Genomic DNA, 65,629 nt, shown 5'->3' with positions numbered 1-65,629 from the left:
GATGTGTTTCAGTGTGTGGGGAAGGGTTTCACTGTGAGCGGAAGGGGTGTCACTGTGTGGGGAAGGGGTTTCAGTGTGTGGGGAAGGTGTTTCAGTATGTGCGGAAGGGGTTTCAGTGTTTTGGGAGGGGCATTCAGTGTGAGCGGAAGGCGTTTCAGTCTGTGGGGAAGGTGTTTCAGTGTGTGGGGAAGGGGTTTCAGTGTCTGGGGAATGTGAATCAATGTGTTTGGTAGGGTTTCAGTGTGTGGGGAAAGTGTTTCAGTGTGTGGTGAATGGGTTTCAGGGTGTGGGGAAGGAGTTTCAGTGTGTGGGGAAGGGATTTCAGCGTGTGGGGAAGGGGTTTCAGTGTGTGGGGATGTGTTGCAGTATGTGGGGAAGTGTTTCAGTGTGTGGGGAAGGTGTTTCAGTTTGTTCGGAATGGTTTCAGTGTGTGGGGATGGTGTTTCAGTGTGTGCAGACGGGGTTTCAGTGTGTGGGGATGGTGATTCGGTGTGTGGGGAAGGTGTTTCAGTGTGTGGGGATGGTGTTTCAGTGCATGGGCAAGGGGTTTCAGTGTGTGGGGAAGCTGTTTCAGTGTGTGGGGAAGGTGTTTCAGTGTGTGCGGAAGGGCTTTCATTGTGTGGGGAAGGTGTTTCGGTGTGTGGGGAAGGTGTTTCAGTGTGTGGGGAAGGGGTTTCACTGTGTGGGGAAGGCGTTTCAGTGTGTGGTGAAGGTGTTTCAGTGTGTGGGGAAGGGATTTCAGTGTGTGGGGATGGGTTTCAGTGTGTGGGGTAGGGGTTTCAGTGTGTGGGAAAGGTGTTTCACTGTGTGGGGAAGGTGTTTCAGTGTGTGGCGAAAGTGTTTCTGTATGTGGGGAATGTGTTCCAGTGTGTGGGGAAGCGTTTCAGTGTGTGGGGAAGGTGTTTCAGTGTGTGGGGATGTGCTTCAGTGTGTGGGGATGTGTTTCAGTGTGTCGGGAAGGGTTTCATTGTGTGGGGAAGATGTTTCAGTATGTGGGGATGGGTTTCAGTGTGTGGGAATGGTTCCAGTGTGTTGGGAAGGGGTTTCAGTGTGTGCGAAAGGTGTTTCAGTGTGTGAGGATGGTATTTCAGAGAGTGGGGAAGGTGTTCCAGTGTGTGCGGATGGTGTTTCAGTGTGTGCGGAAGGAGTTACAGTGTGTTGGGAAGATGTTTCAGTGTGTGCGGAAGGGGTTTCAGTGTGTGGGGAAGGGGTTTCAGTATGTGGGGAATCGGTTTCAGTGTGTGCAGAAGGGGTTTCAGTTTGTGGGGAAGGGGTTTCAGTGTGTGGGGATGTGTTTCTGTGTGTGGGGAAGGGGTTTCAGTGTATGGGGAAGGGTTTCACTGTGTGCGGAAGGGGTTTCAGTGTGTGGGGACGGTGTTTCAGTGTGTGGGGAAGGTGTGTCAGTGTGTGGGGAAGGTGTTTTAGTGTGTGGGGATGTGGTTTCAGTGTGTGAGGATGTGTTTCAGTGTGTGGGGAAGGTGTTTCAGTGTGTGGGGAAGGGTTTCACTGTGAGCGGATGGGGTGTCAGTGTGTGGGGAAGGGGTTTCAGTGTGTGGGGAAGGTGTTTCAGTATGTGCGGAAGGGGTTTCAGTGTTTTGGGAGGGGCATTCAGTGTGTGGGGATGGCGTTTCAGTATGTGGGGAAGGGTTTCAGTTTGTGGGGAAGGTGAATCAGTGTGTTTGGTAGGGTTTCAGTGTGTGGGGAAAGTGTTTCAGTGTGTGATGAATGGGTTTCAGGGTGTGGGGAATGTGTTTCAGTGTGTGGGGAAGGGATTTCAGTGTGTGGGGAAGGGGTTTCAGTGTGTGGGGATGTGTTGCAGTATGTGGGGAAGTGTTCCAGTGTGTGGGGAAGGTGTTTCAGTTTGTTCAGAATGGTTTCAGTGTGTGGGGATGTTGTTTCAGTGTGTGCAGAAGGGGTTTCAGTGTGTGGGGAAGGGGTTTCAGTATGTGGGGAAGGGGTTTCAGTGTGTGCAGAAGGGGTTTCAGTTTGTGGGGAAGGGGTTTCAGTGTGTGGGGATGTGTTTCTGTGTGTGGGGAAGGGGTTTCAGTGTATGGGGAAGGGTTTCACTGTGTGCGGAAGGGGTTTCAGTGTGTGGGGACGGTGTTTCAGTGTGTGGGGAAGGTGTTTCAGTGTGTGGGGATGTGTTTCAGTGTGTGGGGAAGTGGTTTCAGTGTGTGGGGATGTGTTTCAGTGTGTGGGGAAGTGGTTTCAGTGTGTGAGGATGTGTTTCAGTGTGTGGGGAAGGTGTTTCAGTGTGTGGGGAAGGGTTTCACTGTGAGCGGAAGGGGTGTCAGTGTGTGGGGAAGGGGTTTCAGTGTGTGGGGAAGGTGTTTCAGTATGTGCGGAAGGGGTTTCAGTGTTTTGGGAGGGGCATTCAGTGAGTGGGGATGGGGTTTCAGTATGTGGGGAAGGGTTTCAGTTTGTGGGGAAGGTGAATCAGTGTGTTTGGTAGGGTTTCAGTGTGTGGGGAAAGTGTTTCAGTGTGTGATGAATGGGTTTCAGGGTGTGGGGAATGTGTTTCAGTGTGTGGGGAAGGGATTTCAGTGTGTGGGGAAGGGGTTTCAGTGTGTGGGGATGTGTTGCAGTATGTGGGGAAGTGTTTCAGTGTGTGGGGAAGGTGTTTCAGTTTGTTCAGAATGGTTTCAGTGTGTGGGGATGGTGTTTCAGTGTGTGCAGAAGGGGTTTCAGTGTGTGGGGATGGTGATTCGGTGTGTGGGGAAGGTGTTTCAGTGTGTGAGGATGGTATTTCAGAGAGTGGGGAAGGTGTTCCAGTGTGTGCGGATGGTGTTTCAGTGTGTGCGGAAGGAGTTACAGTGTGTTGGGAAGATGTTTCAGTGTGTGCGGAAGGGGTTTCAGTGTGTGGGGAAGGGGTTTCAGTATGTGGGGAAGGGGTTTCAGTGTGTGCAGAAGGGGTTTCAGTTTGTGGGGAAGGGGTTTCAGTGTGTGGGGATGTGTTTCTGTGTGTGGGGAAGGGGTTTCAGTGTATGGGGAAGGGTTTCACTGTGTGCGGAAGGGGTTTCAGTGTGTGGGGACGGTGTTTCAGTGTGTGGGGAAGGTGTGTCAGTGTGTGGGGAAGGTATTTCAGTGTGTGGGGATGTGTTTCAGTGTGTGGGGAAGTGGTTTCAGTGTGTGAGGATGTGTTTCAGTGTGTGGGGAAGGTGTTTCAGTGTGTGGGGAAGGGTTTCACTGTGAGCGGATGGGGTGTCAGTGTGTGGGGAAGGGGTTTCAGTGTGTGGGGAAGGTGTTTCAGTATGTGCGGAAGGGGTTTCAGTGTTTTGGGAGGGGCATTCAGTGTGTGGGGATGGCGTTTCAGTATGTGGGGAAGGGTTTCAGTTTGTGGGGAAGGTGAATCAGTGTGTTTGGTAGGGTTTCAGTGTGTGGGGAAAGTGTTTCAGTGTGTGATGAATGGGTTTCAGGGTGTGGGGAATGTGTTTCAGTGTGTGGGGAAGGGATTTCAGTGTGTGGGGAAGGGGTTTCAGTGTGTGGGGATGTGTTGCAGTATGTGGGGAAGTGTTCCAGTGTGTGGGGAAGGTGTTTCAGTTTGTTCAGAATGGTTTCAGTGTGTGGGGATGTTGTTTCAGTGTGTGCAGAAGGGGTTTCAGTGTGTGGGGAAGGGGTTTCAGTATGTGGGGAAGGGGTTTCAGTGTGTGCAGAAGGGGTTTCAGTTTGTGGGGAAGGGGTTTCAGTGTGTGGGGATGTGTTTCTGTGTGTGGGGAAGGGGTTTCAGTGTATGGGGAAGGGTTTCACTGTGTGCGGAAGGGGTTTCAGTGTGTGGGGACGGTGTTTCAGTGTGTGGGGAAGGTGTTTCAGTGTGTGGGGATGTGTTTCAGTGTGTGGGGAAGTGGGTTCAGTGTGTGGGGATGTGTTTCAGTGTGTGGGGAAGTGGTTTCAGTGTGTGAGGATGTGTTTCAGTGTGTGGGGAAGGTGTTTCAGTGTGTGGGGAAGGGTTTCACTGTGAGCGGAAGGGGTGTCAGTGTGTGGGGAATGGGTTTCAGTGTGGGGAAGGTGTTTCAGTATGAGCGGAAGGGGTTTCAGTGTTTTGGGAGGGGCATTCAGTGAGTGGGGATGGGGTTTCAGTATGTGGGGAAGGGTTTCAGTTTGTGGGGAAGGTGAATCAGTGTGTTTGGTAGGGTTTCAGTGTGTGGGGAAAGTGTTTCAGTGTGTGATGAATGGGTTTCAGGGTGTGGGGAATGTGTTTCAGTGTGTGGGGAAGGGATTTCAGTGTGTGGGGAAGGGGTTTCAGTGTGTGGGGATGTGTTGCAGTATGTGGGGAAGTGTTTCAGTGTGTGGGGAAGGTGTTTCAGTTTGTTCAGAATGGTTTCAGTGTGTGGGGATGGTGTTTCAGTGTGTGCAGAAGGGGTTTCAGTGTGTGGGGATGGTGATTCGGTGTGTGGGGAAGGTGTTTCAGTGTGTGCGGAAGGGGTTTCAGTGTGTGCGGACGGGGTTTCAGTGTGTGGGGAAGGGGTTTCAGTGTGTAGGGAAGGTGTTTCAGTGTGTGTGGAAGGGGTTTCCATGTGTGGCGAAGTGGTTTCTGTGTGTGGGGAAGGTGTTTCAGTGTGTGGGGAAGGGGTTTCACTGTGTGGGGAAGGCGTTTCAGTGTGTGGTGAAGGTGTTTCAGTGGGAGGGGAAGGGGTTGCAGTGTGTGGGGATGGGTTTCAGTGTGTGGGGTAGGGGTTTCAGTGTGTGGGAAAGGTGTTTCAGTGTGTGGGGAAGGTGTTTCAGTGTGTGGCGAAAGTGTTTCTGTGTGTGGGGAATGTGTCTCAGTGTGTGGGGAAGCGTTTCAGTGTGTGGGGAAGGTGTTTCAGTGTGTGGGGATGTGCTTCAGTGTGTGGGGATGTGTTTCAGTGTGTGGCGAAGGGTTTCATTGTGTGGGGAAGATGTGTCAGTATGTGGGGATGGGTTTCAGTGTGTGGGGATGGTGTTTGAGTGTGTGGGGGAGGCGTTTCAGTGTGTGGGGAAGGGTGACAATGTGTGGGGAAAGGTGTCTGTGTGTGCGGAAGGGGTTTCAGTGTGTGGGAAAGGTGCTTCTGTGTGTGGGGATGTGTTTCAGTGTGTGGGGAAGGGATTTCACTGTGTGCGGAAGGGTTTTCAGTGTGTGGGGATGGGTTTCAGTGTGTGGTGATGGGTTTCACTGTGTGCAGAAGGGGTTTCAATGTGTGGGACGTGTTTCAGTGTGTGCAGAAGGGGTTACAGTGTGTGGGGAAGGGGTTTCAGTGTTTGGGGAAGGTGTTTCAGTGTGTGCGGAAGGGGTTTCAGTGTGTGCGGAAGGGGTTTCAGTGTGTGGGGAAGGGGTTTCAGTGTGTAGGGAAGGTGTTTCAGTGTGTGCGGAAGGGGTTTCCGTGTGTGGGGAAGTGGTTTCAGTGTGTGGGAAAGTGTTTCAGTGTGTGTGGATGTGTTGCAGTATGTGGGGAAGTGTTTCAGTGTGTGGGGAAGGTGTTTCAGTTTGTTCGGAATGGTTTCAGTGTGTGGGGATGGTGTTTCAGTGTGTGCAGAAGGGGTTTCAGTGTGTGCGGATGGTGATTCGGTGTGTGGGGAAGGTGTTTCAGTGTGTGGGGAAGCTGTTTCAGTGTGTGGGGACGGTGTTTCAGTGTGTGCGGAAGGGTTTTCATTGTGTGGGGAAGGTGTTTCGGTGTGTGGGGAAGGTGTTTCAGTGTGTGGGGAAGGGGTTTCACTGTGTGGGGAAGGCGTTTCAGTGTGTGGTGAAGGTGTTTCAGTGTGTGGGGAAGGGGTTTCAGTGTGTGGGGATGGGTTTCAGTGTGTGGGGTAGGGGTTTCAGTGTGTGGGAAAGGTGTTTCAGTGTGTGGGGAAGGTGTTTCAGTGTGTGGCGAAAATGTTTCTGTGTTTGGGGAATGTGTTTCAGTGTGTGGGGAAGCGTTTCAGTGTGTGGGGAAGCGTTTCAGTGTGTGGGGAAGATGTTTCAGTGTGTGGGGATGTGCTTCAGTGTGTGGGGATGGTGTTTCAGTGTGTGGGGGAGGCGTTTCAGTGTGTGGGGAAGGGTTTCAGTGCATGGGAAAGGTGTTTCAGTGTGTGGGGATGGGTTTCAATGTGTGGGGAAAGGTGTCTGTGTATGCGGAAGGGGTTTCAGTGTGTGGGAAAGGTGTTTCTGTGTGTGGGGATGTGTTTCAGTGTGTGGGGAAGGGATTTCACTGTGTGCGGAAGGGGTTTCAGTGTGTGGGGATGGGTTTCGCTGTTTGCAGAAGGGGTTTCAATGTGTGGGGACGTGTTTCAGTGTGTGCAGAAGGGGTTACAGTGTGTGGGGAAGGGGTTTCAGTGTGTGGGGATGGTGTTTCAGTGCATGGGCAAGGGGTTTCAGTGTGTGGGGACTTGTTTCAGTGTGTGCAGAAGGGGTTACAGTGTGTGGGGAAGGGGTTTCAGTGTGTGCGGAAGGGGTTTCAGTGTGTGGGGAAGGGGTTTCAGTATGTAGGGAAGGTTTTTCAGTGTGTGCGGAAGGGGTTTCCGTGTGTGGGGAAGTGGTTTCAGTGTGTGGGAAAGTGTTTCAGTGTGGGTGGATGTGTTGCAGTATGTGGGGAAGTGTTTCAGTGTGTGGGGAAGGTATTTCAGTTTGTTCGGAATGGTTTCAGTGTGTGGGGATGGTGTTTCAGTGTGTGCAGAAGGGGTTTCAGTGTGTGGGGATGGTGATTCGGTGTGTGGGGAAGGTGTTTCAGTGTGTGGGGATGGTGTTTCAGTGCATGGGCAAGGGGTTTCAGTGTGTGGGGAAGCTGTTTCAGTGTGTGGGGAAGGTGTTTCAGAGTGTGCGGAAGGGTTTTCATTGTGTGGGGAAGGTGTTTCGGTGTGTGGGGAAGGTGTTTCAGTGTTTGGGGAAGGGGTTTCACTGTGTGGGGAAGGCGTTTCAGTGTGTGGTGAAGGTGTTTCAGTGTGTGGGGAAGGGGTTTCAGTGTGTGGGGATGGGTTTCAGTGTGTGGGGTAGGGGTTTTAGTGTGTGGGAAAGGGTTTCACTGTGAGCGGAAGGGGTGTCAGTGTGTGGGGAAGGGTTTTCAGTGTGTGGGGAAGGTGTTTCAGTATGTGCGGAAGGGGTTTCAGTGTTTTGGGAGGGGCATTCAGTGTGTGGGGATGGGGTTTCAGTATGTGGGGAAGGGTTTCAGTTTGTGGGGAAGGTGAATCAGTGTGTTTGGTAGGGTTTCAGTGTGTGGGGAAAGTGTTTCAGTGTGTGATGAATGGGTTTCAGGGTGTGGGGAATGTGTTTCAGTGTGTGGGGAGGGGGTTTCAGTGCGTGGGGAAGGGGTTTCAGTGTGTGGGGATGTGTTGCAGTATGTGGGGAAGTGTTTCAGTGTGTGGGGAAGGTGTTTCAGTTTGTTCAGAATGGTTTCAGTGTGTGGGGATGGTGTTTCAGTGTGTGCAGAAGGGGTTTCAGTGTGTGGGGATGGTGATTCGGTGTGTGGGGAAGGTGTTTCAGTGTGTGCGGAAGGGGTTTCAGTGTGTGCGGACGGGGTTTCAGTGTGTGGGGAAGGGCTTTCAGTGTGTAGGGAAGGTGTTTCAGTGTGTGTGGAAGGGGTTTCCATGTGTGGCGAAGTGGTTTCAGTGTGTGGGGAAGGTGTTTCAGTGTGTGGGGAAGGGGTTTCACTGTGTGGGGAAGGCGTTTCAGTGTGTGGTGAAGGTGTTTCAGTGGGAGGGGAAGGGGTTGCAGTGTGTGGGGATGGGTTTCAGTGTGTGGGGTAGGGGTTTCAGTGTGTGGGAAAGGTGTTTCAGTGTGTGGGGAAGGTGTTTCAGTGTGTGGCGAAAGTGTTTCTGTGTGTGGGGAATGTGTCTCAGTGTGTGGGGAAGCGTTTCAGTGTGTGGGGAAGGTGTTTCAGTGTGTGGGGATGTGCTTCAGTGTGTGGGGATGTGTTTCAGTGTGTGGCGAAGGGTTTCATTGTGTGGGGAAGATGTTTCAGTATGTGGCGATGGGTTTCAGTGTGTGGGGATGGTGTTTGAGTGTGTGGGGGAGGCGTTTCAGTGTGTGGGGAAGGGTTACAATGTGTGGGGAAAGGTGTCTGTGTGTGCGGAAGGGGTTTCAGTGTGTGGGAAAGGTGCTTCTGTGTGTGGGGATGTGTTTCAGTGTGTGGGGAAGGGATTTCACTGTGTGCGGAAGGGTTTTCAGTGTGTGGGGATGGGTTTCAGTGTGTGGTGATGGGTTTCACTGTGTGCAGAAGGGGTTTCAATGTGTGGGACGTGTTTCAGTGTGTGCAGAAGGGGTTACAGTGTGTGGGGAAGGGGTTTCAGTGTTTGGGGAAGGTGTTTCAGTGTGTGCGGAAGGGGTTTCAGTGTGTGCGGAAGGGGTTTCAGTGTGTGGGGAAGGGGTTTCAGTGTGTAGGGAAGGTGTTTCAGTGTGTGCGGAAGGGGTTTCCGTGTGTGGGGAAGTGGTTTCAGTGTGTGGGGAAGTGTTTCAGTGTGTGGGGAAGGTGTTTCAGTTTGTTCGGAATGGTTTCAGTGTGTGGGGATGGTGTTTCAGTGTGTGCAGAAGGGGTTTCAGTGTGTGCGGATGGTGATTCGGTGTGTGGGGAAGGTGTTTCTGTGTGTGGGGAAGCTGTTTCAGTGTGTGGGGACGGTGTTTCAGTGTGTGCGGAAGGGTTTTCATTGTGTGGGGAAGGTGTTTCGGTGTATGGGGAAGGTGTTTCAGTGTGTGGGGAAGGGGTTTCACTGTGTGGGGAAGGCGTTTCAGTGTGTGGTGAAGGTGTTTCAGTGTGTGGGGAAGGGGTTTCAGTGTGTGGGGATGGGTTTCAGTGTGTGGGGTAGGGGTTTCAGTGTGTGGGAAAGGTGTTTCAGTGTGTGGGGAAGGTGTTTCAGTGTGTGGCGAAAATGTTTCTGTGTGTGGGGAATGTGTTTCAGTGTGTGGGGAAGCGTTTCAGTGTGTGGGGAAGATGTTTCAGTGTGTGGGGATGTGCTTCAGTGTGTGGGGATGTGTTTCAGTGTGTGGGGAAGATGTTTCAGTATGTGGGGATGGGTTTCAGTGTGTGGGGATGGTGTTTCAGTGTGTGGGGGAGGCGTTTCAGTGTGTGGGGAAGGGTTTCAGTTCATGGGAAAGGTGTTTCAGTGTGTGGGGATGGGTTTCAATGTGTGGGGAAAGGTGTCTGTGTATGCGGAAGGGGTTTCAGTGTGTGGGAAAGGTGTTTCTGTGTGTGGGGATGTGTTTCAGTGTGTGGGGAAGGGATTTCACTGTGTGCGGAAGGGGTTTCAGTGTGTGGGGATGGGTTTCGCTGTTTGAAGAAGGGGTTTCAATGTGTGGGGACGTGTTTCAGTGTGTGCAGAAGGGGTTACAGTGTGTGGGGAAGGGGTTTCAGTGTGTGGGGATGGTGTTTCAGTGCATGGGCAAGGGGTTTCAGTGTGTGGGGACTTGTTTCAGTGTGTGCAGAAGGGGTTACAGTGTGTGGGGAAGGGGTTTCAGTGTGTGCGGAAGGGGTTTCAGTGTGTGGGGAAGGGGTTTCAGTATGTAGGGAAGGTTTTTCAGTGTGTGCGGAAGGGGTTTCCGTGTGTGGGGAAGTGGTTTCAGTGTGTGGGAAAGTGTTTCAGTGTGGGTGGATGTGTTGCAGTATGTGGGGAAGTGTTTCAGTGTGTGGGGAAGGTATTTCAGTTTGTTCGGAATGGTTTCAGTGTGTGGGGATGGTGTTTCAGTGTGTGCAGAAGGGGTTTCAGTGGGTGGGGATGGTGATTCGGTGTGTGGGGAAGGTGTTTCAGTGTGTGGGGATGGTGTTTCAGTGCATGGGCAAGGGGTTTCAGTGTGTGGGGAAGCTGTTTCAGTGTGTGGGGAAGGTGTTTCAGAGTGTGCGGAAGGTTTTCATTGTGTGGGGAAGGTGTTTCGGTGTGTGGGGAAGGTGTTTCAGTGTTTGGGGAAGGGGTTTCACTGTGTGGGGAAGGCGTTTCAGTGTGTGGTGAAGGTGTTTCAGTGTGTGGGGAAGGGGTTTCAGTGTGTGGGGATGGGTTTCAGTGTGTGGGGTAGGGGTTTTAGTGTGTGGGAAAGGTGTTTCAGTGTGTGGGGAAGGTGTTTCAGTGTGAGGCGAAAATGCTTCTGTGTGTGGGGAATGTGTTTCAGTGTGTGGGGAAGCGTTTCAGTGTGTGGGGAAGATGTTTCAGTGTGTGGGGATGTGCTTCAGTGTGTGGGGATGTGTTTCAGTGTGTGGGGAAGGGTTTCATTGTGTGGGGAAGATGTTTCAGTATGTGGGGATGGGTTTCAGTGTGTGGGGATGGTGTTTCAGTGTGTGCGGAAGGGGTTTCAGTGTGTGCGGACGGGGTTTCAGTGTGTGGGGAAGGGCTTTCAGTGTGTAGGGAAGGTGTTTCAGTGTGTGCGGAAGGGGTTTCAGTGTGTGGGGAAGGGGTTTCAGTGTGTGGGGATGTGTTTCAGTGTGTGGGGAAGTGGTTTCAGTGTGTGGGGATGTGTTTCAGTGTGTGGGGAAGTGGTTTCAGTGTGTGAGGATGTGTTTCAGTGTGTGGGGAAGGTGTTTCAGTGTGTGGGGAAGGGTTTCACTGTGAGCGGAAGGGGTGTCAGTGTGTGGGGAAGGGGTTTCAGTGTTTGGGGAAGGTGTTTCAGTGTGTGCGGAAGGGGTTTCAGTGTGTGCGGAAGGGGTTTCAGTGTGTGGGGAAGGGTTTTCAGTGTGTAGGGAAGGTGTTTCAGTGTGTGCGGAAGGGGTTTCCATGTGTGGGGAAGTGGTTTCAGTGTGTGGGAAAGTGTTTCAGTGTGTGTGGATGTGTTGCAGTATGTGGGGAAGTGTTTCAGTGTGTGGGGAAGGTGTTTCAGTTTGTTCGGAATGGTTTCAGTGTGTGGGGATGGTGTTTCAGTGTGTGCAGAAGGGTTTTCAGTGTGTGCAGATGGTGATTCGGTGTGTGGGGAAGGTGTTTCAGTGTGTGGGGAAGCTGTTTCAGTGTGTGGGGACGGTGTTTCAGTGTGTGCGGAAGGGTTTTCATTGTGTGGGGAAGGTGTTTCGGTGTGTGGGGAAGGTGTTTCAGTGTGTGGGGAAGGGGTTTCACTGTGTGGGGAAGGCGTTTCAGTGTGTGGTGAAGGTGTTTCAGTGTGTGGGGAAGGGGTTTCAGTGTGTGGGGATGGGTTTCAGTGTGTGGGGTAGGGGTTTCAGTGTGTGGGAAAGGTGTTTCAGTGTGTGGGGAAGGTGTTTCAGTGTGTGGCGAAAATGTTTCTGTGTGTGGGGAATGTGTTTCAGTGTGTGGGGAAGCGTTTCAGTGTGTGGGGAAGATGTTTCAGTGTGTGGGGATGTGCTTCAGTATGTGGGGATGTGTTTCAGTGTGTGGGGAAGATGTTTCAGTATGTGGGGATGGGTTTCAGTGTGTGGGGATGGTGTTTCAGTGTGTGGGGGAGGCGTTTCAGTGTGTGGGGAAGGGTTTCAGTGCATGGGAAAGGTGTTTCAGTGTGTGGGGATGGGTTTCAATGTGTGGGGAAAGGTGTCTGTATATGCGGAAGGGGTTTCAGTGTGTGGGAAAGGTGTTTCTGTGTGTGGGGATGTGTTTCAGTGTGTGGGGAAGGGATTTCACTGTGTGCGGAAGGGGTTTCAGTGTGTGGGGATGGGTTTCGCTGTTTGCAGAAGGGGTTTCAATGTGTGGGGACGTGTTTCAGTGTGTGCAGAAGGGGTTACAGTGTGTGGGGAAGGGGTTTCAGTGTGTGGGGATGGTGTTTCAGTGCATGGGCAAGGGGTTTCAGTGTGTGGGGACTTGTTTCAGTGTGTGCAGAAGGGGTTACAGTGTGTGGGGAAGGGGTTTCAGTGTGCAGAAGGGGTTTCAGTGTGTGGGGAAGGGGTTTCAGTATGTAGGGAAGGTTTTTCAGTGTGTGCGGAAGGGGTTTCCGTGTGTGGGGAAGTGGTTTCAGTGTGTGGGAAAGTGTTTCAGTGTGGGTGGATGTGTTGCAGTATGTGGGGAAGTGTTTCAGTGTGTGGGGAAGGTGTTTCAGTTTGTTCTGAATGGTTTCAGTGCGTGGGGATGGTGTTTCAGTGTGTGCAGAAGGGGTTTCAGTGTGTGGGGATGGTGATTCGGTGTGTGGGGAAGGTGTTTCAGTGCGTGGGGATGGTGTTTCAGTGCATGGGCAAGGGGTTTCAGTGTGTGGGGAAGCTGTTTCAGTGTGTGGGGAAGGTGTTTCAGAGTGTGCGGAAGGGTTTTCATTGTGTGGGGAAGGTGTTTCGGTGTGTGGGGAAGGTGTTTCAGTGTTTGGGGAAGGGGTTTCACTGTGTGGGGAAGGCGTTTCAGTGTGTGGTGAAGGTGTTTCAGTGTGTGGGGAAGGGGTTTCAGTGTGTGGGGATGGGTTTCAGTGTGTGGGGTAGGGGTTTTAGTGTGTGGGAAAGGTGTTTCAGTGTGTGGGGAAGGTGTTTCAGTGTGTGGCGAAAATGTTTCTGTGTGTGGGGAATGTGTTTCAGTGTGTGGGGAAGCGTTTCAGTGTGTGGGGAAGATGTTTCAGTGTGTGGGGATGTGCTTCAGTGTGTGGGGATGTGTTTCAGTGTGTGGGGAAGGGTTTCATTGTGTGGGGAAGATGTTTCAGTATGTGGGGATGGGTTTCAGTGTGTGGGGATGGTGTTTCAGTGTGTGGGGGAGGCGTTTCAGTGTGTGGGGAAGGGTTTCAGTGCATGGGAAAGGTGTTTCAGTGTGTGGGGATGGGTTTCAATGTGTGGGGAAAGGTGTCTGTGTGTGCGGAAGGGGTTTCAGTGTGTGGGAAATGTGTTTCTGTGTGTGGGGATGTGTTTCAGTGTGTGGGGAAGGGATTTCACTGTGTGCGGCAGGGGTTTCAGTGTGTGGGGATGGGTTTCAGTGTGTGGTGATGGGTTTCACTGTTTGCAGAAGGGGTTTCAATGTGTGGGGACGTGTTTCAGTGTGTGCAGAAGGGGTTACAGTGTGTGGGGAAGGGGTTTCAGTGTTTGGGGAAGGTGTTTCAGTGTGTGCGGAAGGGGTTTCAGTGTGTGAGGAAGGGGTTTCAGTGTGTGGGGAAGGGGTTTCAGTGTGTAGGGAAGGTGTTTCAGTGTGTGCGGAAGGGGTTTCAGTGTGTGGGGACGGTGTTTCAGTGTGTGGGGAAGGTGTGTCAGTGTGTGGGGAAGGTGTTTCAGTGTGTGGGGATGTGTTTCAGTGTGTGGGGAAGTGGTTTCAGTGTGTGAGGATGTGTTTCAGTGTGTGGGGAAGGTGTTTCAGTGTGTGGGGAAGGGTTTCACTGTGAGCGGAAGGGGTGTCAGTGTGTGGGGAAGGGGTTTCAGTGTGTGGGGAAGGTGTTTCAGTATGTGCGGAAGGGGTTTCAGTGTTTTGGGAGGGGCATTCCGTGTGTGGGGATGGCGTTTCAGTATGTGGGGAAGGGTTTCAGTTTGTGGGGAAGGTGAATCAGTGTGTTTGGTAGGGTTTCAGTGTGTGGGGAAAGTGTTTCAGTGTGTGATGAATGGGTTTCAGGGTGTGGGGAATGTGTTTCAGTGTGTGGGGAAGGGATTTCAGTGTGTGGGGAAGGGGTTTCAGTGTGTGGGGATGTGTTGCAGTATGTGGGGAAGTGTTCCAGTGTGTGGGGAAGGTGTTTCAGTTTGTTCAGAATGGTTTCAGTGTGTGGGGATGTTGTTTCAGTGTGTGCAGAAGGGGTTTCAGTGTGTGGGGAAGGGGTTTCAGTATGTGGGGAAGGGGTTTCAGTGTGTGCAGAAGGGGTTTCAGTTTGTGGGGAAGGGGTTTCAGTGTGTGGGGATGTGTTTCTGTGTGTGGGGAAGGGGTTTCAGTGTATGGGGAAGGGTTTCACTGTGTGCGGAAGGGGTTTCAGTGTGTGGGGACGGTGTTTCAGTGTGTGGGGAAGGTGTTTCAGTGTGTGGGGATGTGTTTCAGTGTGTGGGGAAGTGGTTTCAGTGTGTGGGGATGTGTTTCAGTGTGTGGGGAAGTGGTTTCAGTGTGTGAGGATGTGTTTCAGTGTGTGGGGAAGGTGTTTCAGTGTGTGGGGAAGGGTTTCACTGTGAGCGGAAGGGGTGTCAGTGTGTGGGGAAGGGGTTTCAGTGTGTGGGGAAGGTGTTTCAGTATGTGCGGAAGGGGTTTCAGTGTTTTGGGAGGGGCATTCAGTGTGTGAGGATGGGGTTTCAGTATGTGGGGAAGGGTTTCAGTTTGTGGGGAAGGTGAATCAGTGTGTTTGGTAGGGTTTCAGTGTGTGGGGAAAGTGTTTCAGTGTGTGATGAATGGGTTTCAGGGTGTGGGGAATGTGTTTCAGTGTGTGGGGAAGGGATTTCAGTGTGTGGGGAAGGGGTTTCAGTGTGTGGGGATGTGTTGCAGTATGTGGGTAAGTGTTTCAGTGTGTGGGGAAGGTGTTTCAGTTTCTTCAGAATGGTTTCAGTGTGTGGGGATGGTGTTTCAGTGTGTGCAGAAGGGGTTTCAGTGTGTGGGGATGGTGATTCGGTGTGTGGGGAAGGTGTTTCAGTGTGTGCGGAAGGGGTTTCAGTGTGTGCGGACGGGGTTTCAGTGTGTGGGGAAGGGGTTTCAGTGTGTAGGGAAGGTGTTTCAGTGTGTGTGGAAGGGGTTTCCATGTGTGGCGAAGTGGTTTCAGTGTGTGGGGAAGGTGTTTCAGTGTGTGGGGAAGGGGTTTCACTGTGTGGGGAAGGCGTTTCAGTGTGTGGTGAAGGTGTTTCAGTGGGAGGGGAAGCGGTTGCAGTGTGTGGGGATGGGTTTCAGTGTGTGGGGTAGGGGTTTCAGTGTGTGGGAAAGGTGTTTCAGTGTGTGGGGAAGGTGTTTCAGTGTGTGGCGAAAGTGTTTCTGTGTGTGGGGAATGTGTCTCAGTGTGTGGGGAAGCGTTTCAGTGTGTGGGGAAGGTGCTTCAGTGTGTGGGGATGTGCTTCAGTGTGTGGGGATGTGTTTCAGTGTGTGGCGAAGGGTTTCATTGTGTGGGGAAGATGTTTCAGTATGTGGGGATGGGTTTCAGTGTGTGGGGATGGTGTTTGAGTGTGTGGGGGAGGCGTTTCAGTGTGTGGGGAAGGGTTACAATGTGTGGGGAAAGGTGTCTGTGTGTGCGGAAGGGGTTTCAGTGTGTGGGAAAGGTGCTTCTGTGTGTGGGGATGTGTTTCAGTGTGTGGGGAAGGGATTTCACTGTGTGCGGAAGGGTTTTCAGTGTGTGGGGATGGGTTTCAGTGTGTGGTGATGGGTTTCACTGTGTGCAGAAGGGGTTTCAATGTGTGGGACGTGTTTCAGTGTGTGCAGAAGGGGTTACAGTGTGTGGGGAAGGGGTTTCAGTGTTTGGGGAAGGTGTTTCAGTGTGTGCGGAAGGGGTTTCAGTGTGTGCGGAAGGGGTTTCAGTGTGTGGGGAAGGGGTTTCAGTGTGTAGGGAAGGTGTTTCAGTGTGTGCGGAAGGGGTTTCCGTGTGTGGGGAAGTGGTTTCAGTGTGTGGGAAAGTGTTTCAGTGTGTGTGGATGTGTTGCTGTATGTGGGGAAGTGTTTCAGTGTGTGGGGAAGGTGTTTCAGTTTGTTCGGAATGGTTTCAGTGTGTGGGGATGGTGTTTCAGTGTGTGCAGAAGGGGTTTCAGTGTGTGCGGATGGTGATTCGGTGTGTGAGGAAGGTGTTTCAGTGTGTGGGGAAGCTGTTTCAGTGTGTGGGGACGGTGTTTCAGTGTGTGCGGAAGGGTTTTCAGTGTGTGGGGAAGGTGTTTCGGTGTGTGGGGAAGGTGTTTCAGTGTGTGGGGAAGGGGTTTCACTGTGTGGGGAAGGCGTTTCAGTTTGTGGTGTAGGTGTTTCAGTGTGTGGGGAAGGGGTTTCAGTGTGTGGGGATGGGTTTCAGTGTGTGGGGTAGGGGTTTCAGTGTGTGGGAAAGGTGTTTCAGTGTGTGGGGAAGGTGTTTCAGTGTGTGGCGAAAATGTTTCAGTGTGTGGGGAATGTGTTTCAGTGTGTGGGGAAGCGTTTCAGTGTGTGGGGAAGATGTTTCAGTGTGTGGGGATGTGCTTCAGTGTGTGGGGATGTGTTTCAGTGTGTGGGGAAGATGTTTCAGTATGTGGGGATGGGTTTCAGTGTGTGGGGATGGTGTTTCAGTGTGTGGGGGAGGCGTTTCAGTGTGTGGGGAAGGGTTTCAGTGCATGGGAAAGTTGTTTCAGTGTATGGGGATGGGTTTCAATGTGTGGGGAAAGGTGTCTGTGTATGCGGAAGGGGTTTCAGTGTGTGGGAAAGGTGTTTCTGTGTGTGGGGATGTGTTTCAGTGTGTGGGGAAGGGATTTCACTGTGTGCGGAAGGGGTTTCAGTGTGTGGGGATGGGTTTCGCTGTTTGCAGAAGGGGTTTCAATGTGTGGGGACGTGTTTCAGTGTGTGCAGAAGGGGTTACAGTGTGTGGGGAAGGGGTTTCAGTGTGTGGGGATGGTGTTTCAGTGCATGGGCAAGGGGTTTCAGTGTGTGGGGACTTGTTTCAGTGTGTGCAGAAGGGGTTACAGTGTGTGGGGAAGGGGTTTCAGTGTGTGCGGAAGGGGTTTCAGTGTGTGGGGAAGGGGTTTCAGTATGTAGGGAAGGTTTTTCAGTGTGTGCGGAAGGGGTTTCCGTGTGTGGGGAAGTGGTTTCAGTGTGTGGGAAAGTGTTTCAGTGTGGGTGGATGTGTTGCAGTATGTGGGGAAGTGTTTCAGTGTGTGGGGAAGGTGTTTCAGTTTGTCTGGAATGGTTTCAGTGTGTGGGGATGGTGTTTCAGTGTGTGCAGAAGGGGTTTCAGTGTGTGGGGATGGTGATTCGGTGTGTGGGGAAGGTGTTTCAGTGTGTGGGGATGGTGTTTCAGTGCATGGGCAAGGGGTTTCAGTGTGTGGGGAAGCTGTTTCAGTGTGTGGGGAAGGTGTTTCAGAGTGTGCGGAAGGGTTTTCATTGTGTGGGGAAGGTGTTTCGGTGTGTGGGGAAGGTGTTTCAGTGTTTGGGGAAGGGGTTTCACTGTGTGGGGAAGGCGTTTCAGTGTGTGGTGAAGGTGTTTCAGTGTGTGGGGAAGGGGTTTCAGTGTGTGGGTATGGGTTTCAGTGTGTGGGGTAGGGGTTTCAGTGTGTGGGAAAGGTGTTTCAGTGTGTGGGGAAGGTGTTTCAGTGTGTGGCGAAAATGTTTCTGTGTGTGGGGAATGTGTTTCAGTGTGTGGGGAAGCGTTTCAGTGTGTGGGGAAGATGTTTCAGTGTGTGGGGATGTGCTTCAGTGTGTGGGGATGTGTTTCAGTGTGTGGGGAAGGGTTTCATTGTGTGGGGAAGATGTTTCAGTATGTGGGGATGGGTTTCAGTGTGTGGGGATGGTGTTTCAGTGTGTGGGGGAGGCGTTTCAGTGTGTGGGGAAGGGTTTCAGTGCATGGGAAAGGTGTTTCAGTGTGTGGGGATGGGTTTCAAAGTGTGGGGAAAGGTGTCTGTGTGTGCGGAAGGGGTTTCAGTGTGTGGGAAATGTGTTTCTGTGTGTGGGGATGTGTTTCAGTGTGTGGGGAAGGGATTTCACTGTGTGCGGCAGGGGTTTCAGTGTGTGGGGATGGGTTTCAGTGTGTGGTGATGGGTTTCACTGTTTGCAGAAGGGGTTTCAATGTGTGGGGACGTGTTTCAGTGTGTGCAGAATGTGTTACAGTGTGTGGGGAAGGGGTTTCAGTGTTTGGGGAAGGTGTTTCAGTGTGTGCGGAAGGGGTTTCAGTGTGTGCGGAAGGGGTTTCAGTGTGTGGGGAAGGGGTTTCAGTGTGTAGGGAAGGTGTTTCAGTGTGTGCGGAAGGGGTTTCAGTGTGTGGGGAAGTGGTCTCAGTGTGTGGGAAAGTGTTTCAGTGTGTGGGGAAGGGTTTTCAGTGTTTGGGGAAGGGTTTCAGTGTGTGGGGAAGAGGTTTCAGTGTGTGGGGAAGATGTTTCAGTGTGTGGGGAAGGTGTTTCGGTATGTGGGGAAGGGGTTTCAGTGTGTGGGGAAGGGTTTAAATGTGTGCGGAAGGGGTTTCAGTGTGTGGGGACGTGTTTCAGTGTGTGGGGAAGGTATTTCAGTGTGTGGGGAAGGGGTTTCTCTGTTTGCAGATGGGTATTCAGTGTGTGGGGAAGGTGTTTCAGTGTGTGGCGAATGTGTTTCTGCGTGTGGGGAAGGTGTTTCAGTGTGTGGGTAAGCGTTTCAGTGTGTGGGGAAGGTGTTTCAGTGTGTGGGGATGTGTTTCAGTGTGTGGGGATGTGTTTCAGTGTTGGGAGATGTGTTGCATGTGTGGGAATGTGTTTCAGTGTGTGGGGAAGGGTTTCAGTGTATGGGAAAGGTGTTTCAGTGTTTGGGGATGGGTTTCAATGTGTGGGGAAAGGTGTCTGTGTGTGCGGAAGGGGTTACAGTGTGTGGGAAAGGTGTTTCTGTGTGTGGGGATGTTTTTCCGTGTGTGGGGAAGGGATTTCAGTGTGTGGGGACGTGTTTCAGTGTGTGCAGAAGGGGTTACAGTGTGTGGGGACGGGGTTTCAGTGTGTGCGGAAGGGGTTTCAGTGTGTGGGGAAGGGGTTTCAGTATGTAGGGAAGGTTTTTCAGTGTGTGCGGAAGGGGTTTCCGTGTGTGGGGAAGTGGTTTCAGTGTGTGGGAAAGTGTTTCAGTGTGTGTGGATGTGTTGCAGTATGTGGAGAAGTGTTTCAGTGTGTGGGGAAGGTGTTTCAGTTTGTTCGGAATGGTTTCAGTGTGTGGGGATGGTGTTTCAGTGTGTGCAGAAGGGGCTTCAGTGTGTGGGGATGGTGATTCGGTGTGTGGGGAAGGTGTTTCAGTGTGTGGGGATGGTGTTTCAGTGCATGGGCAAGGGGTTTCAGTGTGTGGGGAAGCTGTTTCAGTGTGTGGGGAAGGTGTTTCAGAGTGTGCGGAAGGGTTTTGATTGTGTGGGGAAGGTGTTTTGGTGTGTGGGGAAGGTGTTTCAGTGTTAGGGGAAGGGGTTTCACTGTGTGGGGAAGGCGTTTCAGTGTGTGGTGAAGGTGTTCCAGTGTGTGGGGAAGGGGTTTCAGTGTGTGGGGATGGGTTTCAGTGTGTGGGGTAGTGGTTTCAGTGTGTGGGAAAGGTGTTTCAGTGTGTGGGGAAGGTGTTTCAGTGTGTGCCGAAAATGTTTCTGTGTGTGGGGAATGTGTTTCAGTGTGTGGGGAAGCGTTTCAGTGTGTGGGGAAGATGTTTCAGTGTGTGGGGATGTGCCTCAGTGTGTGGGGATGTGTTTCAGTGTGTGGGGAAGGGTTTCATTGTGTGGGGAAGATGTTTCAGTATGTGGGGATGGGTTTCAGTGTGTGGGGATGGTGTTTCAGTGTGTGGGGGAGGCGTTTCAGTGTGTGGGGAAGGGTTTCAGTGCATGGGAAAGGTGTTTCAGTGTGTGGGGATGGGTTTCAATGTGTGGGAAAAGGTGTCTGTGTGTGCGGAAGGGGTTTCAGTGTGTGGGAAATGTGTTTCTGTGTGTGGGGATGTGTTTCAGTGTGTGGGGAAGGGATTTCACTGTGTGCGGCAGGGGTTTCAGTGTGTGGGGATGGGTTTCAGTGTGTGGTGATGGGTTTCACTGTTTGCAGAAGGGGTTTCAATGTGTGGGGACGTGTTTCAGTGTGTGCAGAAGGGGTTAAAGTGTGTGGGGAAGGGGTTTCAGTGTTTGGGGAAGGTGGTTCAGTGTGTGCGGAAAGGGTTTCAGTGTGTGCGGAAGGGGTTTCAGTGTGTGGGGAAGGGGTTTCAGTGTGTAGGGAAGGTGTTTCAGTGTGTGCGGAAGGGGTTTCAGTGTGTGGGGAAGTGGTTTCAGTGTGTGGGAAAGTGTTTCAGTGTGTGGGGAAGGGTTTTCAGTGTTTGGGGAAGGGTTTCAGTGTGTGGGGAAGAGGTTTCAGTGTGTGGGGAAGATGTTTCAGTGTGTGGGGAAGGTGTTTCGGTATGTGGGGAAGGGGTTTCAGTGTGTGGGGAAGGGTTTAAATGTGTGCGGAAGGGGTTTCAGTGTGTGGGGACGTGTTTCAGTGTGTGGGGAAGGTATTTCAGTGTGTGGGGAAGGGGTTTCTCTGTTTGCAGATGGGGATTCAGTGTGTGGGGAAGGTGTTTCAGTGTGTGGCGAATGTGTTTCTGCGTGTGGGGAAGGTGTTTCAGTGTGTGGGTAAGCGTTTCAGTGTGTGGGGAAGGAGTTTCAGTGTGTGGGGATTTGTTTCAGTGTGTGGGGATGTGTTTCAGTGTTGGGAGATGTGTTGCATGTGTGGGAATGTGTTTCAGTGTGTGGGGAAGGGTTTCAGTGTATGGGAAAGGTGTTTCAGTGTTTGGGGATGGGTTTCAATGTGTGGGGAAAGGTGTCTGTGTGTGCAGAAGGGGTTTCAGTGTGTGGGAAAGGTGTTTCTGTGTGTGGGGATGTGTTTCAGTGTGTGGGGAAGGGATTTCAGTGTGTGCGAAAGGGTTTCAGTGTGTGGGGATGGGTTTCAGTGTGTGGGGATGGGTTTCAGTGTGTGGAGAAGGTGTTTCACTGTTTGCAGATGGGGATTCAGTGTGTGGGGAAGGGTTTTCAGTGTATGGGGAAGGGGTTTCAGTGTGTGGGGAAGGAGTTTCAGTGTGTGTGGAATGTGTTTCAGTGTGTGGTGAATGGGTTTCAGTGTTTGATGAAGGTTTTCAGTGTGTGGGGAAGGGGTATCAATATGTGGGGTAGGTGTTTCATTGTCTGGGGATGTGTTGCAATGTGTGGTGATGGGGTTTCAGTGTGTGGGGAAGGTGTTTCAGTGTGTGGTGAAGTTGTTTCTGTGTGTGGGGACGGGGTTCCATTGTGTGGGGAATGTGTTTCAGTGTGTGGGGTAGTGTTTCAGTGTGTGGGGAAGGGTTTTCAGTGTTTGGGGATGGGTTTCAGTGTGTGGGGAATGTGTTTCGGTATGTGGGGAAGGAGTTTCAGTGTGTGGGGATGTGTTTGAGTGAGTGGGGAAGGGGTTTCAGTGTGTGGGGACATGTTTCAGTGTGTGGGGAAGGTGTTTCAGTGTGTGGGGAAGGGGTTTCACGGTTTGCAGATGGGGTTCAGTGTGTGGGGAAGGGTTTTCAGTGTATGGGGAAACGGTTTCAGTGTGTGGGGAAGGAGTTTCAGTGTGTGGGGAATCTGTTTCAGTGTGTTTGGAAGGGTTTCAGTGTTTGGGGAAGGTGTTTCAGTGTGTGGTGAATGGGTTTCAGTGTTTGGTGAAGGGTTTCAGTGTGTGGGGAAGGGGTTTCAATATGTGGGGTAGGTGTTTCTTTGTCTGGGGATGTGTTGCAGTGTGTGGGGATGGGGTTTCAGTGTGTGGGGAAGGTGTTTCAGTGTGTGGGGAAGTTGTTTCAGTGTGTGGGGAAGGGGTTCCATTGTGTGGGGAATGTGTTTCAGTGTGTGGGGAAGTTTTTCAGTGTGTGGGTAAGGTGTTTCAGTGTGTGGGGAAGGGGTTTCAATGAGTGGGGAAGGGGTTTCAGAGTGGGGGGAAGGGTTCAGTGTATGGGGAAGGGGTTTCAGTGTGTGGGGAATGTGTTTCACTGTGTGGGGAAGGTGTTTCAGTGTGTGGGGAAGGGTTCCAGTGTGTGGTGAAGGGGTTTCAGTGTGTGGGAAAGGTGTTTCAGTGTGTGGGGATGGTATTTCAGTGTGTGGGGAAGGTATTTTAGTGTGTGGGGATGGGGTTTCAGTGCGTGGGGAAGGTGTTTCAGTTTGTGGGGATGTGTTTCAGTGTGTGTTGAAGGAGTTTCAGTGTGTGGGGATGGTGTTTCAGTGTGTGGGGAAGTGTTTCAGTGTGTGGGGAAGGGGTTTCACTGTTTGCAGATGGGGATTCAGTGTGTGGGGGAGGTGTTTCACTGTGTGGGGAAGTTGTTTCAGTGTGTGGGGAAGGTGCTTCAGTGTGTGGGGAAGGGTTCCAGTATGTGGCGAAGGGGTTTCAGTGTGTGGGAAAGGTGTTTCAGTGTGTGGGGATGGTATTTCAGTGTGTGGGGAAGGTATTTTAGTGTGTGGGGAAGGGGTTTCAGTGTGTGGGGAAGATGTTTCAGTTTGTGGGGATGTGTTTCAGTGTGTGTGGAAGGAGTTTCAGAGTGTGGCGGTGGGTTTCAGTGTGTGGGGATGGGTTTCAGTGTGTGTGGAAGGAGTTTCAGTGAGTGGGGATGGTGTTTCAGTGTGTGGGGAAGTGTTTCAGTGTGTGGGGAAGGGGTTTCAGTGAGTGGTGAAGGGGTTTCAGTGTGTGGGGATGGATTTCAATTTGTGGGGATGGGTCTCATTGTGTGCGGAAGGGGTTTCACTGAGTGGGGAAGGGTTTCAGTGTGTGGGGAAGGTGCTTCAGTTTGCGGTAAATGGGTTTCAGAGTGTGGGGAAGGGATTCAGTGTGTGGGGAAGGGATTTCAGTCTGTGGGGAAGGTGTTTCGGTGTGTGGGGAAGCGGTTTCACTGTGTGGGGAAGGTGTTTCAGTGCGTGGGGATGTGCTTCAGTTTGTGGGGATGTGTTTCAGTGTGTGGGGAAGGGTTTCAGTGTGTGGGGAAGGTGTTTCAGTGTGTGGGGATGGGTTTCAGTATGTGGGGAAGGTGTTTCAGTTTGTAGGGAAGGGGTTTCAGTGTGTGGGGAAGGTGTTTCCGTGTGTGGTGATGTGTTCCAGTGTGTGGGGATGTGTTTCAGTGTGTGGGGAAGGGTTTCAGTGTGTGGGGAAGGTGTTTCAGTGTGTGCGGATGTGGTTCAGTGTGTGCGGATGGGTTTCAGTGTGTGCGGAAGTTGTTTCTGTGTGTGGGGATGTTTGTCAGTGTGTGGGGAAGGGTTTTCAGTGTGTGGGGAAGGGGTTTCAGTGTGTGCGGATTGGTTTAATTTTGTGGGGATCGGTTTCCGTGTGTGCGGAAGGGGTTTCAGTGTGTGTGGAAGGTGTTTCAGTGTGTGGGGAAGGGGTTTCAGAGTGTGGGTAAGGGTTTCAGTGTGTGGGGAAGGTGCTTCAGTGAATGGAACGGGTTCAGAGTGTGGGGAAGGTGTTTCAGGGTGTGCGGAAGGTGTTTCAGTGTGTGCGGAAGGGGTTACAGTGTGTGGGGAAGGTGGTTCAGTGTGAGCAGAACGTGATTCATTGTGTGCGGAAGGGCTTTCGGTTTGTAGGGAAGGGGTTTCAGTATGTGGGGAAGGTGTTTCAGTGTGTGCAGAAGGGGTTTCAGTGTGTGGGGAAGGGGTTTCAGTGTGTGGGGATGTGTTTCAGTGTGTGGGGAAGTGGTTTCAGTGTGTGGGGAAGGGTTTTCAGTGTATGGGGAAGGGGTTTCAGTGTGTGGGGAAGGAGTTTCAGTGTGTGGGGAATCTGCTTCAGTGTGTTTGGAAGGGTTTCTCTGTGTGGGGAATGTGTTTCAGTGTGTGGTGAATGGGTTTCAGTGTTTGGTGAAGGGTTTCAGTGTGTGGGGAAGGGGTTTCAATATGTGGGGTAGGAGTTTCATTGTCTGGGGATGTGTTGCAGTGTGTGGGGATGGGGTTTCAGTGTGTGGGGAAGTTGTTTCAGTGTCTGGGGCAGTTGTTTCAGTGTGTGGGGAAGGTGTTCCATTGTGTGGGGGGAATGTGTTTCAGTGTGTGGGGAAGTTTTTCAGTGTGTGGGTAAGGTGTTTCAGTGTGTGAGGAAGTGGTTTCAGTGTGTGGGGAAATGTTTCAGTGTGTGGGGAAGGGTTTTCAGTGTTTGGGGAAGTGTTTCAGTGTGTGGGGAATGTGTTTCGGTATGTGGGGAAGGGGTTTCAGTATGTGGGGATTTGTTTCAGTGTGTGGGGAAGGGGTTTCAGTGTGTGCGGAAGGTGTTTCTGTGTGTGGGGATGTTTGTCAGTGTGTGGGGAAGGGTTTTCAGTGTGTGGGGAAGGGGTTTCAGTGTTTGCGGATTGGTTTAATTTTGTGGGGATCGGTTTCCGTGTGTGCGGAAGGGGTTTCAGTGTGTGGGGAATGTGTTTCAGTGAGTGGTGCAGGGGTTTCAGTGTGTGGGGAAGGGGTTTCAGTGTGTGGGGAAGGTGTTACGGTGTTTGCGGAAGGTGTTTCAGTGTGTGGGGATGTGCTTCAGTGTGTGGGGATGTGTTTCAGTGTTGGGAGATGTGTTGAATGTGTGGGGGATGTGTTTCAGTGTGTGGGGAAGGGTTTCAGTGTATGGGAAAGGTGTTTCAGTGTTTGGGGATGGGTTGCAATGTGTGGGGAAAGGTGTCTGTGTGTGTGGAAGGGGTTTCAGTGTGTGGGAAAGGTGTTTCTGTGTGTGGGGATGTGTTTCAGTGTGTGGGGAAGTGATTTCAGTGTGTGCGGAAGGGGTTTCAGTGTGTGGGGATGGGTTTCAGTGTGTGGGGATTGGTTTCAATGTGTGCAGAAGGGGATTCAATGTATGGGGAAGTGTTTCAGTGTGTGCAGAAGGGGTTACAGTGTGTGGGGAAGGGGTTCCAGTGTTTGGGGAAGGTGTTTCAGTGTGTGCGGAAGGGTTTCAGTGTGTGCAGAAGGGGTTTCAGTGTGTGAGGAAGAGGTTTCAGTGTGTGGGGAAGGTGTTTCAGTGTGTGCGGAAGGGGTTTCAGTGTGTGGGGAAGTGGTTTCAGTGTGTGGGGAAGTGTTTCAGTGTGTGAGGAAGGGTTTTCAGTGTTTGGGGAAGGGTTTCAGTGTGTGGGGAAGGTGTTTCGCTATGTGGGGAAGGGGTCTCAGAGTGTGGGGAAGGTGTTTCAGTATGTGGGGACGGTGTTTCAGTGTGTGGGGAAGGGGGTTCAGTGTGTGGGGAACTGGTTTCAGTGTGTGGGGAAAGTGTTTCAGTGTGTGGGGAAGGTGTTTCAGTGTGTGCGGAAGGGATTTCAGTGTGTGGGGAAGGGGTTTCAGTGTGTGGGGATGTGTTTCAGTGTGTCGGGAAGGTGTTTCAGTGTGTGGGGATGGGTTTCAGTGTGTGGGGAAGGTGTTTCAGTGTGTGTGGAAGGGTTTCACTGTGTGCGCAAGGGGTTTCAGTGTGTTGGGAAGGGGTTTCAGTGTGTAGGGAGGGGGTTTCAGTGTTTCGGGAAGGTGTTTCAGTGTGTGGGGAAGGTGCTTCAGTGTGTGGGGAAGGTGTTTTTGTGTGTGCGGAAGGAGTCTCAGAGTGTGGGGAAGGGTTTCAGTGTGTGGGGATGGGATTTAAGTGTGTGGGGATGGTATTTCAGTGAGTGGGGAAGGTGTTTCAGTGTGTGGGGAATGGGTTTCAGTGTGTGTGGAAGGTGTTTCATTGGGTGCGGAAGGGGTTTCCGTTTGTGCAGAATTGGTTTCAGTGTGTGGGGAAGGGGTTTCAGTGCGTGGGGAACGATTTTCAGTGCGTGTGGAAGGGGTTTCAGTGTGTGGGGAAGGGTTTCAGTGTGTGGGGATGGGGTTCCAGTGTGTGGGGAAGGATTTCAATTTGTGGGGAAGGTGTTTCAGTGCGTGTGGAAGGGGTTTCAGTGTGTGGGGAAGGGTTTCAGTGTGTGGGGATGGGGTTTCAGTGTGTGGGGAAGGATTTCAATTTGTGAGGAAGGTGTTTCAGAGTGTGGGAAGGGTTTCAGTGTGTGGGGATGGGATTTAAGTGTGTAGGGATGGTTTTTCAGTGTGTGGGGACGGTTTTTCAGTGTGTGGGGAAGGGGTTTCAGTGTGTCCGGAAGGCGTTTCAGTGTGTGGGAAAGGGGTTTCAGTGTGTGGGGAAGTGGTTTCAGTGTGTGGGGAATGTGTTTCAGTGTGTTTGGAAGGTGTTTCAGTGTGTGGGGAAGGTGTTTCAGTGTGTGGCGAAGGGATTTCAGTGTATGTGGAAGCTGTTTCAGTGTGTGGGGAAGGTGTTTCAGTGTGTGCGGAAGGGGTTCAGTGTGTGGGGAAGGTTTTTCGGTGTGTGGGGAATGTGTTTCAGTGTGTGGGGAAGGTGTTTCAGTCTGTGGGGAATGGCTTTCAGTGTGTGGGGAAGGGTTTCAGTGTGTGGGGAAGGTGTTTCAGTGTGTGGGGAAGGGGTTTCAGTGTATGGGGAAGGTGTTTCAGTGTGTGGGGACGGTGTTTCAGTGTGTGGGGAAGGTGTTTCAGTGTGTGCGGAAGGGGTCTCAGAGTGTAGGGAAGGGTTTCAGTGTGTGGGGATGGGATTGAAGTGTGTGGGGATGGTGTTTCAGTATGTGGGGACGGTGTTTCAGTGTGTGGGGAAGGGGGTTCAGTGTGTGGGGAACTGGTTTCAGTGTGTGGGGAAAGTGTTTCAGTGTGTGGGGAAGGTGTTTCAGTGTGTGCGGAAGGGATTTCAGTGTGTGGGGAAGGGGTTTCAGTGTGTGGGGATGTGTTTCAGTGTGTGGGGAAGGTGTTTCAGTGTGTGGGGATGTGTTTCAGTGTGTGGGGAAGGTGTTTCAGTGTGTGTGGAAGGGTTTCACTTTGTGCGCAAGGGGTTTCAGTGTGTTGGGAAGGGGTCTCAGTATGTTGGGATGCTTTTCAGTATCTGCAGAAGGGGTTTCAGTGTGTGGGGAAGGGGTTTCAGTGAGTGGGGAAGGTGTTTCAGTGTTTGCAGAAGGGGTTTCAGTGTGTCCGGAAGGCGTTTCAGTGTGTGGGAAAGGGGTTTCAGTGTGTGGGGAAGTGGTTTCAGTGTGTGGGGAATGTGTTTCAGTGTGTTTGGAAGGTGTTTCAGTGTGTGGGGAAGGTGTTTCAGTGTGTGGTGAAGGAGTTTTAGTGTATGTGGAAGCTGTTTCAGTGTGTGGGGAATGTGTTTCAGAGTGTGCGGAAGGGGTATCAGTGTGTGGGGAAGGTGTTTCGGTGTGTGTGGAAGTTGTTTCAGTGTGTGGTGAAGGTGTTTCAGTCTGTGGGGAAAGGGTTTCAGTGTGTGGGGAAGGGTTTCACTGTGTGTGGATGGGGTTTCAGCGTGTGGGAATGATGTTTCAGTATGTGGGGAATGTGTTTCAGTGTGTTTGGAAGGTGTTTCAGTGCGTGGGGAAGGGTTTCACTGTTTGTGGAAGGGGTTTCAGTGTGTGGGGAAGGGGTTTCAGTGGATGGGGAAGGTGTTTCAGTATGTGCGGGAGGGGTTTCAGTGTGTGGCGAAGGGGTTTCAGTGTGTGGGGAAGGTGTTTCAGTGTGTGCGGAAGGGGTTTCAGTGTGTGCGGAATGCGTTTCAGTGTGTGGGAAAGGGGTTTCAGTGTGTGGGGAAGGGGTTTCAGTGTGTGGGGAATGTGTTTCAGTGTGTTTGGAAGGGTTTCAGTGTGTGGGGAATGTGTTTCAGTGTGTGGTGAATGTGTTTCAGTGTTTGGGGAAGGTTTTCAGTGTGTGGGGAAGGGGTTTCAGTGTGTGGGTAAGGGTTACAGTCTGTGGGGAAGGTGTTTCAGTGTGTGCGGAAGGGGTTTCAGTGTGTGGGGAAGGTGTTTCATTGTGTGGGCAAGGTGTTTCAGTGTGTGGGGAAGGTGTTTCAGTGTGTGGGGAAGGGATTTCAGTGTGTGGGGAAGGTGTTTCTGTGTGTGGTGAAGGTGTTTCAGGGTGTGGGGAAGGGGTTTCAGTGTGTGGGGAAGGGTTTAGGTGTGTGCGGAAGGGGTTTCAGTGTGTGGGGAAGGGTTTCAGTGTTGTAGGGAAGGTGTTTCAGAGTGTGAGGAAGGGGGTTCAGTGTGTGGGGAACTGGTTTCAGTGTGTGGGGAAAGTGTTTCAGTGTGTGGGGAAGGTGTTTCAGTGTGTGCGGAAGGGGTTTCAGTGTGTGGGGAAGGGGTTTCATTGTGTGGGGATGTGTTTCAGTGTGTGGGGAAGGTGTTTCAGTGTGTGGGGATGTGTTTCAGTGTGTGGGGAAGGTGTTTCAGTGTGTGTGGAAGGTTTTCACTGTGTGCGCAAGGGGTTTCAGTGTGTTGGGAAGGGGTTTCAGTGTGTAGGGAAGCATTTCAGTATCTGCAGAAGGGGTTTCAGTGTGTGGGGAAGGGGTTTCAGTGTGTGGGGAAGGTTTTTCAGTGTTTGCGGAAGGGGTTTCAGTGTGTCCGGAAGGCGTTTCAGTGTGTGGGAAAGGGGTTTCAGTGTGTGGGGAAGTGGTTTCAGTGTGTGGGGAATGTGTTTCAGTGTGTTTGGAAGGTGTTTCAGTGTGTGGGGAAGGTGTTTCAGTGTGCGGTGAAGGGGTTTTAGTGTATGTGGAAGCTGCTTCAGTGTGTGGGGAAGGTGCTTCAGTGTGTGCGGAAGGGGTTTCAGTGTGTGGGGAAGGTGTTTCGGTGTGTGTGGAAGTTGTTTCAGTGTGTGGTGAAGGTGTTTCAGTCTGTGGGGAAGGGGTTTCAGTGTGTGGGGAAGGGTTTCAGTGCGTGGGGATGGGGTTTCAGTGTGGGGAAGGGTTTCAGTTTGTGGGGAAGGTGTTTCAGTGTGTGGGGAAGGGGTTTCAGTGTATGGGGAAGGTGTTTCAGTGTGTGGGGAAGGTGCTTCAGTGTGTGGGGATGGTGTTTCTGTGTGTGCGGAAGGAGTCTCAGAGTGTGGGGAAGGGTTTCAGTGTGTGGGGATGGGATTTAAGTGTGTCGGGATGGTGTTTCAGTCTGTGGGGAATGTGTTTCAGTGTGTGAGGAAGGGGTTTCAGTGTGTGGGGAAGGTGTTTCATTGGGTGCGGAAGGGGTTTCCGTTTGTGCAGAATTGGTTTCAGTGTGTGGGGAAGGGTTTCAGTGCGTGGGGAAGGATTTTCAGTGCGTGAGGAAGGGGTTTCAGTGAGTGGGGAAGGGTTCCAGTGTGTGGGGATTGGGTTTCAGTGTGTGGGGAAGGGTTTCAGTTTGTGGCGAAGGTGTTTCAGTGTGTGGGGAAGGGGTTTCAGTGTATGTGGAAGGTGTTTCAGTGTGTGGGGACGGTGTTTCAGTGTGTGGGGAAAGTGTTTCTGTGTGTGCGGAAGGGGTCTCAGAGTGTGGGGAAGGGTTTCAGTGTGTGGGGATGGGATTTAAGTGTTTGGGGATGGTGTTTCAGTGTGTGGGGACGGTGTTTCAGTGTGTGGGGAAGGGGTTTCAGTGTGTCCGGAAGGCGTTTCAGTGTGTGACAAAGGGGTTTCAGTGTGTGGGGAAGTGGTTTCAGTGTGTGGGGAATGTGTTTCAGTGTGTTTGTAAGGTGTTTCAGTGTGTGGGGAAGCTGTTTCAGTGTGTGGCGAAGGGGTTTCAGTGTATGTGGAAGCTGTTTCAGTGTGTGGGGAAGGTGTTTCAGTGTGTGCGGAAGGGGTTTCAGTGTGTGGTGAAGGTGTGTCAGTCTGTGGGGAATGGCTTTCAGTGTGTGGGGAAGGTGTTTCAGTATGTGCGGGAGGGGTTTCAGTGTGTGGCGAAGGGGTTTCAGTGTGTGGGGAAGGTGTTTCAGTGTGTGCGGAAGGGGTTTCAGTGTGTGCGGAATGCGTTTCAGTGTGTGGGAAAGGGATTTCAGGGTGTGGGGAAGGGGTTTCAGTGTGTGGTGAATGTGTTTCAGTGTGTTTGGAAGGGTTTCAGTGTGTGGGGAATGTGTTTCAGTGTGTGGTGAATGTGTTTCAGTGTTTGGGGAAGGTTTTCAGTGTGTGGGGAAGGGGTTTCAGTGTGTGGGTAAGGGTTACAGTCTGTGGGGAAGGTGTTTCAGTGTGTGCGGAAGGGGTTTCAGTGTGTGGGGAAGGTGTTTCATTGTGTGGGCAAGGTGTTTCAGTGTGTGGGGAAGGTGTTTCAGTGTGTGGGGAAGGGATTTCAGTGTGTGGGGAAGGTGTTTCAGTGTGTGGTAAAGGTGTTTCAGGGTGTGGGGAAGGGGTTTCAGTGTGTGGGGAAGGGTTTAGGTGTGTGCGGAAGGGGTTTCAGTGTGTGGGGAAGGGTTTCAGTGTTGTGGGGAAGGTGTTTCAGAGTGTGAGGAAGGGGGTTCAGTGTGTGGGGAACTGGTTTCAGTGTGTGGGGAAAGTGTTTCAGTGTGTGGGGAAGGTGTTTCAGTGTGTGCGGAAGGGGTTTCAGTGTGTGAGGAAGGGGTTTCATTGTGTGGGGATGTGTTTCAGTGTGTGGGGAAGGTGTTTCAGTGTGTGGGGATGTGTTTCAGTGTGTGGGGAAGGTGTTTCAGTGTGTGTGGAAGGTTTTCACTGTGTGCGCAAGGGGTTTCAGTGTGTTGGGAAGGGGTTTCAGTGTGTAGGGAAGCATTTCAGTATCTGCAGAAGGGGTTTCAGTGTGTGGGGAAGGGGTTTCAGTGTGTGGGGAAGGTTTTTCAGTGTTTGCGGAAGGGGTTTCAGTGTGTCCGGTAGGCGTTTCAGTGTGTGGGAAAGGGGTTTCAGTGTGTGGGGAAGTGGTTTCAGTGTGTGGGGAATGTGTTTCAGTGTGTTTGGAAGGTGTTTCAGTGTGTGGGGAAGGTGTTTCAGTGTGCGGTGAAGGGGTTTTAGTGTATGTGGAAGCTGTTTCAGTGTGTGGGGAAGGTGCTTCAGTGTGTGCGGAAGGGGTTTCAGTGTGTGGGGAAGGTGTTTCGGTGTGTGTGGAAGTTGTTTCAGTGTGTGGTGAAGGTGTTTCAGTCTGTGGGGAAGGGGTTTCAGTGTGCGGGGAAGGGTTTCAGTGCGTGGGGATGGGGTTTCAGTGTGGAGAAGGGTTTCAGTTTGTGGGGAAGGTGTTTCAGTGTGTGGGGAAGGGGTTTCAGTGTATGGGGAAGGTGTTTCAGTGTGTGGGGAAGGTGCTTCAGTGTGTGGGGATGGTGTTTCTGTGTGTGCGGAAGGAGTCTCAGAGTGTGGGGAAGGGTTTCAGTGTGTGGGGATGGGATTTAAGTGTGTCGGGATGGTGTTTCAGTGTGTGGGGAATGTGTTTCAGTGTGTGGGGAAGGGGTTTCAGTGTGTGGGGAAGGTGTATCATTGGGTGCGGAAGGGGTTTCCGTTTGTGCAGAATTGGTTTCAGTGTGTGGGGAAGGGTTTCAGTGCTTGGGGAAGGATTTTCTGTGCGTGTGGAAGGGGTTTCAGTGAGTGGGGAAGAGTTCCAGTGTGTGGGGATTGGGTTTCAGTGTGTGGGGAAGGATTTCAGTTTGTGGGGAAGGTGTTTCAGTGTGTGGGGAAGGGGTTTCAGTGTATGTGGAAGGTGTTTCAGTGTGTGGGGACAGTGTTTCAGTGTGTGGGGAAAGTGTTTCTGTGTGTGCAGAAGGGGTCTCAGAGTGTGGGGAAGGGTTTCAGTGTGTGGGGATGGGATTTAAGTGTTTGGGGATGGTGTTTCAGTGTGTGGGGACGGTGTTTCAGTGTGTGGGGAAGGGGTTTCAGTGTGTGGGGAATGTGTTTCAGTGTGTTTGTACGGTGTTTCAGTGTGTGGGGAAGCTGTTTCAGTGTGTGGCGAAGGGGTTTCAGTGTATGTGGAAGCTGTTTCAGTGTGTGGGGAAGGTGTTTCAGTGTGTGCGGAAGGGGTTTCAGTGTGTGGTGAAGGTGTGTCAGTCTGTGGGGAATGGCTTTCAGTGTGTGGGGAAGGTTTTCAGTGTGTGGGGATGGGGTTCCAGTGTGTGGGGAAGGGTTTCAGTTTGTGGGGAATGTGTTTCAGTGTGTGGGGAAGGGGTTTCAGTGTATGGGGAAGGTGTTTCAGTGTGTGGGGAAGGTGCTTCAGAGTGTGGGGAAGGTGTTTCTGTGTGTGCGGAAGGAGTCTCAGTGTGTGGGGAAGGGTTTCAGTGTGTGGGGATGGGATTTAAGTGTGTGGGGAAGGGGTTTCAGTGTGTGGGGCAGGTGTTTCAGTGTGTGGGGAAGGTGTTTCAGTGTGTGCGGAAGGGGTTTCAGTGTGTGCGGAATGCATTTCAGTGTGTGGGGAAGGGGTTTCAGTGTGTGGGGAATGTGTTTCAGTGTGTTTGGAAGGGTTTCAGTGTGTGGGGAATGTGTTTCAGTGTGTGGTGAATGGATTTAAGTGTGTGCGGATGGTGCTTCAGTGTGTGGGGAAGGGGTTTCAGTGTGTGGGGCAGGTGTTTCAGTGTGTGGGGAAGGTGTTTCAGTGTGTGCGGAAGGGGTTTCAGTGTGTGCGGAATGCATTTCAGTGTGTGGGGAAGGGGTTTCAGTGTGTGGGGAATGTGTTTCAGTGTGTTTGGAAGGGTTTCAGTGTGTGGGGAATGTGTTTCAGTGTGTGGTGAATGGGTTTCAGTGTTTGGGGAAGGTTTTCAGTGTGTGGGGAAGGGGTTTCAGTGTGTGGGTAAGGGTTTCAGTCCGTGGGGAAGGTGTTTCAGTGTGTGCGGATAGGGTTTCAGTGTGTGGGGAAGGTGTTTCATTGTGTGGGCAAGGTGTTTCAGTGTGTGGGGAAGGTGTTTCAGTGTGTGGGGAAGGGATTTCAGTGTGTGGGGAAGGTGTTGCAGTGTGTGATGAAGGTGTTTCAGTGTGTGGGGAAGGGGTTTCAGTGTGTGGGGAAGGGTTTAGGTGTGTGCGGAAGGGGTTTCAGTGTGTGAGGAAGGGGGTTCAGTGTGTGGGGAACTGGTTTCAGTGAGTGGGGAAAGTGTTTCAGTGTGTGGGGAAGGTGTTTCAGTGTGTGCGGAAGGGGTTTCAGTGTGTGGGGAAGGGGTTTTCAGTGTGTGGGGATGTGTTTCAGTGTGTGGGGAAGGTGTTTCAGTGTGTGGGGATGTGTTTCAGTGTGTGGGGAAGGTGTTTCAGTGTGTGTGGAAGCAGTCTCAGAGTGTGGGGAAGGGTTTCAGTTTGTGGGAATGGGATTTAAGTGTGCGGGGATGGTGTTTCAGTGTGTGGGGAAGGGGTTTCAGTGTGTCTGGAAGGCGTTTCAGTTTGTGACAAAGGGGTTTCAGTGTGTGGGGAATTGGTTTCAGTGTGTGGGGAATGTGTTTCAGTGTGTTTGGAAGGTGTTTCAGTGTGTGGGGAAGCTGTTTCAGTGTGTGGCGAAGGGGTTTCAGTGTATGTGGAAGCTGTTTCAGTGTGTGGGGATAGTGTTGCAGTGTGTGCAGAAGGGGTTTCAGTGTGTGGGGAAGGTTTTTCGGTGTGTGGGGAATGTGTTTCAGTGTGTGGGGAAGGGGTTTCAGTGTGTGGTGAAGGTGTTTCAGTCTGTGGGGAATGGCTTTCAGTGTGTGGGGAAGGTCTTCAGTGTGTGGGGATGGGGTTCCAGTGTGTGGGGAAGGGTTTCAGTTTGTGGGGAATGTGTTTCAGTGTGTGGGGAAGGGGTTTCAGTGTATGGGGAAGGTGTTTCAGTGTGTGGGGAAGGTGCTTCAGAGTGTGGGGAAGGTGTTTCTGTGTGTGCGGAAGGAGTCTCAGAGTGTGGGGAAGGGTTTCAGTGTGTGGGGATGGGATTTAAGTGTGTGGGGATGGTGTTTCAGTGTGTGGGGAAGGGGTTTCAGTGTGTGGGGCAGGTGTTTCAGTGTGTGGGGAAGGTGTTTCAGTGTGTGCGGAAGGGGTTTCAGTGTGTGCGGAATGCGTTTCAGTGTGTGGGAAAGGGGTTTCTGTGTGTGGGGAATGGGTTTCAGTGTGGGGGTATGTGTTTCAGTGTGTTTGGAAGGGTTTCAGTGTGTGGGGAATGTGTTTCAGTGTGTGGTGAATGGGTTTCAGTGTTTGGGGAAGGTTTTCAGTGTGTGGGGAAGGGGTTTCAGTGTGTGGGTAAGGGTTTCAGTCCGTGGGGAAGGTGTTTCATTGTGTGCGGATGGGGTTTCAGTGTGTTGGGAAGGTGTTTCATTGTGTGGGCAAGGTGTTTCAGTGTGTGGGCAAGGTGTTTCAGTGTGTGGGGAAGGGATTTCAGTGTGTGGGGAAGGTGTTGCAGTGTGTGGTGAAGGTGTTTCAGGGTGTGGGGAAGGGGTTTCAGTGTGTGGGGAAGGGTTTAGGTGTGTGCGGAAGGGGTTTCAGTGTGTGAGGAAGGGGGTTCAGTGTGTGGGGAACTGGTTTCAGTGTGTGGGGAAAGTGTTTCAGTGTGTGGGGAAGGTGTTTCAGTGTGTGCGGAAGGGGTTTCAGTGTGTGGGGAAGGGGTTTCAGTGTGTGGGAATGTGTTTCAGTGTGTGGGGAAGATGTTTCAGTGTGTGGGGATGTGTTTCAGTGTGTGGGGAAGGTGTTTCAGTGTGTGTGGAAGGGTTTCACTGTGTGCGCAAGGGGTTTCAGTGTGTTGGGAAGGGGTTTCAGTGTGTAGGGAGGGGGTTTCAGTGCATGGGGAAGGTGTTTCAGTGTGTGGGGAAGGTGCTTCAGTGTGTGGGGAAGGTGTTTTTGTGTGTGCGGAAGGAGTCTCAGAGTGTGGGGAAGGGTTTCAGTGTGTGGGGATGGGATTTAAGTGTGTGGGGATGGTGTTTCAGTGTGTGGGGATGGTGTTTCAGTGTGTGGGGAAGGGGTTTCAGTGTGTCCGGAAGGCGTTTCAGTGTGTGGGAAAGGGGTTTCAGTGTGTGGGGAAGTGGTTTCAGTGTGTGGGGAATGTGTTTCAGTGTGTTTGGAAGGTGTTTCAGTGTGTGGGCAAGGTGTTTCAGTGCGTGGGGAAGGATTTTCAGTGCGTGTGGAAGGGGTTTCAGTGTGTGGGGAAGGGTTTCAGTGTGTGGGGATGGGGTTTCAGTGTGTGGGGAAGGGTTTCAGTTTGTGGGGAAGGTGTTTCAGTGTGTGGGGAAGGGGTTTCAGTCTATGGGGAAGGTGTTTCAGTGAGTGGGGACGGTGTTTCAGTGTGTGGGGAAAGTGTTTCTGTGTGTGCGGAAGGGGTCTCAGAGTGTGGGGAAGGGTTTCAGTGTGTGGGGAAGGAGTTTCAGTGTGTGGTGAAGGTGTTTCAGTCTGTGGGGAATGGCTTTCAGTGTGTGGGGAAGGGTTTCAGTGTGTGGGGATGGGGTTCCAGTGTGTGGGGAAGGGTTTCAGTTTGTGGGGAAGGTGTTTCAGTGTGTGGGGAAAGTGTTTCAGTGTGTGGGGAAGGTGTTTCAGTGTGTGCGGAAGGGATTTCAGTTTGTGGGGAAGGGGTTTCAGTGCGTGGGGATGTGTTTCAGTGTGTCGGGAAGGTGTTTCAGTGTGTGGGGATGTGTTTCAGTGTGTGGGGAAGGTGTTTCAGTGTGTGTGGAAGGGTTTCACTGTGTGCGCAAGGGGTTTCAGTGTGTTGGGAAGGGGTTTCAGTGTGTAGGGAGGGGGTTTCAGTGTATGGGGAAGGTGTTTCAGTGTGTGGGGAAGGTGCTTCAGTGTGTGGGGAAGGTGTTTTTGTGTGTGCGGAAGGAGTCTCAGAGTGTGGGGAAGGGTTTCAGTGTGTGGGGATGGGATTTAAGTGTATGGGGATGGTATTTCAGTGTGTGGGGAAGGTGTTTCAGTGTGAGGGGAAGGGGTTTCAGTGTGTGGGGAAGGTGTTTCTTTGGGTGCGGAAGGGGTTTCCGTTTGTGCAGAATTGGTTTCAGTGTGTGGGGAAGGGGTTTCAGTGCGTGGGGAAGGATTTTCAGTGCGTGTGGAAGGGGTTTCAGTGTGTGGGGAAGGGTTTCAGTGTGTGGGAAAGGATTTCAGTTTGTGGGGAAGGTGTTTCAGTGTGTGGGGAAGGGGTTTCAGTCTATGGGGAAGTTGTTTCAGTGTGTGGGGACGGTGTTTCAGTGTGTGGGGAAGGTGTTTCAGTGTGTGGGAAAGGTGCTTCAGTGTGTGGGGAAGGTGTTTTTGTGTGTGCAGAAGGAGTCTCAGAGTGTGGGGAAGGGTTTCAGTGTGTGGGGATGGGATTTAAGTGTATGGGGATGGTATTTCAGTGTGTGGGGAAGGTGTTTCAGTGTGTGGGGATGTGTTTCAGTGTGTGGGGAAGGTGTTTCAGTGTGTGTGGAAGGGTTTCACTTTGTGCGCAAGGGGTTTCAGTGTGTTGGGAAGGGGTCTCAGTATGTAGGGATGCTTTTCAGTATCTGCAGAAGGGGTTTCAGTGTGTGGGGAAGGGGTTTCAGTGTGTGGGGAAGGTGTTTCAGTGTTTGCGGAAGGGGTTTCAGTGTGTCCGGAAGGCGTTTCAGTGTGTGGGAAAGGGGTTTCAGTGTGTGGGGAAGTGGTTTCAGTGTGTGGGGAATGTGTTTCAGTGTGTTTGGAAGGTGTTTCAGTGTGTGGGGAAGGTGTTTCAGTGTGTGGTGAAGGAGTTTTCGTGTATGTGGAAGCTGTTTCAGTGTGTGGGGAATGTATTTCAGAGTGTGCGGAAGGGGTTTCAGTGTGTGGGGAAGGTGTTTCGGTGTGTGTGGAAGTTGTTTCAGTGTGTGGTGAAGGTGTTTCAGTCTGTGGGGAAGGGGTTTCAGATTGTGGGGAAGGGTTTCAGTGTGTGGGGATGGGGTTTCAGTGTGTGGGGAAGGGTTTCAGTTTGTGGGGAAGGTGTTTCAGTGTGTGGGGAAGGGGTTTCAGTGTTTGGCGAAGGTGTTTCAGTGTGTGGGGAAGGTGCTTCAGAGTGTGGGGAAGGTGTTTCCGTGTGTCCGGAAGGAGTCTCAGTGTGTGGGGAAGGGTTTCAGTGTCTGGGAATGGGATTTAAGTGTGTGGGGATGGTGTTTCAGTGTGTGGGGAAGGGGTTTCAGTGTGTAGGGCAGGTGTTTCAGTGTGTGGGGAAGGGGTTTCAGTGTGTGGGGATGTGTTTCAGTGTGTGGGGAATGGGTTTCAGTGTGTGGGGAAGGGTTTCACTGTGTGTGGATGGGGTTTCAGCGTGTGGGAATGATGTTTCAGTATGTGGGGAATGTGTTTCAGTGTGTTTGGAAGGTGTTTCAGTGTGTGGAGAAGGGTTTCACTGTTTGTGGAAGGGTTTCAGTGTGTGGGGAAGGGGTTTCAGTGGATGGGGAAGGTGTTTCAGTATGTGCGGGAGGGGTTTCAGTGTGTGGCAAAGGGGTTTCAGTGTGTGGGGAAGGTGTTTCAGTGTGTGGGGAAGGTGTTTCAGTGTGTAGGAAAGGTGCTTCAGTGTGTGGGGAAGGTGTTTTTGTGTGTGCAGAAGGAGTCTCAGAGTGTGGGGAAGGGCTTCAGTGTGTGGGGATGGGATTTAAGTGTATGGGGATGGTATTTCAGTGTGTGGGGAAGGTGTTTCAGTGTGTGGGGATGTGTTTCAGTGTGTGGGGAAGGTGTTTCAGTGTGTGTGGAAGGGTTTCACTTTGTGCGCAAGGGGTTTCAGTGTGTTGGGAAGGGGTCTCAGTATGTAGGGATGCTTTTCAGTATCTGCAGAAGGGGTTTCAGTGTGTGGGGAAGGTGTTTCAGTGTTTGCGGAAGGGGTTTCACTGTGTCCGGAAGGCGTTTCAGTGTGTGGGAAAGGGGTTTCAGTGTGTGGGGAAGTGGTTTCAGTGTGTGGGGAATGTGTTTCAGTGTGTTTGGAAGGTGTTTCAGTGTGTGGGGAAGGTGTTTCAGTGTGTGGTGAAGGAGTTTTAGTGTATGTGGAAGCTGTTTCAGTGTGTGGGGAATGTGTTTCAGAGTGTGCGGAAGGGGTTTCAGTGTGTGGGGAAGGTGTTTCGGTGTGTGTGGAAGTTGTTTCAGTGTGTGGTGAAGGTGTTTCAGTCTGTGGGGAAGGGGTTTCAGATTGTGGGGAAGGGTTTCAGTGTGTGGGGATGGGGTTTCAGTGTGTGGGGAAGGGTTTCAGTTTGTGGGGAAGGTGTTTCAGTGTGTGGGGAAGGGGTTTCAGTGTATGGTGAAGGTGTTTCAGTGTGTGGGGAAGGTGCTTCAGAGTGTGGGGAAGGTGTTTCTGTGTGTCCGGAAGGAGTCTCAGAGTGTGGGGAATGGTTTCAGTGTCTGGGAATGGGATTTAAGTGTGTGGGGATGGTGTTTCAGTGTGTGGGGAAGGGGTTTCAGTGTGTAGGGCAGGTGTTTCAGTGTGTGGGGAAGGGGTTTCAGTGTGTGGGGATGTGTTTCAGTGTGTGGGGAAGTGGTGTCAGTGTGTGGGGAAGGGTTTCACTGTGTGTGGATGGGGTTTCAGCGTGTGGGAATGATGTTTCAGTATGTGGGGAATGTGTTTCAGTGTGTTTGGAAGGTGTTTCAGTGTGTGGGGAAGGGTTTCACTGTTTGTGGAAGGGGTTTCAGTGTGTGGGGAAGGGGTTTCAGTGGATGGGGAAGGTGTTTCAGTATGTGCGGGAGGGGTTTCAGTGTGTGGCGAAGGGGTTTCAGTGTGTGGGGAAGGTGTTTCAGTGTGTGCGGAAGGGGTTTCAGTGTGTGCGGAATGCGTTTCAGTGTGTGGGAAAGGGGTTTCAGTGTGTGGGGAAGGGGTTTCAGTGTGTGGGGAATGTGTTTCAGTGTGTTTGGAAGGGTTTCAGTGTGTGGGGAATGTGTTTCAGTGTGTGGTGAATGTGTTTCAGTGTTTGGGGAAGGTTTTCAGTGTGTGGGGAAGGGGTTTCAGTGTGTGGGTAAGGGTTTCAGTCTGTGGGGAAGGTGTTTCAGTGTGTGCGGAAGGGGTTTCAGTGTGTGGGGAAGGTGTTTCATTGTGTGGGCAAGGTGTTTCAGTGTGTGGGGAAGGTGTTTCAGTGTGTGGGGAAGGGATTTCAGTGTGTGGGGAAGGTGTTTCTGTGTGTGGCGAAGGTGTTTCAAGGTGTGGGGAAGGGGTTTCAGTGTGTGGGGAAGGGTTTAGGTGTGTGCGGAAGGGGTTTCAGTGTGTGGGGAAGGGTTTCAGTGTGTGGGGAAGGTGTTTCAGAGTGTGAGGAAGGGGGTTCAGTGTGTGGGGAACTGGTTTCAGTGTGTGGGGAAAGTGTTTCAGTGTGTGGGGAAGGTGTTTCAGTGTGTGCGGAAGGGGTTTCAGTGTGTGGGGAAGGGGTTTCATTGTGTGGGGATGTGTTTCAGTGTGTGGGGAAGGTGTTTCAGTGTGTGGGGATGTGTTTCAGTGTGTGGGGAAGGTGTTTCAGTGTGTGTGGAAGGTTTTCACTGTGTGCGCAAGGGGTTTCAGTGTGTTGGGAAGGGGTTTCAGTGTGTAGGGAAGCATTTCAGTATCTGCAGAAGGGGTTTCAGTGTGTGGGGAAGGGGTTTCAGAGTGTGGGGAAGGTGTTTCAGTGTTTGCGGAAGGGGTTTCAGTGTGTCCGGAAGGCGTTTCAGTGTGTGGGAAAGGGGTTTCAGTGTGTGGGGAAGTGGTTTCAGTGTGTGGGGAATGTGTTTCAGTGTGTTTGGGAGGTGTTTCATTGTGTGGGGAAGGTGTTTCAGTGTGCGGTGAAGGGGTTTTAGTGTATGTGGAAGCTGCTTCAGTGTGTGGGGAAGGTGCTTCACTGTGTGCGGAAGGGGTTTCAGTTTGTGGGGAAGGTGTTTCGGTGTGTGTGGAAGTTGTTGCAGTGTGTGGTGAAGGTGTTTCAGTCTGTGGGGAAGGGGTTTCAGTGTGTGGGGAAGGGTTTCAGTGCGTGGGGATGGGGTTTCAGTGTGTGGGGAAGGGTTTCAGTTTGTGGGGAAGGTGTTTCAGTGTGTGGGGAAGGGGTTTCACTGTATGGGGAAGGTGCTTCAGTGTGTGGGGAAGGTGCTTCAGTGTGTGGGGATGGTGTTTCTGTGTGTGCGGAAGGAGTCTCAGAGTGTGGGGAAGGGTTTCAGTGTGTGGGGATGGGATTTAAGTGTGTCGGGATGGTGTTTCAGTGTGTGGGGAATGTGTTTCAGTGTGTGGGGAAGGGGTCTCAGTGTGTGGGGAAGGTGTTTCATTGGATGCGGAAGGGGTTTCCGTTTGTGCAGAATTGGTTTCAGTGTGTGGGGAAGGGTTTCAGTGCGTGGGGAAGGATTTTCAGTGCGTGTGGAAGGGGTTTCAGTGAGTGGGGAAGGGTTCCAGTGTGTGGGGATTGGGTTTCAGTGTGTGGGGAAGGGTTTCAGTTAGTGGGGAAGGTGTTTCAGTGTGTGGGGAAGGGGTTTCAGTGTATGTGGAAGGTGTTTCAGTGTGTGGGGACGGTGTTTCAGTGTGTGGGGAAAGAGTTTCTGTGTGTGCGGAAGGGCTCTCAGAGTGTGGGGAAGGGTTTCAGTGTGTGGGGATGGGATTTAAGTGTGTGGGGATGGTGTTTCAGTGTGTGGGGACGGTGTTTCAGTGTGTGGGGAAGGGGTTTCTGTGTGTCCGGAAGGCGTTTCAGTGTGTGGGAAAGGGGTTTGTGTGTGGGGAAGTGGTTTCAGTGTGTGGGGAATGTGTTTCAGTGTGTTTGTAAGGTGTTTCAGTGTGTGGGGAAGCTGTTTCAGTGTGTGGCAAAGGGGTTTCAGTGTATGTGGAAGCTGTTTCAGTGTGTGGGGAAGGGGTTTCAGTGTGTGGGGAAGGGTTTAGGTGTGTGCGGAAGGGGTTTCAGTGTGTGAGGAAGGGGGTTCAGTGTGTGGGGAACTGGTTTCAGTGTGTGGGGAAAGTGTTTCAGTGTGTGGGGAAGGTGTTTCAGTGTGTGCGGAAGGGGTTTCAGTGTGTGGGGAAGGGGTTTCAGTGTGTGGGAATGTGTTTCAGTGTGTGGGGAAGGTGTTTCAGTGTGTGGGGATGTGTTTCAGTGTGTGGGGAAGGTGTTTCAGTGTGTGTGGAAGAGTTTCACTGTGTGCGCAAGGGGTTTCAGTGTGTTGGGAAGGGGTTTCAGTGTGTAGGGAGGGGGTTTCAGTGTATGGGGAAGGTGTTTCAGTGTGTGGGGAAGGTGCTTCAGTGTGTGGGGAAGGTGTTTTTGTGTGTGCGGAAGGAGTCTCAGAGTGTGGGGAAGGGTTTCAGTGTGTGGGGATGGGATTTAAGTGTGTGGGGATGGTGTTTCAGTGTGTGGGGACGGTGTTTCAGTGTGTGGGGAAGGGGTTTCAGTGTGTCCGGAAGGCGTTTCAGTGTGTGGGAAAGGGGTTTCAGTGTGTGGGGAAGTGGTTTCAGTGTGTGGGGAATGTGTTTCATTGTGTTTGGAAGGTGTTTCAGTGTGTGGGGAAGGTGTTTCAGTGCGTGGGGAAGGATTTTCAGTGCGTGTGGAAGGGGTTTCAGTGTGTGGGGAAGGGTTTCAGTGTGTGGGGATGGGGTTTCAGTGTGTGGGGAAGGGTTTCAGTTTGTGGGGAAGGTGTTTCAGTGTGTGGGGAAGGGGTTTCAGTCTATGGGGAAGGTGTTTCAGTGAGTGGGGACGGTGTTTCAGTGTGTGGGGAAAGTGTTTCTGTGTGTGCGGAAGGGGTCTCAGAGTGTGGGGAAGGGTTTCAGTGTGTGGGGATGGGATTTAAGTGTGTGGGGATGGTGTTTCAGTGTGTGGGGACGGTGTTTCAGTGTGTGGGGAAGGGGTTTCCGTGTGTCCAGAAGGCGTTTCAGTGTGTGGGAAAGGGGTTTGTGTGTGGGGAAGTGGTTTCAGTGTGTGGGGAATGTGTTTCAGTGTGTTTGGCAGGTGTTTCAGTGTGTGGCGAAGGTGTTTCAGTGTGTGGCGAAGGGGTTTCAGTGTATGTGGAAGCTGTTTCATTTTGTGGGGAAGGTGTTTCAGTGTGTGCGGAAGGGGTTTCAGTGTGTGGGGAATGTGTTTCAGTGTGTGGGGAAGGAGTTTCAGTGTGTGATGAAGGTGTTTCAGTCTGTGGGGAATGGCTTTCAGTGTGTGGGGATGGGGTTCCAGTGTGTGGGGAAGGGTTTCAGTTTGTGGGGAAGGTGTTTCAGTGTGTGGGGAAAGTGTTTCAGTGTGTGGGGAAGGTGTTTCAGTGTGTGCGGAAGGGATTTCAGTTTGTGGGGAAGGGGTTTCAGTGCGTGGGGATGTGTTTCAGTGTGTCGGGAAGGTGTTTCAGTGTGTGGGGATGTGTTTCAGTGTGTGGGGAAGGTGTTTCAGTGTGTGTGGAAGGGTTTCACTGTGTGCGCAAGGGGTTTCAGTGTGTTGGGAAGGGGTTTCAGTGTGTAGGGAGGGGGTTTCAGTGTATGGGGAAGGTGTTTTAGTGTGTGGGGAAGGTGCTTCAGTGTGTGGGGAAGGTGTTTTTGTGTGTGTGGAAGGAGTCTCAGAGTGTGGGGAAGGGTTTCAGTGTGTGGGGATGGGATTTAAGTGTATGGGGATGGTATTTCAGTGTGTGGGGAAGGTGTTTCAGTGTGAGGGGAAGGGGTTTCAGTGTGTGGGGAAGGTGTTTCTTTGGGTGCGGAAGGGGTTTCCGTTTGTGCAGAATTGGTTTCAGTGTGCGGGGAAGGGGTTTCAGTGCGTGGGGAAGGATTTTCAGTGCGTGTGGAAGGGGTTTCAGTGTGTGGGGAAGGGTTTCAGTGTGTGGGAAAGGATTTCAGTTTGTGGGGAAGGTGTTTCAGTGTGTGGGGAAGGGGTTTCAGTCTATGGGGAAGGTGTTTCAGTGTGTGGGGACGGTGTTTCAGTGTGTGGGGAAGGTGTTTCAGTGTGTGGGAAAGGTGCTTCAGTGTGTGGGGAAGGTGTTTTTGTGTGTGCAGAAGGAGTCTCAGAGTGTGGGGAAGGGTTTCAGTGTGTGGGGATGGGATTTAAGTGTATGGGGATGGTATTTCAGTGTGTGGGGAAGGTGTTTCAGTGTGTGGGGATGTGTTTCAGTGTGTGGGGAAGGTGTTTCAGTGTGTGTGGAAGGGTTTCACTTTGTGCGCAAGGGGTTTCAGTGTGTTGGGAAGGGTTCTCAGAATGTAGGGATGCTTTTCAGTATCTGCAGAAGGGGTTTCAGTGTGTGGGGAAGGGGTTTCAGTGTGTGGGGATTGGGTTTCAGTGTGTGGGGAAGGGTTTCAGTTAGTGGGGAAGGTGTTTCAGTGTGTGGGGAAGGGGTTTCAGTGTATGTGGAAGGTGTTTCAGTGTGTGGGGACGGTGTTTCAGTGTGTGGGGAAAGAGTTTCTGTGTGTGCGGAAGGGCTCTCAGAGTGTGGGGAAGGGTTTCAGTGTGTGGGGATGGGATTTAAGTGTGTGGGGATGGTGTTTCAGTGTGTGGGGACGGTGTTTCAGTGTGTGGGGAAGGGGTTTCTGTGTGTCCGGAAGGCGTTTCAGTGTGTGGGAAAGGGGTTTGTGTGTGGGGAAGTGGTTTCAGTGTGTGGGGATTGTGTTTCAGTGTGTTTGTAAGGTGTTTCAGTGTGTGGGGAAGCTGTTTCAGTGTGTGGCGAAGGGGTTTCAGTGTATGTGGAAGCTGTTTCAGTGTGTGGGGAAGGGGTTTCAGTGTGTGGGGAAGGGTTTAGGTGTGTGCGGAAGGGGTTTCAGTGTGTGAGGAAGGGGGTTCAGTGTGTGGGGAACTGGTTTCAGTGTGTGGGGAAAGTGTTTCAGTGTGTGGGGAAGGTGTTTCAGTGTGTGCGGAAGGGGTTTCAGTGTGTGGGGAAGGGGTTTCAGTGTGTGGGAATGTGTTTCAGTGTGTGGGGAAGGTGTTTCAGTGTGTGGGGATGTGTTTCAGTGTGTGGGGAAGGTGTTTCAGTGTGTGTGGAAGAGTTTCACTGTGTGCGCAAGGGGTTTCAGTGTGTTGGGAAGGGGTTTCAGTGTGTAGGGAGGGGGTTTCAGTGTATGGGGAAGGTGTTTCAGTGTGTGGGGAAGGTGCTTCAGTGTGTGGGGAAGGTGTTTTTGTGTGTGCGGAAGGAGTCTCAGAGTGTGGGGAAGGGTTTCAGTGTGTGGGGATGGGATTTAAGTGTGTGGGGATGGTGTTTCAGTGTGTGGGGACGGTGTTTCAGTGTGTGGGGAAGGGGTTTCAGTGTGTCCGGAAGGCGTTTCAGTGTGTGGGAAAGGGGTTTCAGTGTGTGGGGAAGTGGTTTCAGTGTGTGGGGAATGTGTTTCATTGTGTTTGGAAGGTGTTTCAGTGTGTGGGGAAGGTGTTTCAGTGCGTGGGGAAGGATTTTCAGTGCGTGTGGAAGGGGTTTCAGTGTGTGGGGAAGGGTTTCAGTGTGTGGGGATGGGGTTTCAGTGTGTGGGGAAGGGTTTCAGTTTGTGGGGAAGGTGTTTCAGTGTGTGGGGAAGGGGTTTCAGTCTATGGGGAAGGTGTTTCAGTGAGTGGGGACGGTGTTTCAGTGTGTGGGGAAAGTGTTTCTGTGTGTGCGGAAGGGGTCTCAGAGTGTGGGGAAGGGTTTCAGTGTGTGGGGATGGGATTTAAGTGTGTGGGGATGGTGTTTCAGTGTGTGGGGACGGTGTTTCAGTGTGTGGGGAAGGGGTTTCCGTGTGTCCAGAAGGCGTTTCAGTGTGTGGGAAAGGGGTTTGTGTGTGGGGAAGTGGTTTCAGTGTGTGGGGAATGTGTTTCAGTGTGTTTGGCAGGTGTTTCAGTGTGTGGCGAAGGTGTTTCAGTGTGTGGCGAAGGGGTTTCAGTGTATGTGGAAGCTGTTTCATTTTGTGGGGAAGGTGTTTCAGTGTGTGCGGAAGGGGTTTCAGTGTGTGGGGAATGTGTTTCAGTGTGTGGGGAAGGAGTTTCAGTGTGTGATGAAGGTGTTTCAGTCTGTGGGGAATGGCTTTCAGTGTGTGGGGATGGGGTTCCAGTGTGTGGGGAAGGGTTTCAGTTTGTGGGGAAGGTGTTTCAGTGTGTGGGGAAAGTGTTTCAGTGTGTGGGGAAGGTGTTTCAGTGTGTGCGGAAGGGATTTCAGTTTGTGGGGAAGGGGTTTCAGTGCGTGGGGATGTGTTTCAGTGTGTCGGGAAGGTGTTTCAGTGTGTGGGGATGTGTTTCAGTGTGTGGGGAAGGTGTTTCAGTGTGTGTGGAAGGGTTTCACTGTGTGCGCAAGGGGTTTCAGTGTGTTGGGAAGGGGTTTCAGTGTGTAGGGAGGGGGTTTCAGTGTATGGGGAAGGTGTTTTAGTGTGTGGGGAAGGTGCTTCAGTGTGTGGGGAAGGTGTTTTTGTGTGTGCGGAAGGAGTCTCAGAGTGTGGGGAAGGGTTTCAGTGTGTGGGGATGGGATTTAAGTGTATGGGGATGGTATTTCAGTGTGTGGGGAAGGTGTTTCAGTGTGAGGGGAAGGGGTTTCAGTGTGTGGGGAAGGTGTTTCTTTGGGTGCGGAAGGGGTTTCCGTTTGTGCAGAATTGGTTTCAGTGTGCGGGGAAGGGGTTTCAGTGCGTGGGGAAGGATTTTCAGTGCGTGTGGAAGGGGTTTCAGTGTGTGGGGAAGGGTTTCAGTGTGTGGGAAAGGATTTCAGTTTGTGGGGAAGGTGTTTCAGTGTGTGGGGAAGGGGTTTCAGTCTATGGGGAAGGTGTTTCAGTGTGTGGGGACGGTGTTTCAGTGTGTGGGAAAGGTGCTTCAGTGTGTGGGGAAGGTGTTTTTGTGTGTGCAGAAGGAGTCTCAGAGTGTGGGGAAGGGTTTCAGTGTGTGGGGATGGGATTTAAGTGTATGGGGATGGTATTTCAGTGTGTGGGGAAGGTGTTTCAGTGTGTGGGGATGTGTTTCAGTGTGTGGGGAAGGTGTTTCAGTGTGTGTGGAAGGGTTTCACTTTGTGCGCAAGGGGTTTCAGTGTGTTGGGAAGGGTTCTCAGTATGTAGGGATGCTTTTCAGTATCTGCAGAAGGGGTTTCAGTGTGTGGGGAAGGGGTTTCAGTGTGTGGGGAAGGTGTTTCAGTGTTTGCGGAAGGGGTTTCAGTGTGTCCGGAAGGCGTTTCAGTGTGTGGGAAAGGGGTTTCAGTGTGTGGGGAAGTGGTTTCAGTGTGTGGGGAATGTGTTTCAGTGTGTTTGGAAGGTGTTTCAGTGTGTGGGGAAGGTGTTTCAGTGTGTGGTGAAGGAGTTTTAGTGCATGTGGAAGCTGTTTCAGTGTGTGGGGAATGTGTTTCAGAGTGTGCGGAAGGGGTTTCAGTGTGTGGGGAAGGTGTTTCGGTGTGTGTGGAAGTTGTTTCAGTGTGTGGTGAAGGTGTTTCAGTCTGTGGTGAAGGGGTTTCAGATTGTGGGGAAGGGTTTCAGTGTGTGGGGATGGGGTTTCAGTGTGTGGGGAAGGGTTTCAGTTTGTGGGGAAGGTGTTTCAGTGTGTGGGGAAGGGGTTTCAGTGTGTGGGGAAGGGGTTTCTGTGTGTCCGGAAGGCGTTTCAGTGTGTGGGAAAGGGGTTTGTGTGTGGGGAAGTGGTTTCAGTGTGTGGGGAATGTGTTTCAGTGTGTTTGTAAGGTGTTTCAGTGTGTGGGGAAGCTGTTTCAGTGTGTGGCGAAGGGGTTTCAGTGTATGTGGAAGCTGTTTCAGTGTGTGGGGAAGGGGTTTCAGTGTGTGGGGAAGGGTTTAGGTGTGTGCGGAAGGGGTTTCAGTGTGTGAGGAAGGGGGTTCAGTGTGTGGGGAACTGGTTTCAGTGTGTGGGGAAAGTGTTTCAGTGTGTGGGGAAGGTGTTTCAGTGTGTGCGGAAGGGGTTTCAGTGTGTGGGGAAGGGGTTTCAGTGTGTGGGAATGTGTTTCAGTGTGTGGGGAAGGTGTTTCAGTGTGTGGGGATGTGTTTCAGTGTGTGGGGAAGGTGTTTCAGTGTGTGTGGAAGAGTTTCACTGTGTGCGCAAGGGGTTTCAGTGTCTTGGGAAGGGGTTTCAGTGTGTAGGGAGGGGGTTTCAGTGTATGGGGAAGGTGTTTCAGTGTGTGGGGAAGGTGCTTCAGTGTGTGGGGAAGGTGTTTTTGTGTGTGCGGAAGGAGTCTCAGAGTGTGGGGAAGGGTTTCAGTGTGTGGGGATGGGATTTAAGTGTGTGGGGATGGTGTTTCAGTGTGTGGGGACGGTGTTTCAGTGTGTGGGGAAGGGGTTTCAGTGTGTCCGGAAGGCGTTTCAGTGTGTGGGAAAGGGGTTTCAGTGTGTGGGGAAGTGGTTTCAGTGTGTGGGGAATGTGTTTCATTGTGTTTGGAAGGTGTTTCAGTGTGTGGGGAAGGTGTTTCAGTGCGTGGGGAAGGATTTTCAGTGCGTGTGGAAGGGGTTTCAGTGTGTGGGGAAGGGTTTCAGTGTGTGGGGATGGGGTTTCAGTGTGTGGGGAAGGGTTTCAGTTTGTGGGGAAGGTGTTTCAGTGTGTGGGGAAGGGGTTTCAGTCTATGGGGAAGGTGTTTCAGTGAGTGGGGACGGTGTTTCAGTGTGTGGGGAAAGTGTTTCTGTGTGTGCGGAAGGGGTCTCAGAGTGTGGGGAAGGGTTTCAGTGTGTGGGGATGGGATTTAAGTGTGTGGGGATGGTGTTTCAGTGTGTGGGGACGGTGTTTCAGTGTGTGGGGAAGGGGTTTCCGTGTGTCCGGAAGGCGTTTCAGTGTGTGGGAAAGGGGTTTGTGTGTGGGGAAGTGGTTTCAGTGTGTGGGGAATGTGTTTCAGTGTGTTTGGCAGGTGTTTCAGTGTGTGGGGAAGGTGTTTCAGTGTGTGGCGAAGGGGTTTCAGTGTATGTGGAAGCTGTTTCAGTTTGTGGGGAAGGTGTTTCAGTGTGTGCGGAAGGAGTTTCAGTGTGTGGTGAAGGTGTTTCAGTCTGTGGGGAATGGCTTTCAGTGTGTGGGGATGGGGTTCCAGTGTGTGGGGAAGGGTTTCAGTTTGTGGGGAAGGTGTTTCAGTGTGTGGGGAAAGTGTTTCAGTGTGTGGGGAAGGTGTTTCAGTGTGTGCGGAAGGGATTTCAGTTTGTGGGGAAGGGGTTTCAGTGCGTGGGGATGTGTTTCAGTGTGTCGGGAAGGTGTTTCAGTGTGTGGGGATGTGTTTCAGTGTGTGGGGAAGGTGTTTCAGTGTGTGTGGAAGGGTTTCACTGTGTGCGCAAGGGGTTTCAGTGTGTTGGGAAGGGGTTTCAGTGTGTAGGGAGGGGGTTTCAGTGTATGGGGAAGGTGTTTCAGTGTGTGGGGAAGGTGCTTCAGTGTGTGGGGAAGGTGTTTTTGTGTGTGCGGAAGGAGTCTCAGAGTGTGGGGAAGGGTTTCAGTGTGTGGGGATGGGATTTAAGTGTATGGGGATGGTATTTCAGTGTGTGGGGAAGGTGTTTCAGTGTGAGGGGAAGGGGTTTCAGTGTGTGGGGAAGGTGTTTCTTTGGGTGCGGAAGGGGTTTCCGTTTGTGCAGAATTGGTTTCAGTGTGCGGGGAAGGGGTTTCAGTGCGTGGGGAAGGATTTTCAGTGCGTGTGGAAGGGGTTTCAGTGTGTGGGGAAGGGTTTCAGTGTGTGGGAAAGGATTTCAGTTTGTGGGGAAGGTGTTTCAGTGTGTGGGGAAGGGGTTTCAGTCTATGGGGAAGGTGTTTCAGTGTGTGGGGACGGTGTTTCAGTGTGTGGGGAAGGTGTTTCAGTGTGTGGGAAAGGTGCTTCAGTGTGTGGGGAAGGTGTTTTTGTGTGTGCAGAAGGAGTCTCAGAGTGTGGGGAAGGGTTTCAGTGTGTGGGGATGGGATTTAAGTGTATGGGGATGGTATTTCAGTGTGTGGGGAAGGTGTTTCAGTGTGTGGGGATGTGTTTCAGTGTGTGGGGAAGGTGTTTCAGTGTGTGTGGAAGGGTTTCACTTTGTGCGCAAGGGGTTTCAGTGTGTTGGGAAGGGTTCTCAGTATGTAGGGATGCTTTTCAGTATCTGCAGAAGGGGTTTCAGTGTGTGGGGAAGGGGTTTCAGTGTGTGGGGAAGGTGTTTCAGTGTTTGCGGAAGGGGTTTCAGTGTGTCCGGAAGCCGTTTCAGTGTGTGGGAAAGGGGTTTCAGTGTGTGGGGAAGTGGTTTCAGTGTGTGGGGAATGTGTTTCAGTGTGTTTGGAAGGTGTTTCAGTGTGTGGGGAAGGTGTTTCAGTGTGTGGTGAAGGAGTTTTAGTGTATGTGGAAGCTGTTTCAGTGTGTGGGGAATGTGTTTCAGAGTGTGCGGAAGGGGTTTCAGTGTGTGGGGAAGGTGTTTCTGTGTGTGTGGAAGTTGTTTCAGTGTGTGGTGAAGGTGTTTCAGTCTGTGGGGAAGGGGTTTCAGATTGTGGGGAAGGGTTTCAGTGTGTGGGGATGGGGTTTCAGTGTGTGGGGAAGGGTTTCAGTTTGTGGGGAAGGTGTTTCAGTGTGTGGGGAAGGGGTTTCAGTGTATGGGGAAGGTGTTTCAGTGTGTGGGGAAGGTGCTTCAGAGTGTGGGGAAGGTGTTTCTGTGTGTCCGGAAGGAGTCTCAGAGTGTGGGGAAGGGTTTCAGTGTCTGGGAATGGGATTTAAGTGTGTGGGGATGGTGTTTCAGTGTGTGGGGAAGGGGTTTCAGTGTGTAGGGCAGGTGTTTCAGTGTGTGGGGAAGGGGTTTCAGTGTGTGGGGATGTGTTTCAGTGTGTGGGGAAGTGGTTTCAGTGTGTGGGGAAGGGTTTCACTGTGTGTGGATGGGGTTTCAGCGTGTGGGAATGATGTTTCAGTATGTGGGGAATGTGTTTCAGTGTGTTTGGAAGGTGTTTCAGTGTGTGGGGAAGGGTTTCACTGTTTGTGGAAGGGGTTTCAGTGTGTGGGGAAGGGGTTTCAGTGGATGGGGAAGGTGTTTCAGTATGTGCGGGAGGGGTTTCAGTGTGTGGCGAAGGGGTTTCAGTGTGTGGGGAAGGTGTTTCAGTGTGTGCAGAAGGGGTTTCAGTGTGTGCGGTATGCATTTCAGTGTGTGGGAAAGGGGTTTCAGTGTGTGGGGAAGGGGTTTCAGTGTGTGGGGAATGTGTTTCAGTGTGTTTGGAAGGTTTTCAGTGTGTGGGGAATGTGTTTCAGTGTGTGGTGAATGTGTTTCAGTGTTTGGGGAAGGTTTTCAGTGTGTGGGGAAGGGGTTTCAGTGTGTGGGTAAGGGTTTCAGTCTGTGGGGAACGTGTTTCAGTGTGTGCGGAAGGGGTTTCAGTGTGTGGGGAAGGTGTTTCATTGTGTGGGCAAGGTGTTTCAGTGTGTGGGGAAGTGTTTCAGTGTGTGGGGAAGGGATTTCAGTGTGTGGGGAAGGTGTTTCAGTGTGTGGTGAAGGTGTTTCAGGGTGTGGGGAAGGGGTTTCAGTGTGTGGGGAAGGGTTTAGGTGTGTGCGGAAGGGGTTTCAGTGTGTGGGGAAGGGTTTCAGTGTGTGGGGAAGGTGTTTCAGAGTGTGAGGAAGGGGGTTCAGTGTGTGGGGAACTGGTTTCAGTGTGTGGGGAAAGTGTTTCAGTGTGTGGGGAAGGTGTTTCAGTGTGTGCGGAAGGGGTTTCAGTGTGTGGGGAAGGGGTTTCATTGTGTGGGGATGTGTTTCAGTGTGTGGGGAAGGTGTTTCAGTGTGTGGGGATGTGTCTCAGTGTGTGGGGAAGGTGTTTCAGTGTGTGTGGAAGGTTTTCACTGTGTGCGCAAGGGGTTTCAGTGTGTTGGGAAGGGGTTTCAGTGTGTAGGGAAGCATTTCAGTATCTGCAGAAGGGGTTTCAGTGTGTGGGGAAGGGGTTTCAGTGTGTGGGGAAGGTGTTTCAGTGTTTGCGGAAGGGGTTTCAGTGTGTCCGGAAGGCGTTTCAGTGTGTGGGAAAGGGGTTTCAGTATGTGGGGAAGTGGTTTCAGTGTGTGGGGAATGTGTTTCAGTGTGTTTGGAAGATGTTTCAGTGTGTGGGGAAGGTGTTTCAGTGTGCGGTGAAGGGGTTTTAGTGTATGTGGAAGCTGTTTCAGTGTATGGGGAAGGTGCTTCAGTGTGTGCGGAAGGGGTTTCAATTTGTGGGGAAGGTGTTTCGGTGTGTGTGGAAGTTGTTGCAGTGTGTGGTGAAGGTGTTTCAGTCTGTGGGGAAGGGGTTTCAGTGTGTGGGGAAGGGTTTCAGTGCGTGGGGATGGGGTTTCAGTGTGTGGCGAAGGGTTTCAGTTTGTGGGGAAGGTGTTTCAGTGTGTGGGGAAGGGGTTTCAGTGTATGGGGAAGGTGTTTCAGTGTGTGGGGAAGGTGCTTCAGTGTGTGGGGATGGTGTTTCTGTGTGTGCGGAAGGAGTCTCAGAGTGTGGGGAAGGGTTTCAGTTTGTGGGGATGGGATTTAAGTGTGTCGGGATGGTGTTTCAGTGTGTGGGGAATGTGTTTCAGTGTGTGGGGAAGGGGTTTCAGTGTGTGGGGAAGGTGTTTCATTGGGTGCGGAAGGGGTTTCCGTTTGTGCAGAATTGGTTTCAGTGTGTGGGGAAGGGTTTCAGTGCGTGGGGAAGGATTTTCAGTGCGTGTGGAAGGGGTTTCAGTGAGTGGGGAAGGGTTCCAGTGTGTGGGGATTGCGTTTCAGTGTGTGGGGAAGGGTTTCAGTTAGTGGGGAAGGTGTTTCAGTGTGTGGTGAAGGGGTTTCAGTGTATGTGGAAGGTGTTTCAGTGTGTGGGGACGGTGTTTCAGTGTGTGGGGAAAGTGTTTCTGTGTGTGCGGAAGGGGTCTCAGAGTGTGGGGAAGGGTTTCAGTGTGTGGGGATGGGATTTAAGTGTGTGGGGATGGTGTTTCAGTGTGTGGGGACGGTGTTTCAGTGTGTGGGGAAGGGGTTTCAGTGTGTCCGGAAGGCGTTTCAGTGTGTGACAAAGGGGTTTCAGTGTGTGGGGAAGTGGTTTCAGTGTGTGGGGAATGTGTTTCAGTGTGTTTGTAAGGTGTTTCAGTGTGTGGGGAAGCTGTTTTAGTGTGTGGCGAAGGGGTTTCAGTGTATGTGGAAGCTGTTTCAGTGTGTGGGGAAGGTGTTTCAGTGTGTGCGGAAGGGGTTTCAGTGTGTGGGGAAGGTTTTTCAGTGTGTGGTGAATGTGTTTCAGTGTGTGGGGAAGGGGTTTCAGTGTGCGGTGAAGGTGTGTCAGTCTGTGGGGAATGGCTTTCAGTGTGTGGGGAAGGTTTTCAGTGTGTGGGGATGGGGTTCCAATGTGTGGGGAAGGGTTTCAGTTTGTGGGGAATGTGTTTCAGTGTGTGGGGAAGGGGTTTCAGTGTATGGGGAAGGTGTTTCAGTGTGTGGGGAAGGTGCTTCAGAGTGTGGGGAAGGTGTTTCTGTGTGTGCGGAAGGAGTCTCAGTGTGTGGGGAAGGGTTTCAGTGTGTGGGGATGGGATTTAAGTGTGTGGGGATGGTGCTTCAGTGTGTAGGGAAGGGGTTTCAGTGTGTGGGGCAGGTGTTTCAGTGTGTGGGGAAGGTGTTTCAGTGTGTGCGGAAGGGGTTTCAGTGTGTGCGGAATGAGTTTCAGTGTGTGGGGAAGGGGTTTCAGTGTGTGGGGAATGTGTTTCAGTGTGTTTGGAAGGGTTTCAGTGTGTGGGGAATGTGTTTCAGTGTGTGGTGAATGGGTTTCAGTGTTTGGGGAAGGTTTTCAGTGTGTGGGGAAGGGGTTTCAGTGTGTGGGTAAGGGTTTCAGTCCGTGGGGAAGGTGTTTCAGTGTGTGCGGATGGGGTTTCAGTGTGTGGGGAAGGGGTTTCATTGTGTGGGCAAGGTGTTTCAGTGTGTGGGGAAGGTGTTTCAGTGTGTGGGGAAGGGATTTCAGTGTGTGGGGAAGGTGTTGCAGTGTGTGGTGAAGGTGTTTCAGTGTGTGGGGAAGGGGTTTCAGTGTGTGGGGAAGGGTTTAGGTGTGTGCGGAAGGGGTTTCAGTGTGTGAGGAAGGGGGTTCAGAGTGTGGGGAACTGGTTTCAGTGTGTGGGGAAAGTGTTTCAGTGTGTGGGAAAGGTGTTTCAGTGTGTGCGGAAGGGGTTTCAGTGTGTGGGGAAGGGGTTTCAGTGTGTGGGGACGTGTTTCAGTGTGTGGGGAAGGTGTTTCAGTGTGTGGGGATGTGTTTCAGTGTGTGGGGAAGGTGTTTCAGTGTGTGTGGAAGGAGTCTCAGAGTGTGGGGAAGGGTTTCAGTGTGTGGGGATGGGATTTAAGTGTGCGGGGATGGTGTTTCAGTGTGTGGGGAAGGGGTTTCAGTGTGTCCGGAAGGCGTTTCAGTTTGTGACAAAGGGGTTTCAGTGTGTGGGGAAGTGGTTTCAGTGTGTGGGGAATGTGTTTCAGTGTGTTTGGAAGTTGTTTCAGTGTGTGGGGAAGCTGTTTCAGTGTGTGGCGAAGGGGTTTCAGTGTATGTGGAAGCTGTTTCAGTGTGTGGGGAAGGTGTTTCAGTGTGTGCGGAAGGGGTTTCAGTGTGTGGGGAAGGTTTTTCGGTGTGTGGGGAATGTGTTTCAGTGTGTGGGGAAGGGGTTTCAGTGTGTGGTGAAGGTGTTTCAGTCTGTGGGGAATTGCTTTCAGTATGTGGGGAAGGTCTTCAGTGAGTGGGGATGGGGTTCCAGTGTGTGGGGAAGGGTTTCAGTTTGTGGGGAATGTGTTTCAGTGTGTGGGGAAGGGGTTTCAGTGTATGGGGAAGGTGTTTCAGTGTGTGGGGAAGGTGCTTCAGAGTGTGGGGAAGGTGTTTCTGTGTGTGCGTAAGGAGTCTCAGAGTGTGGGGAAGGGTTTCAGTGTGTGGGGATGGGATTTAAGTGTGTGGGGATGGTGTTTCAGTGTGTGGGGAAGGGGTTTCAGTGTGTGGGGCAGGTGTTTCAGTGTGTGGGGAAGGTGTTTCAGTGTGTGCGGAAGGGGTTTCAGTGTGTGGGGAAGGTGTTGCAGTGTGTGGTGAAGGTGTTTCAGGGTGTGGGGAAGGGGTTTCAGTGTGTGGGGAAGGGTTTAGGTGTGTGTGGAAGGGGTTTCAGTGTGTGAGGAAGGGGGTTCAGTGTGTGGGGAACTGGTTTCAGTGTGTGGGGAAAGTGTTTCAGTGTGTGGGGAAGGTGTTTCAGTGTGTGCGGAAGGGGTTTCAGTGTGTGGGGAAGGGGTTTCAGTGTGTGGGAATGTGTTTCAGTGTGTGGGGAAGGTGTTTCAGTGTGTGGGGATGTGTTTCAGTGTGTGGGGAAGGTGTTTCAGTGTGTGTGGAAGGGTTTCACTGTGTGCGCAAGGGGTTTCAGTGTGTTGGGAAGGGGTTTCAGTGTGTAGGGAGGGGGTTTCAGTGTATGGGGAAGGTGTTTCAGTGTGTGGGGAAGGTGCTTCAGTGTGTGGGGAAGGTGTTTTTGTGTGTGCGGAAGGAGTCTCAGAGTGTGGGGAAGGGTTTCAGTGTGTGGGGATGGGATTTAAGTGTGTGAGGATGGTGTTTCAGTGTGTGGGGACGCTGTTTCAGTGTGTGGGGAAGGGGTTTCAGTGTGTCCGGAAGGCGTTTCAGTGTGTGGGAAAGGGGTTTCAGTGTGTTTGGAAGGTGTTTCAGTGTGTAGGGAAGGTGTTTCAGTGCGTGGGGAAGGATTTTCAGTGCGTGTGGAAGGCGTTTCAGTGTGTGGGGAAGGGTTTCAGTGTGTGGGGATGGGTTTCAGTGTGTGGGGAAGGGTTTCAGTTTGTGGGGAAGGTGTTTCATTGTGTGGGGAAGGGGTTTCAGTCTATGGGGAAGGTGTTTCAGTGAGTGGGGACGGTGTTTCAGTGTGTGGGGAAAGTGTTTCTGTGTGTGCGGAAGGGGTCTCAGAGTGTGGGGAAGGGTTTCAGTGTGTGGGGATGGGATTTAAGTGTGTGGGGATGGTGTTTCAGTGTGTGGGGACGGTGTTTCAGTGTGTGGGGAAGGGGTTTCAGTGTGTCCGGAAGGCGTTTCAGTGTGTGGGAAAGGGGGTTGTGTGTGGGGAAGTGGTTTCAGTGTGTGGGGAATGTGTTTCAGTGTGTTTGGAAGGTGTTTCAGTGTGTGGGGAAGGTGTTTCAGTGTGTGGCGAAGGGGTTTCATTGTATGTGGAAGCTGTTTCAGTGTGTGGGGAACGTGTTTCAGTGTGTGCGGAAGGGGTTTCAGTGTGTGGGGAAGGTTTTTCGGTGTGTGGGGAGTGTGTTTCAGTGTGTGGGGAAGGGGTTTCAGTGTGTGGTGAAGGTGTTTCAGTCTGTGGGGAATGGCTTTCAGTATGTGGGGAAGGTCTTCAGTGTGTGGGGATGGGGTTCCAGTGTGTGGGGAAGGGTTTCAGTTTGTGGGGAATGTGTTTCAGTGTGTGGGGAAGGGGTTTCAGTTTATGGGGAAGGTGTTTCAGTGTGTGGGGAAGGTGCTTCAGAGTGTGGGGAAGGTGTTTCTGTGTGTGCGGAAGGAGTCTCAGAGTGTGGGGAAGGGTTTCAGTGTGTGGGGATGGGATTTAAGTGTGTGGGGATGGTGTTTCAGTGTGTGGGGAAGGGGTTTCAGTGTGTGGGGCAGGTGTTTCAGTGTGTGGGGAAGGAGTCTCAGAGTGTGGGGAAGGGTTTCAGTGTGTGGGGATGGGATTTAAGTGTGTGGGGATGGTGTTTCAGTGTGTGGGGAAGGGGTTTCAGTGTGTGGGGCAGGTGTTTCAGTGTGTGGGGAAGGTGTTTCAGTGTGTGCGGAAGGGGTTTCAGTGTGTGCGGAATGCGTTTCAGTGTGTGGGAAAGGGGTTTCTGTGTGTGGGGAAGGGGTTTCAGTGTGTGGGGTATGTGTTTCAGTGTGTTTGGAAGGGTTTCAGTGTGTGGGGAATGTGTTTCAGTGTGTGGTGAATGGGTTTCAGTGTTTGGGGAAGGTTTTCAGTGTGTGGGGAAGGGGTTTCAGTGTGTGGGTAAGGGTTTCAGTCCGTGGGGAAGGTGTGTCAGTGTGTGCGGATGGGGTTTCAGTTGTGTTGGGAAGGTGTTTCATTGTGTGGGCAAGGTGTTTCAGTGTGTGGGGAAGGTGTTTCAGTGTGTGGGGAAGGGATTTCAGTGTGTGGGGAAGGTGTTGCAGTGTGTGGTGAAGGTGTTTCAGGGTGTGGGGAAGGGGTTTCAGTGTGTGGAGAAGGGTTTAGGTGTGTGCGGAAGGGGTTTCAGTGTGTGAGGAAGGGGGTTCAGTGTGTGGGGAACTGGTTTCAGTGTGTGGGGAAAGTGTTTCAGTGTGTGGGGAAGGTGTTTCAGTGTGTGTGGAAGGGGTTTCAGTGTGTGGGGAAGGGGTTTCAGTGTGGGGGAATGTGTTTCAGTGTGTGGGGAAGGTGTTTCAGTGTGTGGGGATGTGTTTCAGTGTGTGGGGAAGGTGTTTCAGTGTGTGTGGAAGGGTTTCACTGTGTGCGCAAGGGGTTTCAGTGTGTTGGGAAGGGGTTTCAGTGTGTAGGGAGGGGGTTTCAGTGTATGGGGAAGGTGTTTCAGTGTGTGGGGAAGGTGCTTCAGTGTGTGGGGAAGGTGTTTTTGTGTGTGCGGAAGGAGTCTCAGAGTGTGGGGAAGGGTTTCAGTGTGTGGGGATGGGATTTAAGTGTGTGGGGATGGTGTTTCAGTGCGTGGGGACGGTGTTTCAGTGTGTGGGGAAGGGGTTTCAGGGTGTGGGGAAGGGGTTTCAGTGTGTGGGGAAGGGTTTAGGTGTGTGTGGAAGGGGTTTCAGTGTGTGAGCAAGGGGGTTCAGTGTGTGGGGAACTGGTTTCAGTGTGTGGGGAAAGTGTTTCAGTGTCTGGGGAAGGTGTTTCAGTGTGTGCGGAAGGGGTTTCAGTGTGTGGGGAAGGGGTTTCAGTGTGTGGGAATGTGTTTCAGTGTGTGGGGAAGGTGTTTCAGTGTGTGGGGATGTGTTTCAGTGTGTGGGGAAGGTGTTTCAGTGTGTGTGGAAGGGTTTCACTGTGTGCGCAAGGGGTTTCAGTGTGTTGGGAAGGGGTTTCAGTGTGTAGGGAGGGGGTTTCAGTGTATGGGGAAGGTGTTTCAGTGTGTGGGGAAGGTGCTTCAGTGTGTGGGGAAGGTGTTTTTGTGTGTGCGGAAGGAGTCTCAGAGTGTGGGGAAGGGTTTCAGTGTGTGGGGATGGGATTTAAGTGAGTGGGGATGGTGTTTCAGTGTGTGGGGACGCTGTTTCAGTGTGTGGGGAAGGGGTTTCAGTGTGTCCGGAAGGCGTTTCAGTGTGTGGGAAAGGGGTTTCAGTGTGTTTGGAAGGTGTTTCAGTGTGTAGGGAAGGTGTTTCAGTGCGTGGGGAAGGATTTTCAGTGCGTGTGGAAGGGGTTTCAGTGTGTGGGGAAGGGTTTCAGTGTGTGGGGATGGGGTTTCAGTGTGTGGGGAAAGGTTTCAGTTTGTGGGGAAGGTGTTTCATTGTGTGGGGAAGGGGTTTCAGTCTATGGGGAAGGTGTTTCAGTGAGTGGGGACGGTGTTTCAGTGTGTGGGGAAAGTGTTTCTGTGTGTGCGGAAGGGGTCTCAGAGTGTGGGGAAGGGTTTCAGTGTGTGGGGATGGGATTTAAGTGTGTGGGGATGGTGTTTCAGTGTGTGGGGACGGTGTTTCAGTGTGTGGGGAAGGGGTTTCAGTGTGTCCGGAAGGCGTTTCAGTGTGTGGGAAAGGGGGTTGTGTGTGGGGAAGTGGTTTCAGTGTGTGGGGAATGTGTTTTAGTGTGTTTGGAAGGTGTTTCAGTGTGTGGCGAAGGGGTTTCAGTGTATGTGGAAGCTGTTTCAGTGTGTGGGGAAGGCGTTTCAGTGTGTGCGGAAGGGGCTTCAGTGTGTGGGGAAGGTTTTTCGGTGTGTGGGGAATGTGTTTCAGTGTGTGGGGAAGGGGTTTCAGTGTGTGGTGAAGGTGTTTCAGTCTGTGGGGAATGGCTTTCAGTATGTGGGGAAGGTCTTCAGTGTGTGGGGATGGGGTTCCAGTGTGTGGGGAAGGGTTTCAGTTTGTGGGGAATGTGTTTCAGTGTGTGGGGAAGGGGTTTCAGTGTATGGGGAAGGTGTTTCAGTGTGTGGGGAAGGTGCTTCAGAGTGTGGGGAAGGTGTTTCTGTGTGTGCGGAAGGAGTCTCAGAGTGTGGGGAAGGGTTTCAGTGTGTGGGGATGGGATTTAAGTGTGTGGGGATGGTGTTTCAGTGCGTGGGGACGGTGTTTCAGTGTGTGGGGAAGGGGTTTCAGTGTGTCCGGAAGGAGTTTCAGTGTGTGGGAAAGGGGTTTCAGTGTGTGGGGAAGTGGTTTCAGTGTGTGGGGAATGTGTTTCAGTGTGTTTGGAAGGTGTTTCAGTGTGTGAGCAAGGGGGTTCAGTGTGTGGGGAACTGGTTTCAGTGTGTGGGGAAAGTGTTTCAGTGTCTGGGGAAGGTGTTTCAGTGTGTGCGGAAGGGGTTTCAGTGTGTGGGGAAGGGGTTTCAGTGTGTGGGAATGTGTTTCAGTGTGTGGGGAAGGTGTTTCAGTGTGTGGGGATGTGTTTCAGTGTGTGGGGAAGGTGTTTCAGTGTGTGTGGAAGGGTTTCACTGTGTGCGCAAGGGGTTTCAGTGTGTTGGGAAGGGGTTTCAGTGTGTAGGGAGGGGGTTTCAGTGTATGGGGAAGGTGTTTCAGTGTGTGGGGAAGGTGCTTCAGTGTGTGGGGAAGGTGTTTTTGTGTGTGCGGAAGGAGTCTCAGAGTGTGGGGAAGGGTTTCAGTGTGTGGGGATGGTGTTTCAGTGTGTGGGGACGCTGTTTCAGTGTGTGGGGAAGGGGTTTCAGTGTGTCCGGAAGGCGTTTCAGTGTGTGGGAAAGGGGTTTCAGTGTGTTTGGAAGGTGTTTCAGTGTGTAGGGAAGGTGTTTCAGTGCGTGGGGAAGGATTTTCAGTGCGTGTGGAAGGGGTTTCAGTGTGTGGGGAAGGGTTTCAGTGTGTGGGGATGGGGTTTCAGTGTGTGGGGAAAGGTTTCAGTTTGTGGGGAAGGTGTTTCATTGTGTGGGGAAGGGGTTTCAGTCTATGGGGAAGGTGTTTCAGTGAGTGGGGACGGTGTTTCAGTGTGTGGGGAAAGTGTTTCTGTGTGTGCGGAAGGGGTCTCAGAGTGTGGGGAAGGGTTTCAGTGTGTGGGGATGGGATTTAAGTGTGTGGGGATGGTGTTTCAGTGTGTGGGGACGGTGTTTCAGTGTGTGGGGAAGGGGTTTCAGTGTGTCCGGAAGGCGTTTCAGTGTGTGGGAAAGGGGGTTGTGTGTGGGGAAGTGGTTTCAGTGTGTGGGGAATGTGTTTTAGTGTGTTTGGAAGGTGTTTCAGTGTGTGGCGAAGGGGTTTCAGTGTATGTGGAAGCTGTTTCAGTGTGTGGGGAAGGTGTTTCAGTGTGTGCGGAAGGGGTTTCAGTGTGTGGGGAAGGTTTTTCGGTGTGTGGGGAATGTGTTTCAGTGTGTGGGGAAGGGGTTTCAGTGTGTGGTGAAGGTGTTTCAGTCTGTGGGGAATGGCTTTCAGTATGTGGGGAAGGTCTTCAGTGTGTGGGGATGGGGTTCCAGTGTGTGGGGAAGGGTTTCAGTTTGTGGGGAATGTGTTTCAGTGTGTGGGGAAGGGGTTTCAGTGTATGGGGAAGGTGTTTCAGTGTGTGGGGAAGGTGCTTCAGAGTGTGGGGAAGGTGTTTCTGTGTGTGCGGAAGGAGTCTCAGAGTGTGGGGAAGGGTTTCAGTGTGTGGGGATGGGATTTAAGTGTGTGGGGATGGTGTTTCAGTGCGTGGGGACGGTGTTTCAGTGTGTGGGGAAGGGGTTTCAGTGTGTCCGGAAGGAGTTTCAGTGTGTGGGAAAGGGGTTTCAGTGTGTGGGGAAGTGGTTTCAGTGTGTGGGGAATGTGTTTCAGTGTGTTTGGAAGGTGTTTCAGTGTGTGGGGAAGGTGTTTCAGTGCGTGCGGAAGGATTTTCAGTGCGTGTGGAAGGGGTTTCAGTGTGTGGGGAAGGGTTTCAGTGAGTGGGGATGGGGTTTCAGTGTGTGGGGAAGGGTTTCAGTTTGTGGGGAATGTGTTTCAGTGTGTGGGGAAGGGGTTTCAGTCTATGGGGAAGGTGTTTCAGTGAGTGGGGACGGTGTTTCAGTGTGTGGGGAAAGTGTTTCTGTGTGTGCGGAAGGGGTCTCAGAGTGTGGGGAAGGGTTTCAGTGTGTGGGGATGGGATTTAAGTGTGTGGGGATGGTGTTTCAGTGTGCGGGGACGGTGTTCCAGTGTGTGGGGAAGGGGTTTCAGTGTGTCCGGAAGGCGTTTCAGTGTGTGGGAAAGGGGTTTGTGTGTGGCTAAGTGGTTTCAGTGTGTGGGGAATGTGTTTCAGTGTGTTTGGAAGGTGTTTCAGTGTGTGGGGAAGGTGTTTCAGTGTGTGGCGAAGGGGTTTCAGTGTATGTGGAAGCTGTTTCAGTGTGTGGGGAAGGTGTTTCAGTGTGTGTGGAAGGGGTTTCAGTGTGTGGGGAAAGTTTTTCGGTGTGTGGGGAATGTGTTTCAGTGTGTGGGGAAGGAGTTTCAGTGTGTGGTGAAGGTGTTTCAGTCTGTGGGGAATGGCTTTCAGTGTGTGGGGAAGGGTTTCAGTGTGTGACGATGGGGTTCCAGTGTGTGGGGAAGGGTTTCAGTTTGTGGGGAAGGTGTTTCAGTGTGTGGGGAAAGTGTTTCAGTGTGTGGGGAAGGTGTTTCAGTGTGTGCGGAAGGGATTTCAGTTTGTGGGGAAGGGGTTTCAGTGTGTGGGGATGTGTTTCAGTGTGTCGGGAAGGGGTTTCAGTGTGTGGGGATGTGTTTCAGTGTGTGGGGAAGGTGTTTCAGTGTGTGTGGAAGGGTTTCACTGTGTGCGCAAGGGGTTTCAGTGTGTTGGGAAGGGGTTTCAGTGTGTAGGGAGGGGTTTTCAGTGTATGGGGAAGGTGTTTCAGTGTGTGGGGAAGGTGCTTCAGTGTGTGGGGAAGGTGTTTTTGTGTGTGCGGAAGGAGTCTCAGAGTGTGGGGAAGGGTTTCAGTGTGTGGGGATGGGATTTAAGTGTATGGGGATGGTATTTCATTGTGTGGGGAAGGTGTTTCAGTGTGAGGGGAAGGGGTTTCAGTGTGTGGGGAAGGTGTTTCTTTGGGTGCGGAAGGGGTTTCCGTTTGTGCAGAATTGGTTTCAGTGTGTGGGGAAGGGGTTTCATTGCGTGGGGAAGGATTTTCAGTGCGTGTGGAAGGGGTTTCAGTGTGTGGGGAAGGGTTTCAGTGTGTGGGAAAGGATTTCAGTTTGTGGGGAAGGTGTTTCAGTGTGTGGGGAAGGGGTTTCAGTCTATGGGGAAGGTGTTTCAGTGTGTGGGGACGGTGTTTCAGTGTGTGGGGAAAGTGTTTCTGTGTGTGCGGAAGGGGTCTCAGAGTGTGGGGAAGGGTTTCAGGGTGTGGGGATGGGATTTAAGTGTGTGGGGATGGTGTTTCAGTGTGTGGGGACGGTTTTTCAGTGTGTGGGGAAGGGGTTTCAGTGTGTACGGATGGCGTTTCAGTGAGTGGGAAAGGGGTTTCAGTGTGTGGGAAAGGTGTTTCAGTGAGTGGGGAAGGTGTTTCAGTGTGTGGCGAAAGAGTTTCTGTGTGTGGGGAATGTGTTTCAGTGTGTGGGGAAGCGTTTCAGTGTGTGGGGAAGGTGTTTCAGTGTGTGGGGATGTGCTTCAGTGCATGTGGAAGCTGTTTCAGTGTGTGGGGAAGGTGTTTCAGTGTGTGCGGAAGGGGTTTCAGTGTGTGGGGAAGGTTTTTCGGTGTGTGGGGAATGTGTTTCAGTGTGTGGGGAAGGAGTTTCAGTGTGTGGTGAAGGTGTTTCAGTCTGTGGGGAATGGCTTTCAGTGTGTGGGGAAGGGTTTCAGTGTGTGGGGATGCGGTTCCAGTGTGTGGGGAAGGGTTTCAGTTTGTGGGGAAGGTGTTTCAGTGTGTGGGGAAGGTGTTTCAGTGTGTGCGGAAGGGGTCTCAGAGTGTAGGGAAGGGTTTCAGTGTGTGGGGATGGGATTTAAGTGTGTGGGGATGGTGTTTCAGTATGTGGGGACGGTGTTTCAGTGTGTGGGGAAGGGGGTTCAGTGTGTGGGGAACTGGTTTCAGTGTGTGGGGAAAGTGTTTCAGTGTGTGGGGAAGGTGTTTCAGTGTGTGCGGAAGGGATTTCAATGTGTGGGGAACGATTTTCAGAGCGTGTGGATGGGGTTTCAGTGTGTGGGGACGGGGTTTCAGTGTGTGGGGATGTGTTTCAGTGTGTGGGGAAGAGGTTTCAGTGTGTGGGGAAGGGTTTCACTGTGTGTGGAATGGGTTTCAGCGTGTGGCAATGATGTTTCAGTGTGTGGGGAAGTTGTTTCAGTGTGTGGGGAAGGGGTTTCAGTGTGTGGGGATGTGTTTCAGTGTGTGGGGAAGGGGTTTCAGTGTGTGGGGATGTGATTCAGTGTGTGGGGAAGGTGTTTCAGTGTGTGGGGAAGGGGTTTCAGTGCATGGGGAAGGCGTTTCAGTGTTTGCGGAAGGGGTTTCAGTGTGTCCGGAAGGCGTTTCATTCTGTGGGAAAGGGCTTTCAGTGTGTGGGGAAGTGGTTTCAGTGTGTGGGGAATATGTTTCAGTGTGTTTGGAAGGTGTTTCAGTGTGTGGGGAAGTGTTTCACTGTTTGTGGAAGGGGTTTCAGTGTGTGGGGAAGGGGTTTCAGTGTGTGGGGAAGGGGTTTCAGTGTGTGGGGAACAGGATTCAGTGTGTGGGGAAAGTGTTTCAGTGTGTGGGGAAGGTGTTTCAGTGTGTGCGGAAGGGGTTTCAGTGTGTGGGGAAGGGGTTTCAGTGTGTGGGGATGTGTTTCAGTGTGTGGGGAAGGGGTTTCAGTGTGTGGGGATGTGTTTCTGTGTGTGGGGAAGGTGTTTCAGTGTGTGTGGAAGGGTTTCACTGTGTGCGCAAGGGCTTTCAGTGTGTTGGGAAGGGGTTTCAGTGTGTAGGGAAGCTTTTCAGTATCTGCAGAAGGCGTTTCAGTGTGTGGGGAAGGGGTTTCAGTGTGTGGGGAAGGTGTTTCAGTGTTTGCGGAAGGGGTTTCAGTGTGTCCGGAAGGCGTTTCAGTGTGTGGGAAAGGGGTTTCAGTGTGTGGGGAAGTGGAGTCAGTGTGTGGGGAATGTGTTTCAGTGTGTTTGGAACGTGTTTCAGTGTGTGGCGAAGGGGTTTTAGTGTATGTGGAAGCTGTTTCAGTGTGTGGGGAAGGTGTTTCAGTGTGTGCGGAAGGGGTTTCAGTGTGTGGGGAAGGTGTTTCGGTGTGTGTGGAAGCTGTTTCAGTTTGTGGGGAAGTAGTTTCAGTGTGTGGTGAAGGTGTTTCAGTCTGTGGGGAAGGGGTTTCAGTGTGTGGGGAAGGGTTTCAGTGTGTGGGGATGGGGCTTCAGTGTGTGGGGAAGGGTTTCAGTTTGTGGGGAAGGTGTTTCAGTGTGTGGGGAAGGAGTTTCAGTGTATGGGGAAGGTGTTTCAGTGTGTGGGGAAGGTGTTTCTGTGTGTGCAGAAGGAGTCTCAGAGTGTGTGGAAGGGTTTCAGTGTGTGGATGGGATTTAAGTGTGTGGGGATTTTGTTTCAGTGTGTGGGGAAGGTGTTTCAGTGTGTGGGGAAGGGGTTTCAGTGTGTGGGGAAGGTGTTTCAGTGTGCGCGGAAGGGGGTTCAGTGTGTGCAGAATTGGTTTCAGTGTGTGGGGAAGGGGTTTCAGTGTGTGGGGAAGGATTTTCAGTGTGTGTGGAAGGGGTTTCAGTGTGTGGGGAAGGGGTTTCAGTGTGTGGGGATGTGTTTCAGTGTGTGGGGAAGGGGTTTCTGTGTGTGGGGAAGGGTTTCACTGTGTGTGGAAGGGGTTTCAGCGTGTGGGAATGATGTTTCAGTGTGTGGGGAAGGTGTTTCAGTGTGTGGGGAAGGGGTTTCAGTGTGTGGGGATGTGTTTCAGTGTGTGGGGAAGGGGTTTCAGTGTGAGGGGATGTGATTCAGTGTGTGGGGAAGGTGTTTCAGTGTGTGGGGAAGGGGTTTCAGTGTATGGGGAAGGCGTTTCAGTGTTTGCGGAAGGGGTTTCAGTGTGTCCGGAAGGCGTTTCAGTGTGTGGGAAAGGGGTTTCAGTGTGTGGGGAAGTGGTTACAGTGTGTGGGGAATGTGTTACAGTGTGTTTGGAAGGAGTTTCAGTGTGTGGGGAAGGTTTTCACTGTTTGCTGAAGGGGTTTCAGTGTGTGGGGAAGGGGTTTCAGTGTGTGATGAAGGGGTTTCAGTGTGTGGGGAACATGTTTCAGTGTGTGGGGAAAGTGTGTCAGTGTGTGGGGAAGGTGTTTCAGTGTGTGCGGAAGGGGTTTCAGTGTGTGGGGAAGGGGTTTCAGTGTGTGGGGATGTGTTTCAGTGTGTGGGGAAGATGATTCAGTGTGTGTGGAAGGGTTTCACTGTGTGCGCAAGGGGTTTCAGTGTGTTGGGAAGGGGTTTCAGTGTGTAGGGAAGGTTTTCAGTATCTGCAGAAGGGGTTTCAGTGTGTGGGGAAGGTGTTTCAGTGTGTGGGGAAGGTGTTTCAGTGTTTGCGGAAGGGGCTTCAGTGTGTCCGGAAGGCTTTTCAGTGTGTGGGAAAGGGGTTTCAGTGTGTGGGGAAGTGGTTTCAGTGTGTGGGGAATGTGTTTCAGTGTGTTTGGAAGGTGTTTCAGTGTGTGGGGAATGAGTTTCAGTGTGTGGTTAAGGGGTCTTAGTGTATGTGGAAGCTGTTTCAGTTTGTGGGGATGGTGTTTCAGTGTGTTTGGAGGGGTTTCAGTGTGTGGGGAAGGTGTTTCGGTGTATGTGGAAGTTGTTTCAGTGTGTGGTGAAGTAGTTTCAGTGTGGGGTGAAGGTGCTTCAGTCTGTGGGGAAGGTGTTTCAGTGTGTGGGGAAGCTGTTTCAGTGTGTGGGGAAGCTGTTTCAGTGTGTGGGGAAGGGGTTTCAGTGTGTGGGGAAGGTGTTTCAGTGTGTGCAGAAGGGGGTTCAGTGTGTGGGGATGTGTTTCAGTGTGTGGGGAAGGGGTTTCAGTGTGTGGGGATGTGATTCAGTGTGTGGGGAAGGTGTTTCAGTGTGTGGGGAAGGGGTTTCAGTGCATGGGGAAGGCGTTTCAGTGTTTGCGGAAGGGGTTTCAGTGTGTCCGGAAGGCGTTTCAGTCTGTGGGAAAGGGCTTTCAGTGTGTGGGGAAGTGGTTTCAGTGTGTGGGGAATATGTTTCAGTGTGTTTGGAAGGTGTTTCAGTGTGTGGGGAAGTGTTTCACTGTTTGTGGAAGGGGTTTCAGTGTGTGGGGAAGGGGTTTCAGTGTGTGGGGAAGGGGTTTCAGTGTGTGGGGAACTGGATTCAGTGTGTGGGGAAAGTGTTTCAGTGTGTGGGGAAGGTGTTTCAGTGTGTGCGGAAGGGGTTTCAGTGTGTGGGGAAGAGGTTTCAGTGTGTGGGGATGTGTTTCAGTGTGTGGGGAAGGTGTTTCAGTGTGTGGGGATGTGTTTCAGTGTGTGGGGAAGGGGTTTCAGTGTGTGGGGATGGTGTTTCAGTGTTTGCGGAAGGGGTTTCAGTGTGTCCGGAAGGCGTTTCAGTGTGTGGGAAAGGGGTTTCAGTGTGTGGGGAAGTGGTGTCAGTGTGTGGGGAATGTGTTTCAGTGTGTTTGGAACGTGTTTCAGTGTGTGGCGAAGGGGTTTTAGTGTATGTGGAAGCTGTTTCAGTGTGTGGGGAAGGTGTTTCAGTGTGTGCGGAAGGGGTTTCAGTGTGTGGGGAAGGTGTTTCGGTGTGTGTGGAAGCTGTTTCAGTTTGTGGGGAAGTAGTTTCAGTGTGTGGTGAAGGTGTTTCAGTCTGTGGGGAAGGGGTTTCAGTGTGTGGGGAAGGGTTTCAGTGTGTGGGGATGGGGCTTCAGTGTGTGGGGAAGGGTTTCAGTTTGTGGGGAAGGTGTTTCAGTGTGTGGGGAAGGAGTTTCAGTGTATGGGGAAGGTGTTTCAGTGTGTGGGGAAGGTGTTTCTGTGTGTGCAGAAGGAGTCTCAGAGTGTGTGGAAGGGTTTCAGTGTGTGGGGATGGGTTTTAAGTTTGTGGGGATTTTGTTTCAGTGTGTGGGGAAGGTGTTTCAGTGTGTGGGGAAGGGGTTTCAGTGTGTGGGGAAGGTGTTTCAGTGTGCGCGGAAGGGGGTTCAGTGTGTGCAGAATTGGTTTCAGTGTGTGGGGAAGGGGTTTCAGTGTGTGGGGAAGGATTTTCAGTGTGTGTGGAAGGGGTTTCAGTGTGTGGGGAAGGGGTTTCAGTGTGTGGGGATGTGTTTCAGTGTGTGGGGAAGGGGTTTCCGTGTGTGGGGAAGGGTTTCACTGTGTGTGGAAGGGGTTTCAGCGTGTGGGAATGATGTTTCAGTGTGTGGGGAAGGTGTTTCAGTGTGTGGGGAAGGGGTTTCAGTGTGTGGGGATGTGTTTCAGTGTGTGGGGAAGGGGTTTCAGTGTGAGGGGATGTGATTCAGTGTGTGGGGAAGGTGTTTCAGTGTGTGGGGAAGGGGTTTCAGTGTATGGGGAAGGCGTTTCAGTGTTTGCGGAAGGGGTTTCAGTGTGTCCGGAAGGCGTTTCAGTGTGTGGGAAAGGGGTTTCAGTGTGTGGGGAAGTGGTTTCAGTGTGTGGGGAATGTGTTTCAGTGTGTTTGGAAGGAGTTTCAGTGTGTGGGGAAGGTTTTCACTGTTTGCTGAAGGGGTTTCAGTGTGTGGGGAAGGGGTTTCAGTGTGTGATGAAGGGGTTTCAGTGTGTGGGGAACATGTTTCAGTGTGTGGGGAAAGTGTTTCAGTGTGTGGGGAAGGTGTTTCAGTGTGTGCGGAAGGGGTTTCAGTGTGTGGGGAAGGGGTTTCAGTGTGTGGGGATGTGTTTCAGTGTGTGGGGAAGATGGTTCAGTGTGTGTGGAAGGGTTTCACTGTGTGCGCAAGGGGTTTCAGTGTGTTGGGAAGGGGTTTCAGTGTGTAGGGAAGGTTTTCAGTATCTGCAGAAGGGGTTTCAGTGTGTGGGGAAGGTGTTTCAGTGTGTGG

The sequence above is a fragment of the Heterodontus francisci genome, chromosome 24 (genome assembly GCF_036365525.1).
Source record: "Heterodontus francisci isolate sHetFra1 chromosome 24, sHetFra1.hap1, whole genome shotgun sequence".
NCBI lineage: Eukaryota > Metazoa > Chordata > Chondrichthyes > Heterodontiformes > Heterodontidae > Heterodontus > Heterodontus francisci.
This window is presented reverse-complemented; position numbering follows the sequence as displayed.